The sequence below is a fragment of the Nipponia nippon genome, unplaced genomic scaffold (assembly GCF_047370975.1).
Source record: "Nipponia nippon isolate SJK-2023a ecotype South Korea unplaced genomic scaffold, ASM4737097v1 scaffold_8, whole genome shotgun sequence".
Taxonomy (NCBI): Eukaryota; Metazoa; Chordata; class Aves; order Pelecaniformes; family Threskiornithidae; genus Nipponia; species Nipponia nippon.
Genome location: NW_028262402.1, coordinates 34,403,334 through 34,475,422, shown reverse-complemented (window position 1 = coordinate 34,475,422; position 72,089 = coordinate 34,403,334).

The window sequence follows — 72,089 nt, the reverse complement described above, 5'->3', positions numbered from 1 at the left end:
AGAGGGACTCACAGAGTATGGAAAAGTAAAAAGGGAATAATTTAATTATGGAGGAAAGAGATCTTAAATGTCTTTTCAAAATACAGGAAAAGAGGTAACCAATTTCTTTTTTCCCTAAGGCTCACACTCAGGATGAATTTATGTGGCAATTACTGAAGAAAAATAATTAAATAGAACTTTCTAAGTTTGACCCACAGCAAATATTTATGGAGAATGTATAACCCTCTAAAATAAATGTTTGTGATATGTAATTCTGTGGTCTTGCTTATAATTGAATTATGATATATAGACCCTAGTGAATGGTTGGAGAACCATAAAACAAAGCTGAGCTTCCCCTCCCCCAGCCCCGCCCCCAGCTTGACTACAAATAAGAGACATCTTATAACTTAATTATAGGGAACCCTAGGAACGATATAATTACACTACAATGAAATTTTTGCAAAGAAAAATCTCTCTTGGTACACTGGGTGAAACCTTCCCAACCCCTTCTCTCCCTCTTAATTTCTACGTTTACTTGGGCAGGTAAGCAAGTTTCAGCTCAATGAGATAAAGGTTTGAAGAAACGAATGAGCATGTCCATTCCATATAATACACATTTCCATACGCTGTATGGGCTGCTGCTTGTTATAACCTGGAATGTCCAGAAATTCAGGCCCTCTGATTGACAAAATATCACTCACTGTCTGACAAGCCAGGTAAAGCAAATCTCATAGCTCAGTGGTGTGCTACCGCACACGTTTCAAGCAATCTCTGATGCTAGAGCAACAGGTAAAACCAGAGTAGTGATGCTAAAGGGGAAAAAAATCATTGGAGCAGTAGAGTATATCTCTGAAACAGTGCAAAAGAGCAATCATTAGAGCAGTAAGAAGAGCAGCCTTCCAAGTCACCAAAGCAGTTTAAGAAGTGATTGCAGAAAATGTGAGGGGAAAGTAGAATGGAAAGATAGAAAGCTTCTTGAGAGTTCATGATCAAGAAGGAGGCAGCTGTAAGATGTAGAGATGGAATAAATTTTATGGAGCACATGTGATTCCATTAAGTCATGACATCAAAACACAATTAAAATAGCTATAAAGGCAGAAACTATAATTACTGATGGTGCTGCAGATGTCATATACTATTTTGTTGTATAATTAGAACGTCCTAATAAAATTGCTTCTTATATCCTTACCTGCGTTTTGCCTCATGTTTAGTGCAAATAAATTGAGGAGCATGAAGTACGTGGAGAAGCATTTGGCTTAGAAATAGTTACATTGATGTTTCAGGTTCATTGGTTTCCCCTTTTCTGGGGATCAGTATGTGAAGTTAAGAGCTTTATGTGGTTTTGTGTAGCTTGCTTTCCAAATGTGCTTAATAGAAGCGATTGCTTGACACATACAGAATTTAAGCCAGTGTAATAAAACCAAACAAAACCTTTTTAGCTAATGTCCTCCGCCTCTTCCTGTTTAGGATGCACGATTTGGTGTCACCTAGCAAAAATCTTAATAAGCTTGACCCCCTGATTGTCTGCACACATGTTTAATCACTTTCCTACCACAGGATAACCTTATTGTCCTGATACCTCCTACATGTGAGGTATGCAGCTGCTATTTCTGTTAATCATCTCAATGCCAACTTTTAAGTGCTCCACGTTCAGTCATAAGACAATATTTCACACATACATAATTAGCATGATTAGTAAGTCTTGAGATAAAGAAAGGAAGCTGATATGTTCATGGCATGGTAGTCCACAGCTTCTCAAGGATGTTCTATTTCCCAAAGATCGGTTGTTTGTTTATACCTAAGAAAATGCTAATATGTCTTACAGAATCCTTGGAACAGAGTTTTCTTATTTTTAAACACAAAATTATGTTTTCCTATTCATTATGAGTGTTTATGTTCCAAAAGAACTGAAAAGTACCTGAAAATGTGATTGTTTAGGAAGATTTTTTGTTTTGTTACTTGGAAAATGCTCATGAACTAGTTGCTTTTTTACAAGTATGCATACTGTTCAAAATTACTTTACTATAAGAGAAAAAATGATAGCTAATAAGTGTTGTAGACATTTGATGTTCAGACTCAGAGACTTGTCACTACTAGACTAATTAACTCACTAGCTTGGTGAGTATATGACTTACTAAATGTGATATGTGTGTAACTGTCTTCAAGATAACAAAGGCAACACACACTTTAAGTCAATTCTACATATTCATGTAGAATCATTCTGAACCACATGAATGAGTTTAAATCTTCAAATTTTATAGGAAATCATAAGTGTTGCAAAATCCGTCTTCCATCCATCTAGTCATCAAGCTGTTGTAGTTGAAGGCTGTCTTACTTTAAATACCGTGTAAGTGACCACAATTATGGGGACAATTAGTGTTTCACATGAGTTTAGACATCATGATTGACATCTTGTTTCCCATTGACACTTAAGGGATAACCTCAATAGGTTTAGATAGAAAAGCTTCCAAAATGTTTAAAATCACTTATACCACTTATGTAGTTTGGAATATATTACCCACAAATATTTCATTCAACTAAGGAATCTTTCTTTAGATTTTAGTAGTACTTGGTAGGGTTCCAGGGAACATAGGAGGTCTTGACAAATTTAGCTTCTTTTTCCTTTCTTGATTGGGATGCTTAAATGCAGTTTTCATTAGAAAGAGGCAATGTTCCAAGTCCGGATCCTAATCTCATGGAATAAGAATAAATAATACAAACCACTTACCTGATGGTGTTTTTTTCCTTTTAGTCTTTGGTAAAATTAATCAAAAGCCTTAAATTCTTTGCAATTATCCCAGGAATCTTTGTAAAGGGCCAAATTTTTCTTCCTTTACTTATTTGAGAAGTTTTATGAACTCAAATTCTTTAATCTTGCTTCCTGTCACTTATTAAATTCTCCTTTTAATGGTCCATGTGTATGCACAAGTTTGACTCCAGGTGCATAATCCTGAAATCTTAATATGCAACTTTTTTCATAAACAATACAAAGAAGTTGACAGGTCTGAAAGGGGCTTGTGTGAAAAGATAATTAAGTGCTTTAGAGAGTGTCAAGAGTCAATAGCTCAGCACTGTCAGCATTCTCGTGTGTTACAGGCTATAATTAGATGGCATGGAGGTGTAAGGGATGTTTGGCAGTTTATTTCAGCATGATCTCCAGGGTAAAAATAAAGAGCTGCCTCAAAATGAGACACTATGAGTGAGGAGAGCAGGAAGATTAAAACCTCACATATGTTTTCTTAGTGACTTACACAAATTGCAACTTTGTGAAGATGCCACTGTTTTCAAAATTTCCACCCATCTATCCAGTCAGTTCTATCTTATGCCCTAAAATGTGATTATGAGGTCACTGGTACTTTTGTTTTTCTAATTTTCTCATTCTTTCTTAACTTGCAGTCCCTCCTGTTTCATTATGGCACTTAGTGAGTGGCCTTTAATCAATAACATCATATACAACAAAGCATGTGTTGTTACAAGGATTGGCAAACACTCCTAACCATGCTGGTTCAGAAACAAGACACAGCCAGTTGCTACCAAGTACCTGAAAGTTGCCAAGAAAGCTTTAATAAATACAGACCCTGAAATCTTACTGTAGTATTTATGTAACAGAGCCAACATACATGACAACTTTGCAAGAAAAAAAAATCCTTCTTTAATTTCTAAACACTGTGCTGTAAGGAGAAAAATATTAGCTGCTTTAGAAATTACCTAAAATGGACAGAAAAGTGAACATAAATGGCTTTGATCTCATGTTTAAATACACCAGTGAAGATAACTATCTCTGCAAAAATGACTGCATGAGATGCTTGGGTTTTATGCAACTAGTCCTAAAGCAGACAAGACAAAAGGACTTTCACATCCTGATATGTGATCTCTATTTGAAGACTTGATCCTAAGTGAAATTGAGTAGGAAATTGACTTATGAAATTAATGGAGCAAATTTTTCAAAAGCACCTCTTTGGTTTAACTATTGCTATTTAAATCATGCAATAAGACTAGCTGGTTACGTGATTACTGGATTGTGTACTTCTGTAAACATAATAATTTACTTCCTTTCTCTTTCACTTATGCACTACTAACCCCACCCCTTACATTAATACAGCACCAACCATCTCAAAATCCAAGGAATTTTAATTTTTGCTCAAAATAAAATCTGTTAAACCTATTCCTTTCAAAATGTTAGAAACTCAAGTTTTATATTGAAAAAAAATTCCCACCGTAACATATGTTTTTGACTGCAACCAGTTTTCTACAAATAGTATTGTAATTAAAGGTTAGCTGTATAGGAGTTCATGTGATTACAGTTATGATTATTAAAATATCAGTTGTCCACATTTCCATTAACATTCTACTTGGTAGTTAGCAATAAGCAGAAATAAAATATTAGGACTTTTAAAGCAGGAGATTACCAATTAGTGGAATTCTCCAATGGCACAGAATAATTATTAATTATGATCATCATCATTATTCAGAAAGCAAAATGTCTCTGGGATACCTGCGTGTTTCCTTCCTGCACTGTTCTCCAATGTCAGCGTTATCTGCTCTCAAATCCTGAAGCAATGTTTGTATTAACTAAAGAGCTGACTGCATAGCAAATGGAAAGTTAGTACTGCAGGAAAGTCATGGAATGGAGCTGAGCTTTGTTTAGAGGAAGATTTTTTCCCCTTTTTCTTTTTCTAGACATTTCACAAGCTATTCAAAATGACAGCCTCACTGGAATGCTCTCTGAGCGTCTTCTGGTCATATCTCTTCCCTAGCTCCAGAATTACATTGCTTATAAATAATCATGAAAAGCTGGACAATCTGTTAAAAAAAATGTTAGCAACTAAGCCACAGGAATTTCCTGAAACTAGTTGGAGGTAAATAGTCACATTTTTACATTCCTAAAAGATGAGTTATAAAAGCATTTAAGGTACTGAGGGGATCCTAATAGGAAGATAAGGTGGTGGCCTCAGTTTGGTTCCCTTCTCCACTAGAAATTTTCTGTTTGTTATTAAGCTGCTCCATCCAGGCTTAAGCTCCAAGAGCACAGAACCTGCTAATTTGACTTGAAGCTTACCTGCTGCTCAAAGCTGGTGACACTTGGTGTCTGAGCGCACCAGAAGTGTGCTAGGTCTCCTGAGTTACGTGACTAGGTGCTGTTAGGTAGGTCCTCCTTTTGCTCATTCAAGCTAGGCTCTCTCCCACATGCCACCAGAGGGTTTCCCCAGACCTCACCACCTGCCACATTCCCTGAGCTATGCAATAACAAGCAATTGAGTAGAGAAGCACTTCTTTCTCCAAATTTTGTTAGAGAGATTTGACCTTTCCTGGTCCTTGAAATCAGGAGTTTAGGTGTTTTCCTTTGGAAGAGGGTTTAGTGGTATGAAAGCCCACTGGCACGGAGTAAGAGCCATGGAAGGATGAGATTTGTAAGCGCTTTGTCAGAAGCACTTTCTGTTGGCTACTTGAGCCAGCAAGTACTTGAAATCTGTGCTGTTTGTTGTGAAGTCCCATACTGTGACACTCCCTTACCCTCACCCTCATCTCTTATATTCCTGTATACCAAACTTGGTAATGAAAACAGTTTGAAAATTATTCTCTGATAGGGGATTTTTATGCACATGATTTTTTATTTAAATAAAAATTATATGTCCCTTATTTGAATTGTTTGGACATTTCAGTATCGTATTGGAAGGAGAATGACTAGCTATAATTTAGTGAGACTTGCAAAAACATTTGAGAGAGGTCATATAAAAGGGCTGTTACAGAAATTAAATAGTTACAACGTGAAAAAGAATATAACATCATAGATCAATATAAGACAAAAGAAAGCAAGCAAAGAGTGAGATTAAACTGACAGTACGTGTTGATAGCACAGCACCTTGGGATTCCATACTGAGGCCATATGTAATGCTTTAAGCACATATACAGTCAAAAGGGAATGTGATTAATGAAATAGCATAGTTCCAAGTCATAAGAATTACTTAGGTGTTTCTAAGGACTGTGAGAAACTTCAGAGCTATCTGATTGTGCTAAGTAAACCCAGTGATTAGGAAGAGACAGTCCAAGGAAAATCTTAACTTTCCACCCAGCTTTTGTCTTTGAAATCTGTTAAATCTTATAAAGGGGATGATATAGATAGTATGTTACCACTGTAAAAAATTAGCAGTAGGGCCCTCAACTAAAAATTCCAATTTTCTAGCAATATGGGTCTCCCCATCTCAAAAAGGGTATTGCATTCAGTTAAAGATGAAAGAAATTATTATGAAGAGGAGTCTGTTAAGGGAGTTGAAAAATATTTTAGAGAAATTGAAAAAGGGGGTTTTTTTTAAGTCTTAGAAAGAAAATGAGGAAGAAATAGGATGAACATTGAAAAAAGAGTAAATGTTAGAGAATAAATAGTAGAGGGCATTCAGTTCCCTATTGCATAGCTCAAGAACAAGACATCATTCAAGAGAGCAAAAAAATTTGTCATTCAAAAATATTAATGCATATTTTTGAATGTAGCTGTCCATGCAACAACCTTGTGGGCAACAATTTTGTGTAAGTCTTAAAAGGGTTTGGAACTTATAGGACAATAGAAATGCTCAGAATTCTATTTATCACTGCAGCCAAGCATTTTGGGAGGAATTAAGACTGCATTCTGCAGTGTGCAGGAGCACACCTAACTATAGTATTGATTCGAATTATTCCATGTCTGCCAAAAATTAACTATTCTCCTTTCTCTGAAACTTTCAGAACTGGGTAGTCTCCAAAGTAGAACAGATTTCAGCACACTCTATATCCTGTTGAAATCAATGGCATAATCTTTTAAATTTCACATTCTTAATTCTACTCCCTGAATAACCATATGATTTTCCATAACTTTGTTTATATCTCAAATACTCAGTTAAGAAAATTAAATGTACATTTGTCTTACTTTTGTGATTTTTGTGTCAATAGATACACACCAAGCTAAATCCCTGTTGCAATGCTTAAATCTCCTTCTATGACTAACCTCAATGTGATTTTGAAAGTAGGATTTAGGATCCTAAATTATTTAGACACTGTAAAAACTAGGTCGACTTAATACATAAAATAAAAATAATAAAAAAATTGACACAAAGGGGTATAAATAATTTGTTTCCAGCATGGTTTTACCCTGGAATGCAACCTGGTAATTTTGAGAATTGCTTGTGGTCAGAATATAGCTTTATTTTTTTCCTATCCAAAAGACAGAAATAAGCACTAAAATACTAAGCCAGAATGATTTCTCTAAATAGCTAGAGGGTGAGAAATTATTATACCTTAATGTTTAGAATATTTTGTAAGCTGCAGGAGAAAAACAAAAACCAAAAACCCCAAAAGCCCTCTCTGACTGTCATAGAAAAAAATTAAAGAGCAGAATTTTAAATTACAACTCTTGACATTAATAATTAATGAGAACAGAGATGATGTAATTTCTTTCATATATGTGAGTACAATACAATAAGCAAATCTGTCTCATCTAGGAGTTTGATTGCTGTGTTTGGAATTCCAGCATAGTTGGAGCAGGTGGGAGAAGGATGAAGAAGGGAAGGTGAGGACAATGTTTGTAAATGTGGTGGATTGACCTTGGCTGGACACCAGGTGCCACCAAGCTGCTTTATCACTCCCCTCCTCAGCAGGACCGGGCCGGGGGAGAAAATGAGATGGAAAAAAACCCTTGTGGGTCAAAATAAAGGCAGTTTAATGAAAGCAAAGGCCACGCACAGAAGCAAAATGCAAAAAGATTTTATTCCCTACTTCCCATCAGCAGGTGATGTCCATCCACTTCCTGGGAAGCAGGGCTTCAGTACGTGTAGTGGTTGCTCCGGAAGACAAATATCGTAAATCCAAACACTCCCCCTTCCTCCTCCTTTCTGTTAGCTTTTATTGCTGAGCAGACATCATATGGTATGGAATATCCCTTTGGTCAGTTTGGGCTGGCTGTCCTGGCTATGTCCCCTCCCAAGATCTTGCCCACCCCCAGCCTACTGATGAGGGGAGAAATGTTGGAGAGACTGTCTTGGTGCTCTGCGAGCACTGCTCAGCAGTAGCCAAAACACTGGTCTGTTATCAACACCTTTCTAGCTACTGATACAAAGCACAGCACTATGAGGGCTGCTATGGGGAAATTTAACTCCATCTCAGCCAGACCCAACACAGTAAAATAAGCTTCCAGAAGAGGAGATAAAAGATGTTGAATAGAATTTTAGATTTTAAAAAAAGACACTGACACATATATGACCCTTTCCAGGAAAGTCTTTTTTAAAATTTAGTTTTTCAAGTTCCAGAAGCTATAGTTCATGGACATTGGTCATATTTTTCCTTTGACAAAGATCTTTTCCTATTTGTGGAGAAACTGTTCACTGCTGCTTATATCACTGATTTCATGAATCTCTTGTGAAGTCCCTGTAAGCTTTTGTGCCCATCCAGTTCTCCGAACATGATTCCTTTACCAGCAGCAAGAAATATATTATAAAAGTTTACATTTCTGCATGAATTCTGGCAATTTGATTAAACCACAATCCAATCAGAAGGTATAGGTGGAATTTCTTTTTAGGACCATCACTTTCCAGAGTCCCTTGACTTTCATCTCATGACATCCATTTGCTTAATGTTTCTTCCTATATTGACAGTGTCTTCTCGTTTAATTTTTGAGATGGCTCCTCAGACACTGATACTAATATGGTTCTGAATAAATCAAGATCTACCTTTAGCAATATTCTTTTAAAAAGACTTTGCAAGATGGATTTTGCCCTTATTTCTCACAGTTACTTCTGTTACAAGGGAAATGTTTTATTTTGTCATTAACATGGAAGCTACAGCAAAAAAGGAAAAGAATAAAAATTCCCTTCATTTAGTTAATCATTAATTTAATCTCTGTCTATCCGTTAAAGCACACAATAATCAGAAATTCTAAGCATGTAGTGGGGTAAGGTTTTCACCATCATACCTGTGCTGCTCATGGGCTCTACCTTTACTGTGTGGCTAGGACCTGAAGCCTCATCCAAAGCAGGTGAAATTACCAACCAGATCCTTTAAGGAGCATGTAAGAGCTTTTCCTAGTTTTTCTTAGTTGCTCAAGCAGAACAGTGGTTGGAAAATGTAACTTGTTCCCTTTTCTTGGGACATTCACCTATAAAAATATCAGTCATCTAAACCTGAGATATCAGGAAAAGGAAGAAATGTCAGCTGGGCAGTATCCTGAAAAATAAAATGCTGTTCTACTGCTAATATTACATAATAAATGATGTTCCTGAAATATATAAAGCAACCTAGTGCTATTTACTGTCCTGTTATATTCCACTGATTTCCTGTGCATGCTGCGAAGAAGTAGTTGTCATTTATTATATATATTTGCTTTGGAATCAAATTTCTCAGCAAATTCCATTTTTAGATCTGAACTCTTGGGGTACAGTATATGTTTAGCAGAAGAACCCAAAAACAATGGAAAATGCAAGTCAAATTATAAATGCCTACTCCTATATCACAGACTTCAGTTTGGGACAAAAATTTGTATAAAAGTAAATGTTTTTTTGAGTGTTTATGGGAATTTATACTATGTTCCAATAATAAAATCAAACAGACAAACAAAAAATCCTTAAACCTAAAGTTAATACTCTGGCTTCAGCCCCAATGATTATATCTCAGCTGCCTTTACAGGGTGTGTAACGAGTCAGAACACCACCACACTGAACATCAGCTCTCTCAGGTTACACTTGACAAATTCTGAAGGGATTTTAGGTTTTATCATAAATATTCTACCTGTGACGACTTCAATCTTGTTTGCTAGTTTCTTAAAAGTACTAAGAGATATTAAATGAATATTTTATAATATCTTAACCAGCAGTTTTTCTGCAGTAAGTTGAGTGGTTTCAAAAGATGAAATTCTTGTGAGTGAGTGCATAAAGATTTTCAGTGTACTAGATGAGATGCATGTTCACATACTTCATGGAGCCTGCCCCCTTTATACAGTCTTGACATGGGGGCAGGATGAAGATTGCTGATGAAGATTGTTATGTGTCAAAAGGTGTATGATTATGTGACTCACCTTGTTTTCCATTATATATAATTTAAAAGCATACTGTCACGGTATTTTTCATAATTAAAAAAGTCCTTGGTATTGTTTGTAATTATCCCTTTAATGCTTGACATTGAAATCTGTTTCCTTACTGATTTATTTTCCCCTTTTTTTGGAAGTACTTGTGGATGAGTTATTGAAGAGTTATGTATGAATGTAGGGTGACTTAATTCTTATGCTTTTTATTAAGAGAGCGGAGAGAATTTTTTTGTATTTCACCTAGATGGTTTTCTTGACAACCCCTTGGCTGCCCTCACTGGATTCTAAGATCCATGTTATGTCTGTGGACCAGCTGAATGTGGCACTGCAGTGCTTCCTTGTGTAGTGCCTTAGTGGTCCATGCTATGCAGAAAAGTGAGTATGTGAGGGGAAATGCCTTCAGCTAAAAACCTGAGCCTGTCAGGATATCTCTTCCTTTAGGAATACCAATGTGAGGACATAATATACTCCTTCATCAGTTTATTGCATGACTCATATTTTATCACCTAGTCTCCATCACAGACAGTCAGCTCCAAACATACTGCCTATACTCATCCATGATATTATCTGTCTACTTTTTTGAACCTCCCTCAAACTCCAGCAATTCTGACAGAGATGTTTGCTAGTTTGCCTTGCATAATATAGCATGGCAAATATTATAATTTGTATATTGTGAGGCTGAGATACAAGGTCTTTACCTAATAATTGTCTCACTGAGTCACACTAGATGTTCAGCTAGCACATTTTCCCATTCCTCACTGGTATGACATGTACTTGCTGCTCACAGATAAAGAAAAGGAACCAGGAAAATACAGATTGATCCTTCAATTCTTATAACCTTTCACTTTCTGGAAATCTGTAATTTAGGAACTTTTTTTGAGCTGAAAATTGCATCTAGACTGTGTTTTCTAGCAGACCTTGATAGAGCCATCTGGTGGGTTGAGCTTGACCAGCTGCAAGGCACTCACCCAGCCACTCTCTCACTATCCCTCCTCAACAGGGTGGAGGAAGGGGAGAAAATAAGATGGAAAAACTCGTGACTTGACATAAAGACAGGCAGATCGCTTACCAGTTACTGTCATGGAGAAAACAGACTCAACTTGGGGAAAAGTGTTGTAATTTATTCCCAATTAAAATACAGTTGGATGGTGAGAAACAAAGACAAAAACCTAGAACTTCTTCCACACCCTTCTTCCCAGTCTCAACTTCATTCCTTTATTCCTGACTCCTCTACCTTCTGTCCCCCCACCACAATCAGAGCAAGGCGGGATGGGGAATAGGGGGTTGTGGTCAGTTCATAACAGTTCCTCTCTGCTGCTCCTTCCTCCTCACACCGTTCCCTGCTCTGCCGTGGGGTCCTTCATGAGCTGCAGGGAAAGATCTTCTCCACCACAGTCTCTCCCACATGCTGTATGGGAATCTCTGCCCCGGTGTCTGCAACACCTCCTTCCCCTCCTTCTTCAATGACCTTGTTTACAAGGTTGTTTCTCACGCTTTTTTTTCCCTCACTCCTCTTCTATTAATTTAATTGTTTCAGTATGAACTACGATTTAATTATGTTTTGTTTAAAAAAGTATTTCTTTTTATCTTAAACTCACTGGCTGCTAATCTTATTTGGCTCCTCCTAGATTGTGTGTATATGAAATGGTGAACAACCATACTTATTCACTTTCTTCATGTCATTAATGATTTTATAGATAGCTGTCAAATTCTTGGCCTTTTCCTTCCTAGATTGAAGAGCCTTTTTGGCTACTCTTTTTACAGAAACCATTCCATACTCCTGACCACCCTTCTTGTCCTTCCTGTCTTTATAGTTCTATTTCATCTCTTTTGAGATGGGGATATCACAGCTGAAACTGTGTTGTGACCATGGTTTATACATATTTGTTTTAATTGCTATTCTTTTCCTAACAGTTGTTAGCATTCTGGTTTTATTTTTTATTTCTGGTGAGCATTTTAGAGAGTTGTCCATGGTAGCTCTGAAATCCATTTTCCTTCCAATAAGATTTAATTTAGAGGACATATTTTCTCTTTGTTCCTTATTTTTAATTTAGCACCACTTAATTTAATCTGTTTTTCCCTGTCATTCTCTATTATGAAATTCTTATGCAAACCTTAGTAATTTTAGATTTCCTTCCATCAACTGTTGTATATCATTATCGATTCTTTTTTTCAAATTGCTATTTCCTGATCATTTATGAATACAATGAACACAGTTCCTAGGAAAGATCTCTCTGATGGATTTTTCCTGGTAGCCTTCCTCTATACTGAATGTTGATGGTTTATTATTACTCTTTTCTTAGTGTCATTTAACCAGCCATAAATTCATTGGAGGACCATCCCTCATGCCCTCCAAAAGCTTGGATTTTTTAATAGCTTTTAGGGAAAGACCTTGCCAGGAGTTTTCTGGAACTCCAAACATACTATGTGATCTGGGTAACCTTTGCCACTTTTACAAGAGCTCACAGAGTGCTTGAATTGGCTCTGCCTTTTTCTGCCACTACAAAAAAGGGAAAGGTTCAAGACTAGAGCAAGACTCAGTGGCTAGGGATAGACTGATGTAACAGGCTTCCAGATGTCTTTGCAGCCTTCTGCTTTTGGCTCCCAAAGTTGTAGTTCCAGCTGAGGTGATCCAAAGAGATGGTCCTACCTCTTATGGGGCAGCCTGGAGTTTTTGCAAAGCCACTATTTCACCATCTTCTTAACGTTGTCTCCCACAGTACCTACAGCAAATATATCTCTGTGCAACATACGAAACACCTAGGCATTTTAAAAACACAAAGCACTGCTGCTATGTGCAATATGCAGTACCTGAGCAGAGATGAAGCTGTGAAGCTTTATGAGAAGACCTGTGAAATATCCACTGGGTCACCTTTTTGGCATCTTCTTCTGGTAATACAGCAATTGTAATTTTTTCCTTCATGTGCACAAAGCCAACTAAACAAAGGAATCATTGTGCAGTTTTTCCTGCTTTGAGAACAAATGACAGTTTCAAGAAAAAAGCTGCTTCAGATGAAAATATCAGCTTGCCAGGATCACTAATCCACTTGGATGACACTGCCAGAAATGGCCTGCAGTAAGTACTATAGTTACTAAAATTGTTTGTACTTCTTTCAGGCCATCTTGATCCTTTAAGACCTCTCTCCAGTTTAAGGGTCTCACTCAAGAGTAGGGAATCTGCATCCTGCTCTTTACCCAGGACCTTTAGAAAAACAGTCTGCTCTTGTCATGGACTAGGCTTTCTCTAATAGCTGATGTGAAGATAAGCAGAATTATTTGAACTTGATTGTTCTTTTAAAGCACATTCCCCAGACAGCAGTGTTTACATTCAGTGAGTCTTTCTATTGCACGGGATGCAAAAGTTGGTCATAATGTGGCCCTAAAAAAGGAGGCAATTTATTTGGGATGATGATTCTAGACATATGCAAAAGGAATTAATTCAATTTAAGAAAAGGAGAAGGAGGAGTCAATGAGACTTTCTGAGGAGCAAAACTCTTGCACAATGGCTGTTCTGGACTAGGCAAAACTTTCCAGAACTCACTGTGAGGAACAAACTGCCATTATTGAGCAAATGTGCTAAAATCCAAATCAGTCCTTCTCTAGTCTCTCTGTGAAACTCCCTCCTGCCTGAAAGGAGAAAAAAAACCAACAACATGAAAGTAAATATTTAAGACTGCACTTCAGTAGAATATGGTGCTTATAGCCAAACTATGGTCCCAAAAATGCTTTTTCAGATGCATAGAATTTACCCCCAAACCTTCCTTTTTCCTTAAAAATAACCCAGATGCCTAGAAAAATATCCATATCTGCACATATCTAGAACTGCTTCCATCTTGACAGACTGAGCAGCCTAAGTCCAATCATTATTGAGAAATAGTTATTTCCCTGCATGACTCCTATCAGGCCTCTGTGTAAGCACTCTCCAGGCATGCACCATTGCCATGATCAGTTAAGACCTCTGTAATGAAGTCAATGTGATGGCTATTATGAATCCCATTTTAAGCTACCAAACCGGGATGCCTAGGTGTAAGTCAATTAGATTATATCCAGTCTGGGAGCCAACCACCTCACACAAAATTTTGTGATGCTCGGCACTGCAGCATGTAAGTCAGTTTTTGCAGTCTATCCTCAGGTCTGGAAAAGTTACTTGTTGTGGCACCCAATTCTTTATTAGATCTGGCACTAAATCATGTGCTTTGTGAGTTTTTTCCATTCTTAATTTTGATTACTGATAGTCACCAGTCTGACAGATAGCAGAAAAGTAGCTGTTCGTTTTCCACTATCTAAACATTTGCCATTGTTTATGCCTTTTAAAACATTCCTTTTTTATTAAGACTCATCTTGACATCCTTTTAAATTATTAAGAGCTAGAGATGTTCATTAAGAAAGAGATTAGAAGACACAGTAGACATGGGTAATTATTTAAGGCCCAAGAAGGGGACACATGATGCTTTTTAACTCAGGCTTTAGCGGATTGTTAAATTAAATGAGTGGTTTAGTGATAAACAGGTTGGAGTTAATCAATTGAGTAAAACTATAGGGAGACTGTGTGAGTTTGGATTTGAAGGATTTTACAAGTAATCACACTGTGAGAGCCACATCTGCTTCATATTTGTTTAATAATAGACTGGATGACTAGCTAATGGTGCACAACATCTAATGCTGCCTAAAAGTGGTGCTGGCAACGAGGCACTGTGAGAGGCCTGAAATTCATTAGCATAACAAACCTGATATTTTTGATAATGAGAATAATTTTTAAATAAGAAATATTATTTAAATCTTGTAATGAATTGGTGCAGAACACACCTTCTGAGAATTTATTTGACAATAACAACTAATTATTTGATTCTGTTTTAATTTCCTGAGTTCTTCAGCTCTTCTTCATTATCTATAACTTGTAAAGATACAGCTGACATCTTTCATCTACCAGTAGTAAATGATAATTGGATTTAGTCAGACCTACTGGTCAAGAGAGTCAGTAGCAAGCAGTAGGATCGTTCACCTTCTAATCTAGCTCAATTTTGTCACATTCAGTAAAATATAGAAGTTTCCTTTATACAGCAGATTAAGTGTTTTTGTAAAATATGTTAGTCACAAATAAATGACTTGCTAGGTTTTGGAACTTAGTTTAATGCAATATAGTTTATAAGATTTGTTTTTTATTTTTGTGAATCTGTAAAAAAAGCTTGAAACATTTAAGAAAACAATTATTTCTCTGTGAAGTATTACAGGGAGAGTTAGAGTCCTTATTATCGAATGGTTGTGACAATGTTCAAGCTGTGCTAGTTTAGTTGGACATATGGTATCACTTGTGGTTTGATTGGATGAGCATAACTGTTAGATCCAATTTAATCGATGTGTCATATATGAGATCTATATTTTTCTTAACTAAATATTTTCAAATTTTGTTTGGATTTTTTTCCCAATTATCTTATTATTTTTTATTTAAATATGCATATAAGTTAAACTCAAAGACACAGGGTAAAGAAATCCTTAAAAAGATCAAGTATAACAATTCTATTAAATATTTGTATGTTTTACTCAATTTCACAAGAAGTAAAAAATAATTTCATTTAATTTTGATACCATTAATAGCAAAAAATACAGTAATGCTGCTGAGGAGAGAATAAGCTTCAAAACTGGAATGTCCTTCTAACCTGACAGCTGGTCTCTCAAGTTGGGGTGGAACCTATTGGCAGAAAATGGTAAAGATCTTATTCCATCAGTGGATGAAAAGTGGAAGACTATATTTCACAGGGATTAGAAGTTTTACTTGATAAAATATTTACTCTAACTTTTATAGAAAACACAGCAATGTCAACATTACAGAGAGCCGATAGTCTGTTAAGAGGGAAGTGCTAGGTATTTAAAACTGTTGGAATTCTGGCTTCACAAATCACCAAAGAGCTAGAGCACTTTTATGTCACTCTCTTATTAATTGATGGCAGAAAATGAAAAAAGCTACTTGTGGATTTTGGAAATACTTACGTCATACTGATTACAGAGTAAAATACCTGTCTAGAAGCAGAAATCCAAAACTAGTCCTAATTTGTGCTAAATAGTTCGTCCTTGGCCTCCTCTGCATATGCAAAAGAATGGTAAGGAAAATACCAAGACACGGTCAAGGACAAGAAATTGTTTTGGGAGGAAGGATAGGTTTTGGCAGTGATATTACTAGGAGCAACTGAGGAGAATAAGATTTCTCAGACAATATTTAATACAGTGTCACAAGCAACAATTCATTGCTGTCCCCCTGAGTCTCCCTTGTTTGCCACCTTACAGAGGTGCTAAGAAGCAGCTGGAACCTTTTCCCTTTCTCATCTGTAAGGAGGACACATCTCAGCTAGATTCTGCTTATGCACATACAAGTCTCAGTTCTGGTTTGTCCTGCTTTGTTACAGCAGATTGATGGTCTGTCTTTCTCGTGAAAGAAAAAGTGAGCAACAGATATGTCATTGCACCTTTTTTTTTTTTTTGTTAAATATAACACCTTTTCAGAAGGCAAGCTAACCTGGAATTTAGCTAAGACCCTATGCCATTTCTGGGAAGGTCAAAATCAAAGCAGCATTCTTATCAGAGGCAGCTCCTCTCTTTTCATTGAGTAAGTTCTAATAAATCCAAAATTTTATCCATATTCTATATTGATATTAAATACAAGTCAAATTGGTGTTTGTTCCTGTTCAACAGATTACTGCTCTCTGGTCTTCATCTAAAGACACAGTTGTATGTATCTGTCCCTGGTGTCATTTCGTGGAAATGCACTTGTTACTGACCTGATATTCATGATGCTCTGACATGAGTGCTAGGATCTCAGGTGAGCTAGGCAATGCATAGCAAACATGTAAATACACACACGTATGATGTGTGTACATATGAATGAATATAACTTTCATTTTTTTTTCCTGCATAATTGTCAGTGTGTTCCTTTTGCATTCATGAAGTATTATGGGCTCCCTCTGCTGGGCCAAAACAATACCTTTACATTCAGAGTCACTATAGGGTGTTGGGAGTCCATTTAGCCTAGTGGAAAAGAAGTGCTTGTTCTGTGTATCTAAGGTTTGGAGTTCTAATCTGGATTTATTACCTAATTTTAATTTCTCTACAGTTTGTGTCTCTGTCTCAGGAACACTGTATTTTGAGTGCTTAATTCTCATAACTTGTACATAATTTACTTACAAAATATTTTAATGAAAAGACTCAATATCCTACAGTAAAGCTGAAGGTTCAGGTTTCATGAATATGTGATGACCATAACCAAGAGGACCAGCAAGTCTCTCAACTGAATCACATAGATACAGTTGTGATAGATCACTAAAAATTCAAATAAATATGTCTTTTTTTTTTTTCAGAGCATCATGCATGAAGTTATTTTGCACACTAAAGCTAATTGCTCTCTAGAGCTTGCTCTGTCTGTATCTCATAACATGAATTACTTGTACAAAATCAGGATTGTATCTTGGTTGTTAGTGCTTTTTCTGTACAAATATTTTTCCATTCATTTCTACAGTTTCTGTGGAATTACGGTGATCTCATGTCTGTGAAGAGAATGTTAAACTTTCTTGATCCTTTCATCCTTAATATGCAATTTCCTTAGTGTGGCTATTTTTTGTACTTGATACAATTATGAATTGATTAATTCTTATAACTTCCCTAAAATAGATCCAAAATTTGTAGCAGATCTGAACTATTTTATAGGTACAAGAAAGACAAATCATAAGGGAAATGCTTTAACTAGAGATGAAATTTAAACAAGCAAAACAATCAGAGTGGGCTGAGAGATTGAGATGATGCACGTAAACAATGGGTGTTTACATTAAAGATGATTACATTATCCTGCTTTTCGGACCCAGTTGTATCTTACTTAAGGTGGTCACTTATATAACTAAGTCTTTTTGCCAAAAGGGCTATCTTGGGAGATTATTTGGCAGATTACATTTCTGTCTGATGTAGCTGTAAGCTGTGTTTCATCTTTTCCACAAATTGTGTACCTTTTTGTACTGTTGCATTGCTTTATTATCTCTTCTGCACACATGAAGTGCTTTCACAAGAGATCAATACCAAAAAAAAAAAGTTTCATTGAACTGATAAGAAGCTGAAATATATCTCTGTGTTTAGTTATGTTGTCAGAGGCAAATTTCCTATTATAAGACTAAGGCCCCCCAAATGCTGTTGAAAAATATCCGAGAACTCCAGTGCAAACAAAGTGCAGAAATAATTTCTGACAGTGACCAGAAGAACTTCAAACTGAGAAAAGAAAAGGATAGGGCAAAACTTTTAATTTGTTCACCTCTCTTACAAAGACCTGACCGAAATGTGTCACTAAACTTAGTGTGTCACTGTGATCAGGCGCAGGGTTTTGTTGTTCTGAGTGTAAACTGATAAAGCTTTACAAGATGAATCATAGCTGACACTAAGCTGACCCCAAATGCATTTAGGAAGCTGATGAAGAAGAGCAGAGCCTTCCACTGAACTGTTGTCTTTTAGGAAGACAGGAGTGTTTCAAATCCATATTCCAAACTGCCATTTCATTGTCAATAAGAGCTGCAGAAGAGCAGTAACCTCTGCACGCATGGAGAAACTGGGAAACTTTTAATGAAAGGGTCTGGTTACAATACACTCTTCTTTTCTCTTGTTAATGGCAGCAGATGGCTACAGTCTTTGTCCTTACAGTTTGCCACATTTTTCTCAAGTTCTAATTGTAGAATGAAGATGATAAATTGTACTTTTAACTGATTCTAAGGGAGAAAATGCCTGGGATATAGGGAACATTTCCAAAACTCCAGAAGACGTTCTTGTCATTATGTCATTGTGTATTTACATAATAATATATCATTAGAAGGAGAGAAACATGGGGATTATTTCATACCTTTGGTTATGGTGATGAAAATGCTGATGCTCATGTTCTAATGTTTTTTGTACTTCTAGAGTACATTCCTCTCAGCTCTGCACGTGAGGATTGTGATGACGATGATGATGATGATGCTTAGTTTAGAACAGAAGAAATAAGTCACGGAGTGAGAAATCAGTACTTGAAAATAAGAATAGTGGTCATATTTAAACAGCTTCCCCCCCCCCCCCCCCCCCCCCATTTTTAATATGAACATGTTCCTGGGTACATATGCAGAAATGGCCTGCATTTGACTAAAGGCAGGGGGAACTATTAAAAAAATCAGACCATCACTTTCTCACCGTCAAGTAAGTTCATAGGTCTATCCCTTAGCAAACATGTTCTGACATTGTAGATTTTCAAATTGTCAAGCAGTATGCTGCAGTGTCAGCTAAATGTGGGGAAAATCTTTCTTTTTGCTCAGTTTCACCTTTTGTTTGAGCCTTTTACAGTACATATTTTTTATGACTGGCTGTACGCATTGAATTATCTGTCTTCATACATTACTAAGTGAAATGAAAATAAAGTAGAATACAAAGTAACTGCTTTGTATTTTGTTTTATTTGTCAGAAATAAAGCACGTTAAAATTTCGGCGTGAATTTACATAAGATGGTCTGAATTTAAAGCATTTATTCTCTTTGTAAATTCCAGCTGGTGTCCAGGTTTTGCTTGTAGTTTTCAACATGTCTGGTATTTGCTTCCAGAAGAAATCTGCTCCAACTTTCTTATTTCTATTCTTTCCAAAAGGCACCATGAATCATGCTGATGTGTGTTAAGTTTCCGGCCCTGTTCTAGAGTACTGATTTCCAACCCTCTTCATACACTTATTTGATATGGCAAAAGAAAAAGAGCTTTGGTATCACTTCTAGATTTAATGAAAGTCAGAGTGAATGATTGATTGATTTCTGAGGTGAGAACCGATGATCCTGTAAGTTAAATGGCATTAACCTGTGTACAAAGTCTAAACTCAGCCTTGGACTATTCTGCATGCTGCTTATCATCAGTGGAAGACAAGTCCCATGCAAGCATCAAGATGATAAAAATTTAAACAACCATAAATCTCCATTTGGATTTCATAAAAGACCCTCTTTCTCCGGTCTTTCTCATGCAGATTTTATCCTGGACATTCTTTCAAATAAAATAGAAGAGCTAGTGTTCATTCAAACATAAGTCTTTTCAACAGAAGTCACTGAACCCTTGGGTGCTTATCCAAACTGAACCAGCAAGTATTTCAAGGTTTCCCTCCCACTACTTTGAGAGCCAAATCACATTACTTCCATGTTTTCTCTCAAGATTCAAGTTTAAAGAGGCTGGGGCCCTGGTCAGCCTGAATATAATACCTTTTCCTTTTTTTCTCAGAGCTATTTTTTCCTCTTTACTCCCTTCCTTCCAGAAATTACAACCTTGTCATAGAGAAATTTGAAGGGGCCAGATTCTTGCCACTTCAGACACTCTACTGACCAAACTCACTGAGGTTGAACCCTTCAAAGTAGAACTGAAGATGTTCTAAAACCTTTTGGTCTGCTAAAGAACATATTTCTATTGTCTATTTTCTAAAAGACTTTGCTTAATATTATTATTTATTGTGTTTTGCTGCTGCCTGAAGGACAAGAGAATAGTCTCATTTGCTGAACAATATCTCCACGTTTTTCACTGTTGTGGAAATTAATTAAGAGATGTTGATTTAAAAGTTTTCCCACCTCCCCCACCCCTTACTTTCTCAAATATTTAAACAATTTTTTTTTGCAATCTTTTTTTTTTATATTTCTCTCTTCTCTCTGTTTGTAATAAGATTAATTATGTGTGGTGCACCACTGCTTATCCCCATGAAAGAAAATCTAAAACGAGGGATTTCAGCTTCAAGAAGGCTATTTTGTCCTGTTTCCGATGTTCTAAAGGGATTAATTTACCATATCGTATAGCCCTGGAAGACTGTGATAATTGAAAACATCCATATTCATTGCATGTTCAAAGGGATCTGTCTGACTTTGTAATGTAAAAAGTGCATTTTTAACCTGAACGGGGACCTGCATCTGGTATTGCTTAATCCTATTAGTCCGACAGTTCCAAAGCTTTAGTGTATAATCATTAGCTTGTGTTAATCCTCAGACATGCCTCCAGCTTCAGCCTGTCAGAAGGAGTCCCTGCAGGGAAAATGTGGAGGTGCTGATAGCACAACACCAACTAATCTTATCTTAAATGCTAGCAGCAGCCACTATCTGTGATAGCCAGGGAATTAAAAACAATTTTTTTATGGGTATTGGGTATCGCCTTCCCTTCTCTCACACAGCTCTTCTACCTTGCCCTAGTTTCTCCCCCCTTGCTCCCCCCCAGTCTTTGTCAGGCCAGCAGTAATACTGATGGTAGCTGGGCAAGTGACAGTAGGGGACGAGGGGGATATTTGAAGATATTTACTATGCTGTCATAAAAATAGCAGTGTAAGCTACTAAACCTCTCAGGTGCCTTGCAGTCTTTTCTATAGAGGAGTCTCAAGTCTATCTTACACAGGCTTATAATTTATTTCCTATTTCCCACCAGCAGCAGCATCACATAAGGAGAGCAGCCATGATATCTGGAAAAGGAGCTATATTCTGACTACTAGCAAGATCACCTGGCTGCCATGCTAGCATCATGTGCCAATTTGGCATGGTGAGTTGGGAAGCATGTCTGATCAGAGGGAGAGAAAAGGTGGTAGTGGGGGCAAGAAAAAAAGAGGTTTGATGTCCTTCTCTTGCCCTGGTCCCAGTGCTAAGGAGAATATGTGTTCAGAGCCCTCCATATCCTTAACCAGCACAAAGTAGGGGAGTGGTAAAAGCTGAGAGTATTTTCTGTTTATTTCAGTGAGTGGGGGTCCATATGGAGGAGGAGGTGGTGTGTGGTATCATGCAGGAATGTCTCCAGTGCTAGTGCTGGGAAAGGAGGGCACAACATCCCTGCTCTATTCTGCAGGGTGAAAGTAGGACTTCATCTGCCCTCTAAAATGGCACTTTTTTGTTTTGTTTTGTTTTTTTGTTAAATGTAGCAGATCTGATACTAGTCTTGTTTTGCACAGATACTGCTGAACTGGGCAGGAATACATGCAGAATGGGGAGCAGACACTCAACACTTCTACCTGTGTCCCAGGTGCCCTTTGCTCCACTTCTGGGGTTTGTGTAGTTGAAGCAGGTCCAGGGGGGCTGCACCACTGCAGTGCAGACATGTCCTTAGACTCATCCAAATGAATGTGCTCCATGGTAGCTCTGCTGGCTGCTTCATTTCCCTTTTTTCCCATTGAATGACATATGCATGAGGATCCTCTCTCAGGTGCCTGGCAAACTTGTTTTAATAAGACTTCCCCTCCAACCCCTCCTTCCACCCCCTGAAGTCTAAGCATATCTAGCTCTAATTAAAACTAAGGAGCTTTGCTAAATGAAGATGTTAAAAAGCAAACAATCTTGGTTTTGTTCAGTCTAGCTCTTAGGGTTGCACCTGCACTATCTCTTCTGGAAGAATTTTGAGCTCTTTTCACACAGGACTCTTGGCACCACTTACCAGAACATAGCTAGACCTCTTATTGCCTCCAGTGACTTATGGGCATTTGGGTTGTTTGGGTAGCTGTGAAGTATGGCCCTGATCCACACAGGACAAGTATTCTTTGCACACTTATCTCATTTTCTTGAACTTTGTTGGCCTGATTCAAGTCATGTGAAGTGAGAGGCAGATCTTTTACTGGGTTGAAGAGGAGTGAAGTCCAGTTGTGCTGCTCACATCCCTAATACTGTAGCTTTTGCCTCTTTGCTAGAGTCATGGATTAATAACCATTATGCGGGGACAGCTTATGGGTTTTGACTTCCAGTTGTTACATCATAAAAGAGTAATAAATCTTCACTTCTGTGGTTCCTTTAGTATAAGAATCCTAAAGTACTTAAAAATATTAATGAGCTGTAGTTGTCTTTTACTTGAAAGATGGGGAAATCAGAGCACAATAGAATTAAACGACTTCCACAAGGTCGTTCAGCATGTGAGGAAGGGAACAGAAATCAGCATCTTGATTTTTTTGCCTTATCCTGTTACTAACAGCAATGGTTTGTACAAGTGCTGTAATAAGCACTGGTAGTAAATGATTGGCATTAAGTTCCACTCTTTCTTCTATAGTGTACATATATCGAGTGAAACAGGAAACACTGGAGGTTAGAAGTAGTGTCAGTTTATATTAAGACTGTACCACAGGACACCTGCAAAAGGTACCAAATGAAGGTTATGCAATTAATCTTAAGTCTATAATGTTGTTTGCCCTTTGTGATGCTTGCCCTTGCAATTTGGAAATTATTTTAATGTAAGTTTATTTTAGTTATATTGAATAATAGCATGGACATTGTACCTCTGGGTAGCTAATATTAGGCAGGTACCAAATTAACATATTTAACAATGGATAGAGACAGAGTGTTGTTCACTGTACTGGACATCAAAAACTTCAGATATTTGAATAAGTTCTGTAACGAGGTAATCAAGTTTAGATATTACAACTATGTTACCAATATATAAATTGATTGCCATCCTCTACCACCCTCCTTCACATGTTCTTGATACCATAAATGAAATATCATGTACTGTGTAAAAACATATCATGTATTGTGTAAAAACAATATCTGTTATTTCACTGTTACTGAATCAAGAACAGAGAATATTAATGTATGAGTTGGAGGAACAGAGCATCTAATATCCAGACTGCACAGCAGGACTAGAGAGATGCTTCTTCCTGATGTTCTCTGATCTTTGCTTTGTCTTCCATAAATGTGACTTAAAGTCTTCAGCTGTACATTTAACTGAGATCTGATACAGTAATTTCAAGACTGCTAAGGGAGTGGAAGAAAAAAAAAAGCCCAAGCTGCCACTAATTTTTAGAACAGGTAATGTCCCTTTTTTGAGAATCATAATGAAATATTTTCTGTCTACTTTGGATTTCTGAAAATCCAAATATCTGTTGGATTTTCAGAAAACCAGTTCAGGTGACACTAATTGCTAGTTTTCCCAAAACATTTATAACAAAATCTTGGAGATTTTTCTTTGCAAATCAGACTGGCATCCCTGCACTAACAAACTGATTCACATGACGAAAAAAAGAGGAAAAAATGCAATGTTGATAAAAAACACAGTTAAGCATTGTCGTTATGTGGCACTGGGCTGATTAGAACCAATAAATGTCTGGCACAAATGGGGATCATTTTGACCTTGCCCATAGATGACTAACTAAGAGAACATTTTGTGTATGAATATTCACTCAATTTAAAAGACTTTTTTCCTTAAGCCAAACAGCTTCCGTTTCCAAAACACAATATAGTCATACATGCAGCACAAACATCCAAGGCAAAAGATGTTGTCCATGAACATAAAAAAGAAGTGTGTAAAATTAAGAAGTTACAAACCAGGCCCCAAGTCCACAGAAGACAAGCCTAGAAAGCAAGAAGGTAAGTCAGATAATTAAATTGGTCTGACAGAATGAAAGTAATTTATTGTGATTCAGATTTTGTTTCTTCAGAAAGCTTTTTCACTTTCTACAGATCAAGAAAGGTGAAAGTGTGTCATTATATCATGATGTATTTTTGTATAGTGCATAATCTTAGTTCACCTGTCCACAAGTTTTAGATTCACTTAAACTTCCTATCTCTTACACATGTATTGCCACTACCCTTTCAAAACAGAAATAGCAGCTAATAAGCATCGTGATCCTATTTTTGTTCTTTTCTGTTGATCCACTTATGGATAATTAATTCAGTTAGACTAAGTAAGATTTCAATTCCAGATTGTATCTGATTTCTATATTCTCCATTAAATAAAATCGGGCTTTATCAGCTTCTTTCACATTCTTTGGTGGAATTCAACCAAAATGACATTTTGCATAGTTACCATATGCTCAAGATATCTTGGGCAGGGGGTGTGTGTATGTGTTTGTGTGTTCATACACCATGGGCACACTGAAGTCAGTTACTGACTTAAGTAGTATTGGGATCATTTGTATATGCATATACAAATATGCAGACAGATATTTGTGTGTGTATGTGTAAATACATAATAGTACACACACACACACACAGAAATTCTTACAATCTAGTTGAAATTATTCACTTACTCAAAATTTATAAATAACTATGTATGATTCACTCATATTTCTGAGACTGGCCTTTAACTTTTCCATTGTAGCATACTCACACAAACATGAACATACTCTGTTTAGTATCTACTGGCTGCAATTACCAACCGAAGGCATAAAAAATTTTTTAGTGGTATAGTTTCCAGACTGTATGACAGGAAAGTCATATTCTTTAAGTTAGGTTTTATCTTTAATTGCAAATTGATGTGCTCTGGTTCGATTAAAAATTAAAATACTTGTAGAGGTTTTCTCAATTGCAAAGACTATCATCAATCATCCTTTGCTCCTATCCCACCTCTCATCACATAGAAAACTTTTTTTTGGTGATTTGATCTACTTTTACTCCTAAGCTCACTTGCCACACCATTTGTCCCCACTGCCTCACACTAGTGTCTGCAAGATGTGTGTACAGGGTAGGCTGTCAGTAGCACTGCGTAGGTAGCTGTTCATATTTTGAAGGTGCTCAGGAGTGTGTCCCAGAAGCTGTTTAGCAAATAGAGTTTCTTGTTGGATTACTAAACTAGCATATCAAATGACCACCCTTCTGTATCATGATCAGCTTAGTATTTCAGTTGTGAATAAAAAAAACCCCTGCAATACAGTAGGGGCTTACAGGAAGGCTATCTTTGGTTTTTCATTTCTTCAGTTTCTTAGGTTCTCCCTCTTGTCATTCCAGATTCTCTTTTTTACAGAACATCTGATACCATGGTTAGACACAGGCAAGTAGCCACTGCTTCTTGTGAATATCATTCTTCACTTACCATGCCCCTTGTCATGGCCTGCTCCTATTAAAATCCTCTGCAAATAAGATTGCTTCTGTAAGTGCATTGCACTGAAGCATACCAGGTCTGACCTCCCCAGCTTGTGTGCCCATGGATTGCTTGTTAATCAGGAGAAATGTTTGTTCAGTGAAATTCAAAACCGTGTGCCTCAGACATTTTGGGACAACTTCTCCTGTCTCCAAGATCCAGACTTCTTGCTCTCATGACAGGAAGACTTTCTCTAGTTTGACGACTATAATTGATGATATTTTTTTAGCTGTCACGTGCTCTTGAGGCCATTTCTTGCACAGATTAAGGTTGAAGGAAGGGGAAAAAAATACAGAAGTATTACTTAAAACATGCATACACCCTCGCATTAGTTTGTAAGGACAGTGTTTATTATGTACAGCTGTTTCAAACTAGGGTCAGATCCTCTGAGACTGTACTTTTTTATCTACCATTTTTGAGAAAGTATCTATGTGATCTGCAGTACTAAGAGGTTCTCAAACCCTTCATAGGTTTCTGGAAACTGAGCTGAAGAAAAGCTTTTAAGATCCTGATGAAGCCTGACACAGTCATGGAGACAGCACAGCTGCCACTCCGCCTGTCTGCCCCTCCTCTGGGAATCCATAGAAATCCTGGCCTTCATTTAAATCAACAGGAGTTTTGTCACTCACTTCAATGGAGCCAGAATTTCACCCTGCAATTTGAAATACTCTCTGCAGATGACAGGCAAGTAAAATGATTACCTCACTGTTCCCACTGCCTCAGTGTCATAAACTGTGCAAAGATTATCATCAGTGAAGTGTCGTACAGATGTTCCCTCCCTCATTCCTTCTCTGTCATCTTTTATCCTCCTCTGTCCTCTCTTTTCCCCTACAGTTCTGATTTTTACTCTTCATTGTGTTTCTCTGGCATTCGGTACTAGGAAAAGAAGCCCCTACATGGATGATTCATCAATCTTTGGCACTGGTTGAGACTACCATTATCGCTTACAAGAGTAAGACATCTTTATAAATCAAGGCACAGTTTGAAATGAGGGAGGTTTATAAATACAATAAAATGTCTAATAATTATTCATAAGGTTTGAAATTTATCCGCTCTCAGTAGGGGTTCTCTCATTAGCCACTCCACATGACTACACCACTCATGAGTAAAAGGTCACCTCCTATATCATGAATATAAATTTCAGGCTCTTTAATGTAGTTTTGATATGTTTCATATATAGATTAAGAATGTGAGAGATGGGAACATGTCTCCTAAAAGCTGTAATGATCAGACGTGAGGACTGTTGGAAATGCCTGACCTAATTTGTGCCCATGTTAGGAAGAAGAGTGTACACTTTTAATAATGCTACTTTCATTTGGAAATTGTTTATCCTTCAGCAGGATAAAGAAAAATCTTTAAATGAAATTAAAAAGTGGATATGTCCAGACCTTTACTTACAGCTAAAAGCTGCTCTTGTGCAGCTGAAGAGGTGGAGAAACATTTTTATCTGTCCAGAGGCCAGAATTTAGTTCTGACTGCTGGTGTGCCTTTATTTTCTGGACATTAGTCAGACTTTTTAGCTGGTTTCAGTAGTCTCATGTACACAGATGCTATGCTAAAAGGAAGAGAGTTCATATATCTAAACAGCTCTATACAGCCTATAGCTGAAGAACATTGACAGGGTCTGAGGCCTTTATGCTACTCTACCTTCATACATCAACTATTCGGAGGAAGAAAATCCAAGACTAGCTATCATTTTTTTCAGATGTGCAGCATGGAGGAAACGTTCTTTTAGTCTTATGCATTTTCTTCCCAGCACATGTATGCACACATAGGACTCCATCCACTCCAACGCATTTTTCTTCCCAACACACATACTGTGCATACTGTACATACTATGAAGACCTTACTTCCTGTGGTGGATTGACACCAGCTGGATGTCAGGTGCACACCAAAGCCACTCTATCACTCCCTACCTCAGCTGGACAGGGGAGAGAAAATATAATGAAAACTTATGGGTCAAGATAAGGACAGGGAGAGATCATTCAGCAATTACTGTCATGGGCAAAACAAACTTGACTTGGCAAAATCAGCTTAATTTATTACTGATCAAATCGGAGTAGGATAATGAGAAAATACAAACTAAATCTTAAAACACCTTCCCCCCCCACTCCCTTCTTCCTGGGCTCAACTTCATTCCCGATTTCTCTGCCTCCTCCCTTGCAGTGGCACAGGCGGACGGGGAATGGAGGTTGTGGTCAGTTCATCACACGTTGTTTCTGCTGCTCCTTCCTCCTCAGGGGGAGGACTCCTCACACTCTTCCCCTGCTCCAGCACAGGGTCCCTCCCACAGGAGACAGTCCTACACGAACTTCTCCAATACGAGTCCTTCCCACAGGCTGCAGTTCTTCATGAACTGCTCCAGTGTGGGTCCCTTCCACAGGGCGCAGTCCTTCAGGAAAAGACTTGTCCAGCATGGGTCTCCCATGGGATCACAAGTCCTTCCAGCAAACCTGCTCCAGCATGGGCTCATCTCTCTGCAGGTCCACAGGTCCTGTCAGGAGCCTGCTCCAGCATGGGCTTCCCACAGGGTCACAGCCTCCTTCAGGCATCCACCTGCTCTGGCGTGGGGTCCTCCACAGGCTGCAGCTGGACACTTGCTCCACCATGGACCTCCATGGGCTGCAGGGGGACAGCCTGCCTCACCATAGTCTTCACCATGGTTGTTTCTCTCACATATTCTCACTCTCTCCGGCTGCTGCTGCCCAGATTTATTTTACCCTTCTTAAATATGTTATCACAGAGGTGCTACCACCATCACTGATGGGCTTGGCCTTGGCCAGCAGTGGGTCCATCTTAGAGCCAGCTGGCATTGGCCCTATTGGACACAGCCACAGAAGCCACCCATGTAGCCCCCTTGCTACCAAAACCTTGCCATGTAAACCCTATATGTGCTTTCTTTTCATTGAAAGCATGTATATTATGAAATCAAACTGATACATGCCATAAGTCTTGAAATTACTTTGTGTATGTATTTCTGTGTATGTAAGTGTGTGTATGTGAAATATCTGTTTAGCACATAAGCAGAAGGTCTGATACTTCTGGAAGTAGCATGTATGCATATATTTTTGTTTTGGAAATTGTGGAAAAAACCTGTCTCATCGCTATTCCTTCTAGAAATTTTGAAACAATTCTGTTGCTCAATACCTTTTCAAAGGCAATATTTTGCCCATGTCAGTAGGTACCCTTTACGTTAATTGCTTGTCATTTTCTCAGTTGTTGATAGTGGTTTTGACAGTGGCTGATAATAAAAAATTTTTATGGAGAATCTTGTCTGGAAAAAAATATACAAATTATTTTAAAAATACCAAATAAATTAAAAAGTTAAGCAGGAATATTTCCTCTGGAGAACTCTTTTACATATGGAACTATTTGTTTAGCTTGAACTGAATAATAAGAGCTAATAATTTTATCTGGATGAAAAGAAGGTATCATTGCAGTGTGGCTTAGTGTAGAAGAGGCAGGAAAGGTTTGAGGGATTGTGGAAAACGTGAGTAGCCATTGCCTTTTTACAAAACAAAATAGGCAGCATTACCAATGACTGGTAATACAATCTTCTTCCAGAAGAATAATAATTGAAGAAGTGTAAGATTTTTCTTACAAGATTTATGGAGGAGATGAATATTTTTTTCTTGCTCCTTGGACCAGCTGCACCCCAAACATGCAACCTGTAATGTATTCCAGTTTCTTTCATTGCTCCAAAGTGAAATTTCCCAAATGGAAAATGATGTTGAGACCTTAATCTCACATGTGCTGTAGCATAAATATCTTGTGGCTTCAGTTATATAATTTCAGAAGCCATTTGATGAGTGAAGCTATATTCAGCTCCTAGCATATGTAAGTTGTTGAAAAAATATTATTTCTCATATTAGTAGAATCATTACACACTGATTTTTTTCATTGCAATTTTCAGAAAATAGTACCATATTGTTGTCATTTTAAATCAGAAGACAAGATAATATGGACATATTTTCAATCAATGTCAAAGCCCAAATTTATTGTGGAAAAGAATGAGACTGGAGGGCTTTTAAATGAAAATAGTGTCTTGGTAAAAGCAGGTAAAAAAGGAAAAAAAAGGAGTGTGTGCATAAAACCCCTATGTTGTAGTCCTAAAGCTGATTATCCACAGGCTTGTCCCTTTCAGAAAATGTCTAATCTTGAGTCTGATTTAAGATAATGAAGTATAAAATGAAACACTTCCTTGGAAGGCCGTGAATTTCCACAGACCGAGGGCCAACAAATAAAAAAAACTCTAAGAAATATACCTCCTAAGTAATTTATCAAACAAGGAAGCACACCTAAAAATAAAATTAAGCTAGACCAAAAACCTGTGACAAGATCCTTCTATGTTGTCAAAGAAGTGGATATACAGTGGAATTTCCTTTATTTCTCTCAGCACTCTTTCCTGGCATTAGTGAACCTTTCACTTCATATTGCCAGCCAAATGTTAGCTGTTCTTCTGCATGGGAAGGATGATCTTCCTCTTTCCAGCTTCTTGACAGGATTTATTTTGGCAACCACACACAGTCAGAAACCATTCTCACAGCATGAAAGAAATATGCTCTTAGGTAAAATGCCCACTCAACACACTTTACAGAATGGATCAAATTCAGTTTGAAGAGCTATCCAGACACCAGTTCAACCATCTTGTCAATATTTTTGGAACTCAGCTACAGCACTGCCAAGTACCATCAGTGTCAAAAACAGGACTAATGTATCCTGACAAATTCTCCAGAATTCCTATGAGTATTTCAAAGCATGTTTTGAAAAGCATACATTCAAGCAACTAGGCTCGCCTAACAAAAATTTTGCACTCAACAGCCCAGTTAGGTCGTGTTGGTATATTTCTTCAGAATTGAAAAAATAATGTGTGTTATGAGAAGAACATGTTATTTCTGTGGTATGTCTCATTGTTCTACACCAGTTGGCTATAATGATTTAGAAATCTCTAGTATTCAGGATAGGACGAAGATAAATGGTTTGTAGCAAATACTAGCCAAGTATTTCTGATATAAGAACAAAACGCAAGGCAGATTGCCTGTCATGATGTCTCCATACAAGAGCTTATACTGGTTGACACTTTAGGCAAGGAACAAAAATAATGATCCCAACTTACTGAGTTTCAGTCCACAAAATCACCCAGACAGGATGTGCTCCTGTCTCTGTGCCCCTTTGGAGGTGGGCTGCAGGGAAGGAGGGAGGGATGGAGAGTGGGAGGGGAAGCCTGCCCAGATCTCCTTGGCACCTCCCCAGTGCTCAAACCACCTAGTGTGAGATGTCTGGGGTGGGCTATGGCAAGCTGTCGGGGGGGACTAGGGGAAGAGCTGGAGCACCCAGGGCCCTGAAGCCCCAGACACCACCTGGGTTAGCACAGGGTACCTGCAGGAGGCAGTCAGGGAAGGTGGAGGAACTCTTAGGGATCTTCATTGCTGCTGATGTCCCTGGCACTCTCGTCCAGGCCCTGGGACAGGCACTGACAGGACCCACAGCACTGTGCAACAGGGCAGAGGAGAGAAGGAGCAGTGGAAGGGGTTGCCTTTGCTCAGCACCCACAGATGCTTCTCTCCTGCACACCAAAACTCAAAGAGCAAGCCAAAGGTCCTGCTGGAGCCTGCACGCCTTGTGTGTGCAGCCACAGGAGCTCTGGACAAAATGCATGGGGACAGAACCTGTGGCTGCTGAAAAGCAACAAGGTCACGGGCAGTCACAGCTGCTATCACAGTGGTGTCAGGGGCTGCCCCCCAACAGCTGCCCAGCTAGGAAGGCTGACACCCTTTCAAAGGGGGAAAGCCTGCTCCGCGGGATGCTTGCCACCTACTCATGGCCTTGCATGTGGGTCTTAACCTCAGGCCTATTGGGTCCTGTGATGAGAAGCTGGTGCCCTGGGCACAAAGACCTGGCAATGGGCAGGCCAGCAATGTAGGGGGGGAACCCTAGTGAGCTCCTTGGTGCCAATGGAGCACCCCAACTCAGGTCCTCTGAGGGCTCCTCTCAGGGGAGAAGGACTTGCCCCTTGTCACTGAAGAGAAAGCCCCTGAGACAACAGAACACCTGAGGTTGCAAGGGACTTCTGGAAGTCACCATGTCCAATGTCCCCGCTCAAACATGTTCACATAGAGAAGGTGGCCCAGGACCTAGTCCATGTGGCTTTTGAAGGTCTCCAAGGACGGAGAGTCCACCAGCTCTCTGGGGAACCTCTTACTGTGTGCAGTCATCCTCATAGTAAAAAAGTATCTCCTCATGTTGAGAGAAACCTGGTGTGTTTCAGCTTGTGCCCGTTGCTTTTGCTCTGTCACTGGGCACTACTGGCCAGAGCCTGGCTCCGTCGTCTTTATACCCTCCCTTCAGATATTGGGATGCCTTGATGTGTTTCCCCTGAGCTTTCTCCAGGCTCAGCAGTTTGAGCTCTCTTCGCCTTTCCTCCTATGGGAGATGTTCCAGTCCCTTCATCATCTTAGTCCAGCCCTTGGCTAGATGCTCTCCAGTAGATGCATGTCTGTCTTGTAGTGCGGAGTCTAGAAGTCAGCACAGTATGCTGGTGGTGGCCTCACCAGTGCTAAGGAGAGGGGAAGGATCACCTCCCTCAACCGGTGGGCAACACTCAGGCAGCCCAGCGTACTTAAGTGGCCTTCTTTGCCACAAGAGCACAGTGCTGGCTCTTGTTCTACTTGCTCTCCTCCAGGCCACCTCGGTCCTTTTCTGTAAGGCTTCTTCCTATCTGTTTAACCCCCATCATGTACTGGTGCATGGGATTGCACGTCCCCAGTTGCAGAACTTTGCACTTCCCTTTGCTGACCTTCATGAGGTTCCTGTTTGCCCATTTCTCCAACCTGCTGTGATGCCACAGTTTTTTTCTCAATGAAAGGTGGGTGACAAAAACATTTTGCTTCATGATTTAAGAACATAGAGTAAATGATTTTTTTCTCTAGGTAATAACTCTCACTACAGGCTTGTAGTGTGAGGAGAGGTAAGAGAGGATGACCTTGAAGCACTATCCTACTGAGTCTGATAGAGATAAAGGATTTGGTCCTCAGTCATCCACATCCAAACTTAATGCCCTTTCTTTCTCTGAGTTGGTTACTCCTAGTCTCTGCTCAGCATAATTTCTCTAAAATTGTTTGGTATGTACTAAAAGAGATCTTACTGCATGGTTATAATTAAGGGAATTACAGGAAGCAATATGTACAGTTGTAATATTTTTCTTTTAACACCAATCACCTCATATTCTTGGGGACCTATAGTTGCTGTTTAATTCCAGACCTGGATCTGGTCTCTCTTCTTGATCATAAATTCCAGCATCGAAGAAACCTTTCTGGACTAGAACACTATAGACACCAATAAGCTCCTAGGAATAAATGCAGATTTCAGTGAATCTCTGCTTCTTTCTCAGAAAATCTCAGTTAATTGAGTAGCTGTACTTTCTCTTGTGTTTAATGAGACTCTGACATTGATGTTTATTCTAATGTTCTTTGAGGTAGGCACATAAGTGTGTTATGAGAAGAATGTTATTTCTGTGGTCTGAAGTAGCTTTGAAAAGTCATGTGTGTACTTACAGTATTTGTCATATATGATGTTCAGTAGTTTACATAAAGTATATGGATACAAAACATGTTCATCATTGAATACAATAAAACATTAGGAACTAAGTTTGGTTTTTTTTTTAGATTTGAAATTATATAAGGTATTTTGGGCCCCTCACTACAAGAAGGACATCGAGGTGATTGAGCATGTCCAGAGCAGGGCAACGAAATTGGTGAAGGGTCTAAAGCACAAGTCTTATGAGGAGAGGCTGAGGGAACGGGGGGTGTTTGGTCTGGAGAAGAGGAGGCTGAGGGGAGACCTCATTGCTCTCTACAACTACCTGAAAGGAGGTTGTAGCGAGGTGGATGTCGGTCTCTTCTCCCAAGTAACAAGCGATAGGACAAGAGGAAATGGCCTCAAGCTGCGTCAGGGGAAGTTTAGGTTAGATATTAGGAAAAACTTCTTCACCGAAAGGGTGGTCAAGCATTGGAAGGGGCTGCCCAGGGAAGTGGCTGAGTCCCCGTCCCTGGAGGTATTTGAAGAATGGATAGATGTGGTGCTCAAGGACATGGTATAGTGATGGACTTGGCAGTGCTAGGTTAACGGTTGGACTCAATGATCTTAAGGGTCTTTTCCAACCTTTACGATTCTATGATTCTATGATTCTATTTATGTCTACTATCATCCATTTTTCACATTTTTTTCTGTGAAAATAGTTCACCCACACGGTGTCAAACTTTGCTCCCTCTCCAGCCCTTTCTTTCCATGCTTTGATTTTTCCTCTCCTCTATGATTTTTATCTTCCTTCTGCCTCTCTTTTTGCCCTTATCTTGTCTTCTGGCTGCTACTGTCACATTGTTTTGAGGCACAGGACAGGGCTTTTCCGATAGAGTGATTAGAAGTATTATTCTTCAGCCATTTGGAAAGCCCAGGGACACACAGGTGTTGGTGTGGTGAACTGAACTTAATGGAATTGCAGCTAACCCATTGCCTTTCATAAGGTTAGGCCATAAGCTGTTAGGGGATACAACTTTCAAGATGAATTTAAAAAACTCCTGCCATGTTAAAGTCCTACAGCCGTGTTCCTCCCTGGCATTTTCCTTTTTTTCTTGCCCAGAAGCATTTTCAGTTAAACAAAGCAAACTATAGCCTGGGATGTAACACCTGGCAAGGGTTCTCGAGTTTGCAGTTTTGGTTGTTTTTTTTCCCCTCTGTTTCATGTGCTGACTTGTGTTGCGTACTCTGACAAGTAACACAGTGAATTTTCTGATGTTTAGGTAAGTTACAGAAGTGGCTGCTCACAGAGGCAGAGTAGAAGAGTAGCTTTGCCCTCTGCTGTGTTTATTCTACGGTCATGAGGGCCAGAGGGAATATGACCTCTAGTTGAAAGCTGCCTACAGAGCACGCAAATATTTTGCCATTTCAGTATGCCCTCATTCATGGTGTTGGTCAGTTCCAGGCATGAAAAAGGACATGGTCTTATTGTGTTAGAGAGACCAGGACAAGCAGGTCCTTAATGAGCAGAAATGCTGTTCCTTACCTGCACCATTGCAAGAAACTGACCAGAAACTTCAAAGGATTTGGGGAAAAAACACTAATAGTGTTAATTAATGAATTATGTAACTACAAATGAATCAGAGTATAAGGAAGCACTTTTCTTCTGTTAGTAACAAAAATACTAAAAATATTTCTTTCAGAGCATCTGTGTTTCAATATATTGATGAAACATTAATGGAAGAGGGAAAGAAGCCAGTTGGTAGCCATCTAGACCGTAAATTTTACTGATAAATGTACTTCAGTAAATTGGAAGAGATTGCACGTGTGATTAGCCAGTCTCTAATCTGAGAGTTTGTTGAGCAAATCTGAACTGAGCAGTGAGTTTAATTAGGAGGTGCTCTCTTCCTTTCACAGCACTGAACTGACCTCTGCTTTTGGTTACTAAAATTATAGCATAGCTGGGCTTCTGGCTTCTGTGGTTTTTTTGAAGGCTTTTGTAAGGACTCTGTCCCTCTTTTGTAAGTCCTTAACTAGTAGCTGACAAGAAACTCAAAGACAAATAAATAATTAAACACCTACCTAAGTAATTTTTAGTCTAAAGGTTGATTGAGACACTTAGTTGATCTAGCTTCTTCAAGAACTGAAGGAAAGATTAAAAAAAAAAAAAAAGGCAGAGGGGAGGAAATCCTCTTGAATATCTTGAATAAAGCATCCAATCATCAGGTGTCATCTCTGGTACTAACATTTAGTAATAGATAATTGCCGTAACTAGAACCATTGAGCTTTGCAAATATTATCCAGTAAATTTTTAATTAACACCCTGGGGACTGAAGAATTTCAGAACAAGCTCATGGGAGACTCTCCCCCACCCAGTGGCAAAGTGTGCTGCGTAATTTTAGATCAGCCTGCCTGTCAAAGTGGATCAGTGTCATCTTGCCACTTATGCTGAAGAAAATGCACCTGCTTCTACATGGAAATAAGGTGCATTATCTGCCAATTTGTGCTGCTTATTTTCACTGCTGCATGAGTTTGACAAGTGGAAAATATGAATGCATGGATTATTTATTCATAAACCAAGGGGACACGAAAAGGTGAAAGAGGTCTGTGGGTGAAAAAGAGTAATGTACTTTGTATTACAGGACCCAGCAGAAGCCTTCTAAATAAACATGTCATGGACTTCTGCTAAAAGTCTAGAGAGGCAAATACTCTTGCCTTGTATTTTTAACATCAAAGGAAAACCTAGTCATCAAGAAATTTTGGTAGCATAAGACACCGCTAACAATGGAACAGGAAGTATTTTAATAGCCATAAATTTTCCTTAAAGCTCCGTAAGAAAGGGACAGACATTCAATATTAATATTCTGAATCCAATATTCTGAATATTCAAACTACACTAAATAACAATTTGCTAGATATACTCAATCCATATGACAATACCCAGTTCTGACTCTGCTTTCACTACTACAGAGTAATTCAATAGAAATCAGTGAAATCAGAGCGCCTGGTTATAAATTAATCTCAAGGGAGCAAATAACACTATTAGAGTGAAATCATTAACTACAGTTAATATCCATAGGTCTGTGAAGGATAAAATCCATAAAAGTTTTCGGACTCCTTTGGTATTACTCAAATTGTTCGCATAGGACAAGCTAATATCTTTCAAAAGTGTTGAGGACCTAGCTAATGCTGTTCCCCATAAGATTATAAGTCATATTTAATTAAGTAATTAGTAAAATCCATATTTAGGACCTTAACATTTTGTGCTTTGTTCAAACTCATTTTTTCAAAAATTCTAAGTTTAGGAAAGGAACATAATTGAAACTTAATTTTCCTGTTGCTCAGGCAAAACCTTTTCTGATGGCTGTGTCCAGAGTCAGAACTTTATACACAGGGTGCGAAAGTTTTTCTTACAAGTTAGAGAGGCTACATGCAGGTTTCACAGCCATTCATTCCCAGTCTCAGGCACAGGGCAGGCATTCCCCAGATCCTGGGCAGGTGTCTGCTGTAATCTGCCTTGAAGGCTACCGCCTGTCAAGTACCCTGAGATATTTCAGGCAGAAAATTCTGCAAATAAATGGTATCCAATGGAACTTCTTCAATAGTAGAAAAGCCTCCAAACTATTCCCTATTCACGGGCTCGTTTTGCAGACTTCCACCTGGAAAAGTCCTTTATAGGGGAAAAAAAGAAAACCATGTTTTGTATTATGTTTTGGGATGCTAGCAGTCATCACAATTCAGATTACTGATGTAGATTATACAGAACATGGTTCCTGCAAAGAATTTGAGAAGGCTAAGACCTTAAAAATCATTTAGGCCTCAGGACTAGATAGCAGTCTTCAAGAAGTGCTAAAAGAAGAGAGGAAAGGAATTGGAAAAGCTTTATCATATGTTGTTCTAATTCACTTAGCTCAGGAGAAATCCCTGAAGGCTTGAGTGGCCAGAATAATCCAATTATTAAGGAAAGAACCTAGAGCTATATGAGGAAATTACAGACCAGTTAGGTTAGCACAAATTGCAGCAAAAGTCTTTAGAAACTGTCTAGGGTCTCTAGAGAAATTGCAAAAGCATATTTTAATTAAGGTGAAGGAATTCTCAGGAAAGGTATAACAGGCTGAGGAATGCTGTGGTTGCAGAGTTTGCAATTTTTGCTGTGCTTCATGTTGTTATACTTTTTTTTAGTTTATTTACTGACATTTTTGTATTGCTTGTCACCATGGTACCTGAGCTGATGTCTTGTTATGTTGAGTGTTCCCTGCAATCAATTAGTTTTCCTTTTTAAAAAAAATATTAAAAAAAAGTCTAAATGGTGTCATTGTAGTAGGAGTGGCTCTTAAATTTCTCTGCTCTAATTACATCAGTTATTTCTGCTTGTAAAGCACATCATTTGGTGTAGAGCCACTAGGTCATCTTTTCCAGCTGACCTTATTGTCTCTCCTCCAGTACTGAAATTATTCTGTGCTTTCGAATGGTAGGTGGTACTTCTGATGTGGGTGACACAGGTTCAAGTAGTCTTGGTGTGAAGGCAGTGATACTAGGAAAAAAAAAAAGGGGGGAGGGAGAGGAAGTAGCAGAAGAGAAGCCAGGAAAAGAACTGTAAGGTAAAGATGCAAGGGCACAGAGAAGGGATCATCCCACATCTGCTGCTGTGTAGGTATATGTCTAGGTAGAGCTTGCATTTGGAGGTGGCATTTGTCAATTGTTTTGAGATGAGTTCATCCCCTGTAACTCTTGAAAGACTACGACAATGACATATATCTTTTTTTTTAAAGAATTTAAACAGATGACTCCATGATAGAAAGATATTTTTTCAGAACTTATAATGGCAAATTTCATATTAAAACAGTTCTCCAATTTTTCTTTTGATACTTGGGAGAGTCAAACAATTTGCAGAGTTATTTTTTTCTTTTTTGGGGGGAAGGGCAGTAGGGAATAAGAAGAGCTGAATTCCATGCTGGGATCCGTGCACATTCTGCTTTTGGCAGAATAAACCCCTCCTCCTTGAAAATAATATTTTTTTTTTTCAGCAGTCCTTAAGAGCCTTGTACTTTCTGAAATAACTTCATAGTCTTCCTTTCATTCATAGTCAGAAGGTGTCAAGAAAAAACTTGAACTGTTTCTTGTGACAGATGCAGATTTGACAGTTATTATCAATCTGATATTAGAATATTGCTCTTTCTGTAGGGGAACTGAGCAACAGTGGAGGGTAACTTGTAGGGCCAGGCGCTGGCAGAAAAGAAAAGGAGCAGTGAAGGAGGAGTCCCTTATTCTGGTTCACCCAATGTTTCTCTGTGTGAGACCGTATCTTGTGTGATCACTTTCTAATCACAAGAATCCTGCTCCTGCGTGGAACACAAAACCTTCTGTCTAGTACTGGTTAACATTTGACCCTAGAATATTCTTGTATTTTTAAAAAGATGCTTGTTCTAAAAATGAACCATTGTATTATCGAAATCTTCTTGAAGTACACTGAAATGAGCTACTCTCCCCAGAATTATCTTATCATGTTCTGAAGTAAATCTCAAAGCAGAGCAAATCTGTTAAATACATTTATTGCCATTCATGATTTTGAAAATTAATACAGGTTTCACTGAACATATGTCTTTTTATCTCCAGATGAAGTTCTGTAAAAACTGTAGAAGAGAAAGATAAGCCAAATACATAGGTTAGGAATATAATGAGTTGAGAACAGTGGCTTTCAAACATATCAACAATAAATGGCTGATTTAATTTCATTCATTCAATTTGTATTCTCACTAATGCCTCAGCTAATTTTTAATTCATTGCCCCCAAAACTAACTTACTTTCTTTCTCTCTTGGTCTTGGTTTCTCAGCTGCTAAAGCCAGACCATCATAGTCACATGGCTGACATGAATGACTAGTCTAGCATGAGGCTCCAAAGCAATTTACTACAAACAGGGAGCCTAAACCCAGGGGTGATCAGCTGGCTTTGCGTTCCAGCTTCTCTCCTTTCCTGGTAAAGCTCATCAACTCTTCTCAGACTGGCGATACCATTGGCTTTTGGCTCAGTTCCTTCTTAAGTGAATAATCTGAAGTAGTGGTGTCTTTTCAGAGCATCATATGTTCTCCTATTAGAGGTCCGTGGCTCAGAGCATGCAAGAAGAGGATTTGATTATGGTACTTGAGAAAAAAACTTCATGATTCAACTATTCTGCATTAAACAGACTGTTTAGTGGTTGTGATTAGGCTTGTTACTACTGACATAGCCACAGACAAATATGAATTGCAAACTGAGAGAAAAACAACCAACTTACAGTACATTGCTTTCAGAGAGCACATGACTTTAGCCATGGAAAACAAGTCAGAAGAGAAATAACAGTGTAAGCCCATGTTTCATTAATACTCTACTAGCTGCAAGGCGCGTGTGTGAAATTTGTTCCACTAGGGAAACTCTTACAAAAGCTGAAAGCCTGCCTTGAGAGTCAGGTGTTGTAGTAGAAGGAAGGTACTACGTTTTTTGCACTGTTGGGAATGTTTGTTATGTCTCTGTGCGCATGGTATGGTTTCAGAGGCACATACTCCCAAGACACTCCTTTTATTTGCGGTATCACATGTCTTGTTTAGAAGCTGTGTTTTCTAATTTTAATAATAATGAATCAATCCTCATCTGAAGTAACTAACTGTTGGCAATGTAAAGAGACTCTGATGTTAACCAGACTTTTAAACAGATGGGCCATGTCTACACTGGCCTCTAAATGGTTCTTTGTGATGTATTAATTAGTGAACATTAATTACTGTACATATTAAGTACATTTATTTCTTGTCAGCTAGGTCTTGAAACAAGATGGGTAGTGGAAAAAACAGTGCAACAAATCATAAAATTATATTACTTACATAATATCCATGCTACAGATAACTAGAAAGCTTCTTTCTCTGGTGGTCTTAATCTACTAGCCTTCATAATGAATGCTATAGTCACAATGTGGAAAAAGCTACCCATGTACCAGTAATTTGAAGGGTCATTTATTTAAATGTAAGCATTTTTTGAAGTTACTTTACAGCACAAAGGTATTACAAAAGTTCATGAATTATAAATATGAAAAAGACATATAACAACACATTGTTAAAAATTTTCACTAACTTCTACAGCATCATGAACATTTAATACATTTTAAATTTTGTGCATCTCTTTTAAAACACTTTTTGTAATGACTTGGAGGTAACTGTAAAAAGGCAGTAAGTTGGCATCAATATTCTCTAGGAACAAATTATAATTCCAGAATGATAAGCTTCTCCCTGTGAATGCACTAGAAAAAAAAGCACTGCATATAAATTAAAGATACAAGGTTTTTTATTTTTAAATTCTAGCATAAATGCACACTGATTCTCCATTCTGTATGATTTGAACAAAGATTTAATAGCAGAATTACATTATGCTGTATAAAAAATGAAAGTTTGGGCTCTCTAGAAAGGGAAGCAGATTTTGAATAAATTGAAAAACTAATTTGGTCTATAATATTTAAAGTGTCTGTGAATTTACAAATATTTCAGGCAAAATAAATTGTGAATTAACAATATCAGAAGTATTTTTCCATATTCTTGAATTACTTTTACCACAGATTAGGATATAGAACATTCATCCTCTTTGTAAAATATATTTTAAAATCCAGCATGCAAGCTTTGCTTTTGAACAGAAACATTTCCTGTAGTGTATTTTTTTCTTACATATTTCACAAGCTCAGTCAAGAAAAGAAACTTTCCAAAAAGGCTCTCTAGGCTTGAGCATCAGAAGAAAGGCTTACAAATTAGCACTTGCTTAAAGGTGTTGATAAAGTTGTGGCTAAAGAGTATTTCATTTTCCATTCTCTTCTTGGTTTTGGACTTGGGAGAAAAGTGAAGGAGCGGTTTTTTAAATAATTATAAACTGTCTTGATGGATAATACGCATCAATTAACTGTCACTTAGAAGTTCAAACATAATTGTTCTATATCCATCTTCTCTCTTTAGCATCAGTCATTGTAGTGTCTGATCTTGAAGCTCTGTGCTGTGGTCCTTCTTAGGAAATGAGAATAAAATTAATGTTCGTGGAGGTTTAGAGACTGGCCCAAGGCTATGTAGCAACTCAACAGTAGTACAACTGAGATTATTAGTCAGGTGTTCCGACTCCCTCTTCACTTAGACACAGCTGTACATAAACATACCCATTAAGGAAAAATGTGTTTAACAACAAGGGTGTCTTCAAATTTAGTTTATCTATAAAACAATAACTGTAAAAAGGTAAAGAGAACACATATCACAAAGCAGATATTTAATACTGTGGCACAAGTGAAACGCTCTGCCTTTTTCTCTCCTCTTTATATATAAAGGGACTCATGTGGAAGAAAATAAGTAGTCAAAAATAATTTCCACCACTTCCACATCATATTCTTTGAATAACCATTGAGCAGCATCTTATTTGGGTAACACCAATGTAGGAAAAGAGTGAACAAAAGAGACGCCATTCATTTTTGAGTCACAAAGGAAAAAGGGATTTTTGGAGGCAACCAGCTGGCATACAGAATAAAAAATGAGAACATATATGACACTATTTAGGCCAGAGAGTTCTCAAGGGTAGGCTTCAAAATGCTTAGTTTGCTTTTCTACCAGCCTTCTCTCTTGTTTGGGATAAGAGTAGCAAATTTATCAGTGGAGCTATTTTTCACCAGAAACACCCAATTGCATCAAAACCTATCCTAAATGTAGGATAATGAATGAATTATTAACTACTTAATTAATAATTTAAGCAAATTCTCATTAAAATTTTTTACAAGTTTAGAATTGTAAAATTAGTGAAGTGTATATAAGCAGAACTTATTGTCAGAAAATTGAGAATCCATTGGCTAGGATATTGCTTTTTGAGGTGTACCACCCAGATTCAGGTGCTCAGTTTTCCGTGATTTCATGGAACACTTCTGCCCTGCTGTTTCATATATCAGGACCACTGGACTGGAAGAAATCTGTTGGGTTTTTTCCAAATGACTATTGGGTTTGAGAAATTATAGGAGACTGGAAGAAGGACTGGCCTTCTGAGCTGTTTTTAAATGAAAAAAGAAGTTTCATAAAGTCTTGCAGCAGGGGAATACACTTTGCAATTCAACTGTAGTTACACTGAGAATTCACTGACATTCAGATAAATCAATATTCTTCTAATAGCTGAAAGGATAACTGATACTGTGTCCTTTATTTCTACAAATAAATGTTTAATTGAACATACAATTTAATTGATACTAATGTGACTATTCTCAGAAATAAGGCCCAGGGAAACAGGGACAAGATTTTAATGGAACTACTAGCCATGAATCAATAAGCACCCATTCAGAAGTATAAACACACGCTTGTTTATATTTCATTTAATATGTAGAATATGACAGGCTTAAAGCACGTGCAGTGGTGGCAAAAGGTGAATAGGAAGTGTTTCCATGAATCAGGACCCTATGAAGAGCTGTAGATGCCAATATGTACCGTTTATTTGAATATTCTATGTGGAGGCACTGCATACATGTAACTGCAAAACCAATAGCATTTGTTTTGCAGGTGATATTCAAAACCTTTAAAATCTCTCCAAATCTTTTTTAAAAAAGAAGATAACAATGTTATTACTGCAATTGAAAGTAATAGTGGCTATTTTGGAGCATATATACACCCCCAAACTCTCAGATGTTTGGTTTGTCTGTTGTTCTCTGAATGTGTGTAAGTCCTGGACTGCTTTCAATGCTGCTGATAGAAAGTGTGAAGTCCTTCTTTGTACGTGATACGTAAGTGCTTCAAGGGGAAATCCTTAAGACTTTCTCAGTGGTGCACCTGACTCGCTTTTACTGCCTTCTGTTGTGCTAGTTAAGAAATTCTTCAAGGTGAAGTTGCATGTGCCTTCCAGGATTGAGAGACCACCACTTGGCCATAAGGTTGTAAATAGGGAAAGGTTGATAACTAAAAAGCTGTTCACAACTAGCACTAAAGGAGATGGAGTACAGACTAAATGCACTGAACAATTTACCTATCATAACATCATATCTCAAGTTGAAAGGACCCATGAGGATCATCGAGTCCAAGTCCCTGCTCCTCACAGGGCTACCTAAAACTAAACCATATGGCTAAGAGCATTGTCCAGATGTTCCTTGAACTCTCACAGTCTTGGTGCCATGACCACTTCCCCAGGGAGCCTGTTCCAGTGACTGACCACCCTCTCAGTGAAGAACCTTTTCCTAATGTCCAACCTGAACTTCCCCTGACATATTTTCTTGTGTCCTATCACTGGTCACCAGAGAGAGGAGATCATCACCTCCTCCTCTGCTGCCCCCTTGAGGAAGTTGTAGACTGGGATGAAGTCACCCCTCACCCTTCTCTTCTCCAGGCTGAACAAACTAAGTGACCTCAGCCACTCCTTATAAGTTTTGCCCTCAAGGCCTTTCACCATCTTGGTCGCCCTTCTCTGGACACACTCTAATAGTTTGATGTCCTTATGTTGAACTGCCCAATACTGCACACAGTACTCAAGGTGGGGCCTCACCAGTGCAGTGCAGAGTGGGACAATCACCTCCCTCGACTGGCTGGCTATGCTGTCCTTGATGCACCCCAGGACATGGTCTGCTCTTTTGGCTGCCAGGGCACACTGTTGACTCATATTCAACTTGCCATCAACCCAAACCCCCAGTTCTCCGCAGGGCTGCTCTCCAGCCTCCCGTCCCCCAATTTGTACGTATAACCAGCATTACCCCATCCCAGGTGGAGAATCCTACCCTTGGTCTTGTTAAATTTTGTATGATTGGTGATTGCCCGGCTCTCTAGTCTATCTAGATCACTTTGTAAGGCCTATGTGCCCTCAATGGACTCCATAGCTCCTCCTAGTCTAGTTTAATCAGCAAACTTACTTAACGTACATTTGATCCCTGCATCCAGATCATTTACAAAAACATTAAAGAGCACTGGCCCTAAAATTGAGTCCTGGGGAACCCCACTGGTGACTGGTCACCAGCCTGATGTAACCCAATTTACCATAACTCTTTGAGCCCACCCATCAGCCAATTGCTCAGCCAATGTATTATGGACTTGTCTAGCTGTAAGCTGGACATTTTGTCCAGAAGGATACTGGCAGAGACAGTATCAAAAGCTTTGCTAAAATCCCAAAACACCACATCTACTGGCTTCCCTTGGTCGACTAGATGGGTGACCTTGTCATAAAAGGAAATTAAGTTGGTTAAGCAGGACTTTCCCCTCATGAACCCATGCTGGCTATGACCAACGACTTTGTTGTCTTTTAAGTGTTTTTCAATAACTGCCAGGATAGCCTTCTCCATCATTATACCAGGCACTGAAGTGAGACTGACAGGCCTGTAATTACCAGGGTTTTCCTTCTTTCCCTTCTTGGAAATTGGGACAACATTAGCCAGCTTCCAGTTGACTGGCACCTCTCCAGACTCCCAAAACCATTGAAAAATAATGGAGAGAGGTCCCACGATGACATTGGCTAGGTCTTTCAGTACCCTGAGATGAATCCCATTGGGCCCCATGGACTTTTGCAGTGCATCCAACTAGAGCAGTGAGTCTCAAACAAGTTCAGAGTCGGCTGTGAGTTTATCATCTGTCCAGTCATAGTCTTCCAACACAAGGCTCCGGGGGTCCCAGGTCCTATCATTGGTGTTAAGGACAAAGGGCAAGAAGGCATTAAATGTCTCTGATTTATCTATGTCCCTATTTGTGAGGTGGCTGACCTCATCAAGTAACAGACCAATCTTATTCAGATTAACAGATTTTATTCAGATTAACAGATTTTATTCAGACTAATTTATTCAGATTAATTTATTCAGATTAATTTATTTATTAACCAATCTTATTCAGATTAACAGACCAACCTCCTTTTGCTGTTAACATATTTAAAAAACAGCTTTTTGTTGTCCTTCACAGTGCTGGCCAGCTTAAACTCTAATCGAGCTTTGGCTGCACAAATTTTCTCCCTGCAGTGGCAAACAGCATCTCTGTAGTCCTCCCATGTCACTAGTCCTTGCTCCCAATGTCCATACGCTTTCCTTTTCCGCCTAAGTTCTAGAAGATCACTGCTCAGCCAAACCAGCCTTCTGCCCTGTTTGCTTGACTTCCGACACTGGAATTGCCCGCCTCCGCATTCTTAAGAGATGGCTTTTAAAAAGTGACCAGCATTCATGGACCCCAATACCTTCAAAAGCAGATTCCCAGGGAACCTTGCTAACTAGCTCCTTCAATAACTTGAAGTCTAGTCTCCTCATATCCAGGGTTGAAGTTTTCCTGGCAGTTTTACTCCTATCATCAATGATTTGAAACTCTACTACTTCATGGTCCCTGTGACCAAGACAGCCATCAATCACCACTTCACCCATGAGTACCTCTCTGTTTACAAACAACAAATCTAGGAAGGCACATTTCCTAGATATCAGGCCAGGTATAGAAATTGATACTACTTGTCTCAGAAAAGATTCTTAAAATAAACCATCTCTAATCCCTGTTCTAAAGAGGAAAACCAGATTTAACTGATAGACTAAATATGTTGATACTCAACAGTAGCCTTTTAAATGGAAGTTTTGCAGCACATTTCGCTACTTTATCTGAAACACATCTCATTGTTAAGAATATATGCTAGAAGTTTAATTACTGTAAGGAATGGAATTAGTCATTATTATTACTCATACACACAGAATGATATATTTACTTCTTTGGAGGATTTATTTGTTTCCAGAGGATGAGATGTTACCTCCTGTAGAGGTAGGCAACAATTCCATAGCTATTAATCTTATGTTAGAAATTCATAAATAACAGAAAAAAAAGAAAGGGTTAGCAGTTTCTCCATCCTCATTAATCTTCAGAGGTTTTAGATCTGTTCTTTACCTTTAACCCTGTATCTTCTTTTAAGGCTTATATTCTCAGAACTAGTAGCTCTGTGTTGTACATTAGGATTTTAGTTCAGAACATAAGCATGGTTTTAAAACAGATCTCCTAATCTTTCCACTGATTTTGTTTCAGTCTTGGACTATGTGAACTGTGTTACTTTTCTACAAAGCCAAATCAGAAGCGTGACGAATATACTCTAAGTGCAATTGACTGTTCATCCCACAGAATGAGACTATAGATAATCTGAAGCAATTCCCTGCAAACCATTTATGGTGTGGATGTTGGGTCCTTGCTGTAGAAAGCTGCTGCTATAATGTTGCACTACTTGCTAATGTAGGTAGAGCCTTTTACTCACAAACACCTGCAGTGGATGGGAACAGTCATACCTAGTTAATGCCACTCACTTCAGTTTTCCTTGGTCTATTAGCCATACACCTGTCATATTGTCAAAGCTAGGTTTAAAAATAAAATGAAAATATTTTAAAACAAAAAAAGAAAACATGTACTTTTAAAATCTCTACTTTCAGAGTCTAATAGTATGCTAATCTCTTCCACCTCTGCAGTGCCACATCTTACCTCTCCCTAAATTTGTGTTTGTTTTAGAGTGAAAAGTCCTTAGTGTCTAGCTTGTCTTCCAATTACTTTATGCTTCTGGTTGTACTGCACAACCAATTAGTAACAACGAGTCTTCTGAAGATTAATCTTCAGAGAAATGACAAGGAGTCCATCCTCCAAGGGACTACACTTGACTGCAGCTTGTGTCAACAGGGGTATGTTTAGGCCTAGAGGGCTCCATGTAGGAAGACTTCTACCGGTTGGAGTTTCAGCTTCCTGCTGAGCCAGCCTGAGGCTCAGACCCAGTCCATCTAGGCATGAGAAAACAGGGGTTCAGGACCCAAAATGAGATGTAACTCTCTGAAGATGAGTAACTGTGGCTTGTGACCAGTTTGGTTGCAATATATGTAAGAGCTTTCAACCAAACTCTATTGGTGAGAACAGAGAGGAAAATTTGACACTGGTTTCTCAATGCAGTGTTAGATTGAAACTTGAATTTGAATATTCTGTCAGAGAAAAGCTAAAAGGATAGACAGGATTAACACAGTTGGCAATCTCAGCTGCTTGTCATCCTCTGTACAGTTGGAGCACATACTGTATGGAACTTAGTACTGACAGTGCCACTGTGATTGACAAGATAATTGCTCTGTCTTCTGGAAATGTACAACATAGAAGGCTCTTCCAGATGAATTATTCATTCAAAGCTTCCACCAACAAGAAGTAAGTTGCCTTTGATTCAGGCTGGATTGTGATGAGTGGGATGGTGTTGATAATATTGAATAGAGAGAGGTGTGATGATAATAAGCCTGAAAAGAGTGTGAGGACTGCATCTGCTAAATAAATTCAAAGCTACTCTAAAAGAAACAAACAATACACACAATGGGAAATTGTAAAATAGTTAAGAGAACAACATTTTTGAAATTTATGTCAGTAAGCTTACAGTATGTGTTAAAAGGAAGAATGAAGAACTCTAAAATATTATCTTAAAATAAAAAAGCATTGATACATTATTAATTGTATTTAGAATTAGAGAACCTTTATCCCCCTTCTGTTGAGACATTTCAAAGTAAAGAAAATGTCTTCCCACCCTCAAAAAATAAAAATAATAACTGTTTATTTCATTTCAGCAATGGCCAAGAAGTAATACGATACCTTGTTTACAGAAAATCAGTGCATTTTATTTCCTTAGTTCCCAGCTCAAGAAATATTTTTATCCACCCCTATTGAGCAAAGTAATACCAAGCATCAATTTTGACTGCTAATTTTGAGACACCTTTTGCAGGAAAAGCTTAACCATATCATAATATAGGGCAACCACTGTTCTGCATTTCCAAAAGGAGCACATTGGTAGGTCCAAAACTACATTGAGTATTTTATTAGTTGGGAAAGACAAGAATCCTACTTTCAGCTTGGACAGATGAAAAAATCTCAGAATCTAATCTGTGTCACAGAATGAAATGAAGCATTTTTCTGTCACACAGCACCAGCCATATAGCTCTAGATATACTTTGACACCTCCTTTATGGAAAACAAATTTGTCAGAGGAAGTCAAAATCAGTCTCTTCCAGAGTGGGAGCATTCTGGGTTTGTCAGCCTACCTGGAACACTGAGGAATTTAAACTCGCTGAAACTTTGTGGTTGTGTTAGAAGAAATCAATTTCTTTTTCTACACAGTTTTAATGGGACAGGAATACTGAAATTCTGCATGGTACATGATAATATTTGCCACATATCTTACATCGCTATTTTTTCATCAGTGAGAAGTATGAAGATTTAGGCATCTATCTAACTAAGTTTATGAGATCTGGTTGCTATTACAAAATTTCTGCCATGAAATGAAAAAGAATCTGTTGTGTCAGACAAGGCATTTGTATGCTTTTGTACACATGGCTGCTAACATAGTAACAGTAAACTGCAGAGGAAAGAGACTGTTAATGTTAGCACTTCCATTTTTTATTAAATAGAAGCTATACTATAGAGAATTGGTTTTCTCTTTAGACAGTTCTGGAATTTGGAGAAAGCAAAAACTTCAAGGGTAGAACAAAAAACCTGAGTAGAAGGTTGACAGAAAGGAATATAATCTGAGGAAGGCTCAGAGAGGAAGCAAGAAAATTTTTGTGCAGGAAAAGAGGACCAAAGACGAGGTTCTCAGGATCAGAGAGGGCTAGCCAGCTGCAGGACCTAAACAGTCTAAGAAAACCAGCTGTGTTGGAAGGACTTTGTGGTTTAAGGCCTCAAGATACCATAAGTTGCAGGAGAAGCAACAAATCTTTTGAAGGCATCAGATCCTAAGGATCTAATGGGGATTCTAAGGCATGGGAATGAAGAATGGTGTATTTTTGTAGCTATATCATACTGTTGAATAAACAGCACTAACATTTTAAAATTTGTTGAAAAACTCATGTATGGTTTTTTTACTGTCTCCTAACTGCATATTTGGGTGCCTTTTGATTGGCACTGTTGGGTGAAATACACTCAAGCTACTATTTGATTGGATCATGACTATAGCTCTGAAATAGAAAAAAACAAGAAAGCAAAAAACATTGAATTTGTGGAGAGCCAGAGAAGCTTAAAGAATATATGTATAATACAAGGGAACCTAACCTAATAATTAAGAAAATAAATTCTAAAATATTTTTCATCAAACACATGGAAAAAAGCCTCTAGCAAAATTATTACTGAAGAAGGCAGGGTGAGAAGATCCAGTTTGCTACTAACAAATAGTTAATTTTATTGATGTAATTCATACCACTGACTTACGCAATGTTAAGCCTAGTTAAGATTGTAATGCAATCTAAGTCACTTGGAAACAAAAAACTTAGAACCATAGAAACAATTAGGTGTGACAGGACCTCTGGAGGACGTCTAAGCTCTTTCTCAAAGCTGGACACACTTGAAAGTCACAGAAAATATGTGCTCTTATGTTGCATAAGGCAACTTAAATATCTAGTTTGTGCTAGCTGCCTAGGAATTCTCTATAGGCAATAGGAAAGCAAAGGTATGTGACATACCAGAAATAACTCATCCCATGCTAAAACTCATGCTTTACTCAGGTAGGAAGAATTGTGCTCTTTAAAATTCTTGTCTCTGTCTAATGAACACAAAGATTAGCACAGCAGTATTTGCTTAACCATGGACTTAAATTTCTTTTTCTTATGGATGTTAAATATTTTTATAGACTTTTTATTGTAGTATGTTGTTGATGTATGTCATATTAACACGAACAAAACAAATTGGTCTAGATTATGATTGTCACTTTGAACACAGTGGGAAAAGCTTAAGAATTACAGTCCCCACATTAATTCTCGTTTTGGTTGTCTGCAGACCAAACAATATTAAAAATACAAAGTCTTGAAGGAAAAGGTGGACAGGTATTTTTAAAGGGCAGAAGTAAGGCCAAACAATGCAGAAAGACAAAGGTGTTGGGTTCTGCCATCTTTACTCATACTGAGTATCACAGTAAAGTTTGTAGCAGACCCTTCAAAAATGGCAAACATGTTACCGCTCAGCATAAGAGAAGACTACTGGCTCTTACCCAATATGCTTTCTGAGTAGTGATGATAATATCTTATATTCTTACTTGGCAGTTATACATAGTCTGATTTTCAGACTGCACATTTCAGTAACACTAAGTGATGTCACTGGGAGCAGTGGCAAGAGCAGTACATTTGAAAACTTGGCCATTTTTTTAGATACCTAAATATGAATTTAAGGTGTAGAAATTTGAAAGTCTTTGCCCTTCTCTTCACAACTAACTGAAAAACAAAGTTCACGAGAAAATCTGTTAAAACAAAGATAAACATAATTTCTAAATTATCATCATCTGGTCATCTAAAATCTGGGGGTAAAACATGGTCATGGCTTTTTTTTTAAAGTAGTTTTTTAATACTAATATTTTCATTATTTGATGGTCTAGCTTTTAGTGTTCAGTTTTGAAAGTTTGGTGATGGCCCGTTTCTTGAAAAGTAATCCATCAAAGGCTTTGATCCTGTGAACACATGAAGTCTTGATGACATTTGTAGTGCCTCAACTTCATGAAATGTAACATGTCAAAACTACTGTGTAGGTCAGTGTAGCAACACAGAGAAACCCAAATGGTTCCTAATAAAAAGCACTGCGAATATTTTCAGTGGTAATGAGAGATGTATAGGAGTTAAGAGTTTGAGACCTCCTTTTCAGTTCTGGCTAACTCAAATATGAAAGAATGTAGTCTTAAATGTTTAGTACAATGGCAAATTTAGAGCCGGTTGATAATACTACATTTTGGATTTGAAGTTGTTATATGGAATCCATGATATTTGCTCTAATTTCTCCTTTGGTAAACCCAAAACACAACTTCTAACTCTATTTGAATTCTCTATTCTTTATGTAGATTTTATGCTTTAAAAGGCTGATCCAGATGAGTTCCATGAATGATCATATATGATGCAAAGACAGAACACAGGATTTAAGACATCAATTTGTACGATCAGCACATTAGAGTGCTGTATTTTGAAATTCATTCTCCTTCCTATGACAAATGGCACTTCGTTTGTTTCTATATGTAAAAGTGATTCGCCAACTATTTCAAAGAGTGATAAATGAAAACTTCCTCCTACACTGAATTTCAAGAAGTTTATTTTATTTCAAACAAGTTTAACCATTGCCGTAATTTATATGGTTATATTCCCTTTGACCAGCACACTGCAAAGCAGGTGTTAGTTTCGTCTATATGTGGTTTGTCCATCTGCACTCATTAACCATTTACCTGGTCTAATGATAAGAAAAATGCGTTAGTATGGAATGCATGTTTATGCATTTATACTTGTATTGAAGGTCTGGATAAACCAAAAAATGGTTCTTATTTCTCTCTATTCTTCTCTAGCAACAGATTAATTCCATTTAATTTAGATGAGTATGACAAAGTATATAACTTCACATTGGTCTAATAATCATGGAATATGAATTTGACGGCATTTAACATCACTTCTAACATGCGGGCCCAGTCCCGCATTTTAGAGAGATCATTCCCCTGGGAATCACTTATCAGGTGGCTGAGTAAACTGAGATTGGCAAATGAATTATGATTTTAATGGGACTAGAAGTGTGTAAGCTAAGTTCATTTTTCCATGACTTTGTTTCAGTAAACTCACTTGCTATGCATGGATACCATTACACTGCTGCCCTAGCACTGGGCAATGTAAACAACTGGTTTGTTTGCAATATATTACATCTATAATAATGCTGCTTTTTTCCCTCTTTTTTAAAAAAAAGGAAAAATTATAAGTTAAGGGAGACCCTTCATATTTCTCAATATATCTGTCAGAGTACCTATCTTAAAATGTTCTATACAATAACATTGACTAAAAATTATGAATAGTGAGGTTATCTTTTATTTTAAAAAAGCAGTTTCAACATTACCAATTTTTTCCCAATTAATACCTTTGTTTCTGTGTTCCAAATGATTTTTTACTCTGATTTATTTAGTTCTTGGATTTACAGATGCTTTGTGATTTAACTATGCCAACCCTTTTGCTATTTACATTTTTATCCTTAAACTTTCAAAATAGTAGGCATTATAAACAACTTTTCTAGAAATCCCTTTTCTAAGACCTATGGACGGATGGTAAAGACCCATTTTCTTCTACTGTTATTCCTTAATAGGTTTAAACCTCAGTCAGGAAGAAAAAAAGTATGTCTTTTTAACTAATACCATGTCATCTCTTTAATCATGCTGATTCTGAATAATTCAGCCACTGTGGAAGTTTCAGGGCGAGGATCTATAGCTCTATCTCTCACTGGGGGGAGTTTATTATTACTGAGTCTGACAGCAGAAAGCCCTGGCAGGTTAATTGCTGTAGCAAGACTAGCTGGGAGTTTGCTGTTGATATATAGTGACTAAAGGGAGAGAAGGAGATTGACTATGCCTGTTACAGCACAAATATCTTCATGCACCTCAGGTTCTTCAGAAAGATATGAGAAATAAATGTTCGCTGTTCATTTTATGTCTGTACAATACAAATAGCCTCAGGCTGAACATGGCAACCACAGCATACAGAATATATATAAAAAAGAGGAAATTTACAAATTAACATTATTACAAACATTCCTGCCTGAAAGTGCTGAAAATCAATTTCAGCATAGTTTGCATTTTAATGAGGTGCCAAAGAGATAAATCCAAAGTGTTTGAGAAACACTTGGCTGGCAATGATGTTTTCTGATCGTATCATGTCTTAACATTAGATTAAGTAAAACCAGTGTTAATTGAGGGCGTGGGATATATGACTGCTAGTTAAACTCTTGCTGGTTGCATAGAGTCATTAACTGAACTCAGGTAGCCATTTCCCGGGAACAGCTGCCCCCTTCTTCCTTTTAAAAACAGGACAGTGTTCAAAATTACTGAGGAGGAATGTCACTCTTCTAAAAAGAGGCTTATTTTTTTTCAAGGTTTATTAAGATGCTCTCAAATAATTTATCTTTAAGTATTATAATGATATGGAAGGATTATTATCACTGAAGATACAAAAATACGCAGCATGCTTTTTCTGGAAAAGAACAAATCTCAATTTTTCCCATAAGAGTGTATGCTGCTAATGTTTTTAACTTTTATGTATCAAGTGAACAAATAATCAATGACTGCTTCTTTCTTCAAAAAAAATTCCCTTTACAGAGGAGGAAATATATTTTCCACGGTGCTTTTAGAGAGTCTCTTTGCAGTGTGCTCTCCCTGGAGTACAGAAAACTGACCTCTCTCCACTTGTTTATAGTTCTCCTTAACTGCACTTCATTGCCCTGCAGATCAGCTCTGCTCTTTATTGTGGTAATGAAAACCACCAGAGAAATTCCTTTTCTGAAAGTATTTCAATGAGAAATATCAACTCTCAAATGCCAGATCACTATGCAAAACACAAAACATGGCCCAGTTTTTCTTCTGTTTACAGCGCTTGTGCATCAGCGTGACTCTATTCACTTCCATGGAGTTTTTCATCGTTAATGTCAGTTAAAGGAAGAAAGTCAAATCTACTCCAAAGGACAAGGTGCAATTACTTGTTTCCACAGGAAAGCTGGAGACACCGTGCTATGTTTTAGAGCTCCACAGAACAAAATAGAAGCTGGTTTTCAGAAGTCGTTTGGGGGGTATAGGGTCACATACAAAATCTTAGCTGATAAGTCTCTTGCAATTGACATACCAGCTATTTTAAAAATCTTTGCTTTTAAATACAGTGAATTCATTGTTAGTCAGTCTCATATGCTTCAGTTGTTGTAATCTCACAATTTAATCCATAGAAAACATGTAAATTAGAAAAAAGTGTTGTGGACACTAGAAACCAGAAATGAGAGAGGAAGGTCTAGTTGCAACCAGCATAGAGTCTGCCTTGGAAAAAATATTGCAGTTTGTGTTACTAGTGAGAAAGTAGTTTAGGAAAAAGTTTAATAACTTGGCTAACCCTCTGTAAGCTGTATACTACTTTCGTCTACATCTGTGCATATGAACAGTTTCAAATAAACCACTAGTCCTTGCTTTTCTGACTGGAACTTAATGCATTTTTAGTGTTTAATTTACACATATCTTCATTGTAATTTTTGCTCGTGGACTCACTGCTCTCTCCTTCAGGACTTGGGTACTCCTTCAGGACTTCTCTCATTTCCCACTTTTGTGTTGTGATTTTGGGAAGGATGGGAAGGGTAGTCAATCCTTTCACCTGAGCTGGAATGAGCTCACTTCTTTTTTTTTTGAGCTGCTGATAGTGTCAGGCTTTTGAAAGAATAAGAAGGTAATGCTGGTGGCTGTTCAAGTTACACATGTTGCAAAATAGTACCACAGGCTTTTAATGCAATTTTCTTTCAGTTTATTATACCCATTTTCTGTTGCTGCAAAGAGACACTGTGAAAATATCATTATTGCTCATCTCCATGCTTTGCAACTCTATCACTATGAGAACAGAAGCATGTTAGATGTCACCTTTCTTACAATCATAAGACGACTTAAAACATTCTTCTTTAAAACACTTTCTTCAACTGATACTGCTAGAACCCTTACAATTTTTACATTATCAAAATGCTCACTTATTACATTAGCGTGCTGAATACAGTTCTGACATTCACAAACGCACTGCTCTTCAGCTCTCAGTCTGCACACTGTGAATAATCTAAACACTTGTATGAAGGAGAGGAAAGTATAAGTATGGCTTTTGCAAATGGGAGAATCTGTCCCTTCAAAATATCACAGTCAATGCTAATTGTAGTAACACTGTTAATGACAAAACAAAAAGAATCAAAACCTTCCACAATGGTTATACTGCATCACACACACTAAGCTTGATATAATTTTGGCATATTAAAACAGGATGTCCTAACCCACCTTATTTTCCCACTGAAATTTTACATATTTCAGTCTTGAATGATTTCTGGTTTATGGTCAGCTAGTTTCCCTGTCTGTAGGAACAGAAAAATATTGGAAAAATTGTAAGTGATAAACAGTGGCAGAAAGATTCAAAGACATACATGACAGCTGAATATCTTTTTTATTTCATAATATAACCGACTTAAAGTTTATGGGGCCCACAAACTATCTTTCTTCCCTCTGTCCTTATCCCTTATTTCTGGGACACTCTGGAGGGCATAGGAATGTTACTGATCATTATATAACAATTTTATATCTCTTTCCAAATGCTCTGGACCCATATGAGGGCATATATCTCTGTGCTCTCTCATGAGTAAGAAACGTATCTGCTTTCCTAAGTGCTCTAAGCCTTGATTCTCTTCTCCCAGTCTTCTATGTTAAAACTACGTTTATTGCCCCTGTGTAAAAATTCGTGCATTAAAATTCCATTTCTGCAACAGACATAACACTTGTACTTGACAATGCTGTGGGAATTAAAATTTTAAGTAACACATACAAAATATTTAGAGAACAATTAGAATATTTATGTCATATAAAATTAATGATATCACACACTTGTGATTTAAAAAAAATGCCTTTTTTAAAAAATATGCCATGCAAAATACCCTGGTAACTCAAAAATCAAATTTTAATTATTTTGTCAGATAGTGACCCTTCAGAATAATGTAAATTTACGGCAATTAAACACTGCTCACGGACAGTCAGATGTGATAAATATAACTTAATCCATATCATTGCAAAGTTGTGTAAATCCTAGGGAAAAGCTACTAAAAATCAGAAAGTACTTAGTTTTTAGCAAATCAGCTACTAAATTTTTTCCTTCTTTAAAAGAGGCTAAAAAGCAAACAGTAAAAGCACACTATTCTGCAGTTCATAATCTATACATATCTTCATGACCACAGTTTATTTGCTTATAATGGGTAAAAAAAATCCAGATTTCACTGAATTAAATGGGATTAAGATTTGGTTCTGTGTACATAAAATAAAACAAGGGTAAGTGAGATTATTCCACATCTATAATTTTAGAGATATGGCTTTTTTACTTTAAAATAGGGACCTCAATCACTTCTAGAATGATTTTATAGTAAAAGAATAAAGGACAAAAGTAGGTGATGAGTTCTATGTTAAGAACTAATGTACTCTAGTACATAATTTCTAGTACTAATTTCTAATGAATATATGCAGAAAAATTTCAGCATGCAAAAGAGCAAACTGCTTCATTTCAAGAGTTTCTTAATGAAAGCAGAGATTGTATTTCACAACAAAAGAAAGATTAGAAAGCATAGTCTTACTATAGCATGTTAGGCTCATAGTAATAAGATTACAGAACTGAGCCCTAAGGAAATGACTCAGAAAATTAATTAAAATTGCTAATAAATCATGCTGGCTTGATGTCCTAATGGCAGTATGCTGTGCACTGACACATCAGAGACATTAGTTTGATTTCTCTGCTCCAGTCTCCCTCACTCCTTGAGGCAGTAAGAGCTAGCAGTATTGTGGAAACAGAATATTTAGTCCAAGCAATTGTAGGGACAAGAGAATCAAGTCTTAGGGGACTTAGCAGTGATCCTTGCAATTTATTAAAGAGTGACATTGACTTCTTTCAAGCTGGAAGCTTCTGTAGCATGAGGCCTTTACAAGGATGTTGTTTAAAATGAGCTAAAAAGAGCTTTTGGGCTTGATGAAAAAATTGGGGCTTATAAGAAGTTGAGGGATTTGTTTACACTTAATAGAATGGTGTTATTAAAAAGGATAAAGAGAGCATCTAACTGTTAGCTTAGAAAAAAAAAAAAGTAATTAAGCATACGTTTTTACAAGCATATATTTTTATAAGCATACCAAGGAGGAGGGGTAAATTAGGTAATATAAATGGTGTTTACACTTCTCACAGCAACCCTGTTGCCTTAACAACTTAAGTTTACTTCATGGAAGGCAGTGAGGATTGCTCTTACATTAAGTAATTTTCAAATCTTTTCACCTTAAAAGAGGGCACAGGCATTTCTATTCTCCTGCATAGCTAGAAACACCTGTGAAGTATATGCAGGTCGCCTTCCAGAAGGCTGTTGGAAGCAGTGCATAGACAACCTGCCAGAGTCCCACCTGAAAGACTCTGCAGTAGGTGACATACCCATTTTAGGGCATGTCTGTCCATTCAGAGCTAAAGTTTCTTTAAAAAGTACTTAGGTACCAGCATGGGCATGTTAACAACTCCTAGTTGCCTATTTTAACCAGTCCAGAACATTTACCTTTGAACTCAGAAGGTAACAACTTAGCCAATCACCAGGCAATCAGATTGATGGATATGTAGATAATCATGACAATCCCAATGAACCTGAAATCAGTTTCCAGGTGAGAGACAGAGAACTAAGCTCAGGAAATCACTGACAAGATAATTAATATGCTCTACCATTGTTTATTTAGGAATAATCAACATCTTTCCTGTTGTAACTACATATTCAATCTTTGACAATAAGACACGTGAGATCTTTCTGTGGTTTTTCACCTGCCTGTAAAGGTTCATCTTGAAATTCATAGCCCTGAGCCTTCCCAGCACACTCACAATTTCTGTGCATGACTAGAATAAATTCCATAATGCCTTGCACTGATAACAGAACTATTTGCAGCAATGAGTCCTTAAAAATATTAGAAATGTTAGTCTGTATTCACCAGAGAGTTTAGCACCAACCTGTATTCATTTCACTGTTTTTTTGAATACGTAATGGTAAATGTGAAAACAGATCTGTACAGTATTAATCACAATTATGTGCTCAGAACACAAGACTCTGTTATGATGAAAAACAAAGTCTCTGGAATTAAAAAAAATAATAGTTTTGCATTTGCTGCAAGGGCAACTCACTGGGATACAAGCAATACAGGGGGTGGGGGTATTGGAGTGTGCTGGGAACAACTGCTTATCACAGAAGCTGGACATGCCAGGAAGTGGCAGTGACTCTCCTGGACCTGCTGCTCACAAACAAGGAAGAACCAGTTGGGAATGAGATAGTCAATGGCAGGCTTGACTGTAGCAACCATGATACTCAGGAAAAGGTATAGATGACTCAGGAAACTGGCTTGTCTAAACATGGAACGCATGACTGAGCTCAAATATCAAATAGATTTACAGAGGAGCTGGAAGTGAGAATAGGCTACAAAGGAAGATTGTAGAACTGTTTCCCACATATGCAAGAATGCTATTAGGAAACCCAAGACTCCCTTTGAGTTGAGACTTGCAAGGCATATTAAGGGCAATAAGAAAAGCTCCTATCACTACACTGGCAATAAAAGAATAAACAACGAAAATGTGGACCCAGTGCTGAACAGGCTGATTGATTTCAGTGAAAATGGCTGCAGATAAGGTACAAGTACTCAATATCTTCTTTGCCTGAGTCTTCACCAGCAAGGTTTCCCAGGTCTTTGTGCCTAAAGGCAGAGTTCAAGCAGGAGAGGAGCTACCAGCTGCCAGCATTGAGTGAGAAGCAAGTCAGGGATCTAGTCCATGGAACTAGGTTTGCATCTAAAGATGCTGACAGAGTTGTCTGATGTCCTTTCAAAGCTGTTCTCTATCGTCTTTGAAATGTCATGGAAATCGGGGAATGTTCCTGATACATACAGAAAGACAAATATCGCACTCATCTTTAAAACATGCCAAAAGAATGATCCAAAGAAGTCCAGGCTGGTCAACCCTGCTTCAGTCTCTGGGAAAATCATGGAGTGAGCCCTTTTGGAGCACGTTTCTGGGTACATGAAGGAGAAGAGAAAAGTTAGCCTGGAGGTACCAGAGGTAAATCATGCCTGAACTACCTCATTTCCTTCTGTAGTGAAATGACTTGATTTGTGGAAGATAGGAGAACAGTAGATGCCATCTACTTTGACTTTAACAAGACTTTCCACATAGTATCGTAGAGCATCCTTAATTGCAGGTTGAGATGTTATGGTCCACATGGATGGACAATTAGATAAAGTGAAAACTGGATTAATCATTGGGCTCAAAGGGTAGTGGTTAATGATTTGACATCTACCTGGAATCTGGTTTCAAGTGGCCTGCTGCAGGGTTCTGTCCTGGGACCAGCAGAGTGCACTGTCACCAAGTTTGTGAACACCAGCCTTGGGGAAGTGAACACACTTGAAGGCAGAGCTGCTATTCAGAGGGACCTAGGTACGCTGCAGGAATGGGCCAGCCAGAACCTGACAAAATTCAGCATTGATACAGGTTGAGCCTTGGAGAGCCAGAGCCTCTGTCAGCGACACAGGCTGGAGATGGTTTAGCCAGTGAGCAACTCTCTGGAGATGGCTTGGGAGCCCTCGTGAGAATCAAGCTGAGCAGGGGCCAGCTGTGCACCCGGGCAGTAATGAAGGGCCAGCAGTGCAGTGGCTGTGTGAACAGAAGAAGGCCCAAGGTTGAGGTTGACAATTATTCCCCCCATACCTAGCACTTGTTCAACTGCATCTAAACCACAGTCAGTTTACTGGATAAAGCAGTGGGTAACCCTTTCTGAGTTCAAACATAGACCCTGCTTTGAGCAGGCAGTTGGACCTGACGTCCTTTCAAGGTTGAATGATTCCAAGAACATAGAACTTTACGGTATAAAAGAACATTAAAAGTTGTACTTTGCTCAGAATTATAAACAAAAGATGACGCTTTTCATAAATTGCTGATAGATCCTCAAATATCTTTAAAAGTATTTTTTATCTATTGCAATTTTTTAGAACAGTTTTACTTAAGCTTAAGAAGCAGTAGAGCTTCTTTAATGAGAATCAGAATCAGCCAACTGGTGTGGCGCTATCATTCAAAATGGCATTGTGATGAATGTATATTCTATCACATAATCCAACATTAACATATATTGACTGAGTGACGTGATACAGTGCAATGTTAGGATAATTATTCTTTATTTGACAGTATGTCATTCCCATCCTTTTTTCTAAATAAAAATACATGGAAGCAAAAGGTTTTTGAAAATTTGATACCTTACTTTCATCAGTCACATTACAAAAATAAAAACAAGAAAAAAACTTTACTGTTGAAAAGTTTGATTGTATAGTATTGAATTCTATAGGTTTAGTGGTGGTATTGACAGTTACTATTTTCCTTGGTAATTCTGTAATTCAATGTTCAATTCTAATTTTCAAAGATAATCCTAAAATCACCCTAAAGATTATCTTCGATATGATGGATTTAACAACTTCTGACTTAAGTGCCAGTGTCATTATAAGTCAAACTTAAAGGCTTTGGACAAATTAGGGAATAACCTCCAAACCTCACTCACACGTTAGAAAAATTGAGTGCTAGCCACTAGGCATAAGTGGTGCCGAAGGTACTGTGACTTCAGTGGAAGCATGCAACCTTTACATTGTGAGAGTTCAAATTTAAGCACAATGCTTAAGTGAAAGTTCAGATTGGTAGCTTCATTGTAATTAAATTTTGAACAAAAGGTAAAACTATGTATGAACTTGTTCAGTGTACTGGAGGAGGTAAGACTGGGAATATTGAAATGGTTTCAGGTCAATACTGACATATGGATGAAGCTTACCTATTGATTGTTTTCCAGAGCTTTCAGAGTATGGAATGGTTCAAAAGAGCTGAATTAGAATGTGACTTAGGATCTCAGAAGTATTGCATAAATTAGCTGTTCTTGTTTGCAGATATTAAAAGTAATGTCAGAAACAGTAATAATTAAACAATAAGACTAGAAGACTAGTGAAAAAAAAAAGATCAAAATGGAATCATGTGAAGAAAATGATTATTTGTATTTTTTCATTTAGACTTTATGACTTCAAAGTGTTTTCATCCTGTATTGCAGTGAAATCAATTTGAAAAGTGAGAGACTAGTCCTTTGGCATCCTTGTTCTTGAGTCAAGAATTGTTCTTTTGAGCTATTCTTCACTCAGACAAGGCATTTGGAATTTACGGTTTCCTTTCAGAAAACATCTGAAAGAACAAGCTCGCGATCTTCTTCTGAGACACATCTTTCCAGTGACTTGTGTTTGTGCTGCTTCCCTCTGTATAAACTAAATATGACTTGAAAGGTACATCAGCTTAGGCTACCTACCCCTTTTTCTACAGAATACTTCAAATGTGGGCTCCCTCCTTTTCAAATATTTAAATGTTTGTACACAGTGTATCCACAAGCCACAAGCCTGGGCTTGAAAAGAATCTTCAGGAGGTATTAGAAGAGTAAATCCACATTTATTTTATCCCATTGCCTATTTTCAAGTATGTCGCTGCCTGCTGCATAGGTGATCTGCATACATCTGACTGTTACCATTTATCTCAGCTGCCACTGTAGTTATAGTACAAAGGTATAACTACAGCCGAAATTTCAATTACATATATAAGTGAAATTTTTTCAACATGAAGATGGTGAAACATTGGACCAAGTTGACAACAGAAGTTCTGGAATCTCAGACCTTGGAAATATTCAGACTTGACTGGACACACTCCTGAGAAACCTTGTCTAAGTCAGCTCTGCTTTGAGCAAAGGTTGGACAGGATGCCTTCCACAGGTCCCGTCCAGCTTAAACTGTTCTGTGATTATGTGACAGTGAAATCTTTTCTGAACATAACATTTTTTCTGTATGGCATTGGTGAAGAGCTGGAAGTTACACTTTGTTGAAAACAATATGGATAACTACAATCAACATGCTAGTGTCCTACCAGAAACGAGCCGCGATCCATTAAACAGCACATTGTTTGAATGTGTTTTCTGAGTTGTTGTCTTGAGATCATTGTACATACAGTCCCACATCCCAGGTGAGTGTCATAAATGGTTGTATAGTGGGTATCTGTTTTTGAATAGAAATTGTATCTTTGTCAAAACTGATGTTTAGGATTGAGTGAAAAATGTTCATTTTGACCAATCAACCTTTTTACTGGAAAAATCCCACCTAGTTTTACTGGATTCCTTTCTAACTGCAAAAGCTTGAATTATCTGACTTCAGAATATGAGCCACTACAAATAGTTCTGCTGTGAAGCAGAAAAGAAACAGAGAGATTCATTCTGATAAGACATTGTAAGAGAAAAAAAAACCAAAAAACAAAAAACAACACACCACCTTATCTATCAGAAAACAGTCTTCCCATGCAAACATTTATCTATTTTACCACATCCACATTGTTAGAATACAAACCTTGCTTGCAGTGCCCCTTCAGGAAAGAACTAATATTATATTAATTTTACCAAAGTTTGTTTAAAATCTGAGCAGGTTTGTTGAGAATCTGAAGTTATATGAACCATGAACTTCTACTAGCATCAATAATAACATAAATACAGAGGTAAATGTTGATGTTATACCTCTTCCTCAGATTAGAAGTAGAAAAAACAAGCAGCTTAAACCAGGCAGAAAACTCTACCAAACCAGAATGTGTTCAGAGCTTATATTAATATTAACATAAGTCTATGGGCCCCAATGAGATGCATCCCAGAGTCCGGAGGGAATTGGCTGATGTAGTTGCTAAGCCACTCTCCATCCTATTTGAAAAGTCATGGCGGTGAGGTGAAGTCCCTGGGGACTGGAAAAAGGGAAATATTGCAGCCATTTTTAAAAAGGGTAAAAAGGAGGACCCTGGGAGCTACTGACCTGTCAGCCTCACCTCTGTGCCTGGGAAGATCATGGAACAGATCCTCCTAGAAGCTATATTAAGGCACATGGAGGACAGGGAGGTGATGCGAGACAGCCAGCACGGCTTCACCAAGGGCAAGTCCTTCCTGACCAAGCTAATGGCCTTCTATGATGGAGTAACTACATCAGTGGAGGAACGAAGAGCTACGGATGTCATCTGTCTGGACTTCTGTAAGGTCTTTGACATGGTCCCCCACAATATCCTTCTCTCTAAATAGGAAGGATATGGATTTGATGGGTGGACTGTTCGGTGGATAAGGAATTGGCTGGATGGTCACATCCAGAGGGTAGTGGTCAATGGCTCGATGTCCAGATGGAGATCAGTGACGAGTGGTGTCCCTCAGGGGTCTGCCAGTGCTGTTCAATATCTTCGTCAATGACATTGACAGCTGGATCGAGTGCACCCTCGGCAAGTTTGCAGATGACACCAAGCTGAGTGGCACAGTTGACACGCCTGAGGGAGGGGATGCCATTCAGAGGGGTCTGGATAAGCTGGAGAAATGGGCCTGTGTGAACCTCATGAGGTTCAACAAGGACAAGTGCCAGGTCCTGCACCTGGGTCGGGGCAATCCCCGGTATCAACACAGGCTGGGGGATGAAGGGATTAAGTGCAACCCTGCCAAGAAGAACTTGGGGGTACTGATAGATGAAAAGCTGGACATGAGTCAGCAATGTGCTCTTGCAGCCCAGAAAGCCACTGCATCCTGGGCTGCATCAAAAGAAGCGTGGCCAGCAGGTCGAGGGAGGTGATTCTGTCCCTATACTCTGCTCTGGTGAGACCCCACCTGGAGTACTGCATCCAGCTCTGGAGTCCTCAGCACAGGAAGGACATGGACCTGTTGGAGTGGGTCCAGAGGAGGGCCACAAAAATGATCAGAGGGATGGAACACCTCTGCTATGAGGAAAGGCTGAAAGAGCTGGGGTTGTTCAGCCTGGAGAAGAGAAGGCTGTGGGGAGACCTTATTGCAGCCTTTCAGTACTTAAAGGGGGCTTATAAGAAAGACGGGGACAGACTTTTTAGCAGAGCCAATAGCGATAAGACAAGGGGTAATGGTTTTAAACTAGAAGAGCGTAGATTCAGACTATGATATAGGAAAAAGTATTTTACCATGAGGATAGTGAAACACTGGAACAGGTTGCCCAGAGAGGTGGTAGATGCCCCATCCTTGAAAACATTCAAGGACAGGCCGGATGGGGCTCTGAGCAATCTGATCTCTAGTTGAAGATGTCCCTGCCCATTGCAGGGGGGGTGGACTAGATGACCTTTAAAGGTCCCTTCCATCCCAAAGCATTCTATGATTCTATGATTTAATGGTAATGGTAATGGAATGGCAAAGAAACTGAGGTCACAGCGTCAAACCAAGCTCTTTTATGTCAATAGTTAATAGCGTCTGAGTGGGTCAGGAAGAAAACAAAAGGAAATTATGCTGAAGACAGAAAAGTGAGAACACTGACAAAAGGCATCAAGAGTGGCACACTGATGTCTCATTACCAAAAGGGGGATATTGTGGCTCTCTTCTTCACAAGAAAGTCATCACTGCTTGGGGGAAGAAAAAGAATTTGCCTTGGGACTCTCTTTGGTGCCATAGTCATTTCACATAAGAGAGTGCAGAATGTACCTGAAGGTTCTGCTTCTCTTCCCAAGCATCTCTTGCAGAATTTGCCCCACAGAAGTAAGACAGAAGGGTTCATCTTCCAAATACTATGACTTGAAAGAGTACAAACAGGCTACTATTGCTATTTCCATCAACTACAGAGTGTTAAGCTTCTCCACTGATGATTTCATTCTCCATTAATGTATGATACCTTTCTTCTTCATGTGAAAGGAATAGTGAGTAAAGAAAAAATTTCTATTGGGAGGCTCTTAATGAGCACTGTGTAAAATGGCCTGGAAACATTACAGAAGAAATTGGAACCTACTTGTTGCTAGGGGAAAAACAACATTGCCTCTTTCCTGTAACTTTCACATAAGTGCCATAAAGTAAGACTTATGCTACCTATTGTGTGTCCCAGAAATCCTTTTGGGAGACAGGTCAAAGATAAGTTATACGGAAAATGAAATATAAGGAAGAGTAAAATATCCGTATCAAAGTGTATGTCTATTGGGTTTTGTGTGTCAAGGATTTGGTAGTGGAGGGGCTACAGGGGTGTCTTCTGTGAGAAGAAGCTAGAAGTTTCCCCTATGTCCAATACAGCCAATGCCAGCTGGCTCCAAGATGGAACCACTGCTGACCAAGGTTGAGCCCATCAGCGACGGTGGTAGTACCTCTGTGATAACGTATTTAAGAAGGGGAAAAAAAACCTGGGCAGCAGCAGCTGGAGAAAGGATTGAGAACATGTGAGAGAAACAACTCTGCAGACACCAAGGTCAATGGAGAAGGAGGGGGAGGAGGTGCTCCAGGCATCAGAGCAGAGATTCCCCTGCAGCCCATGGTGAAGACCATGGTGAGGCAGGCTGTCCCCCTGCAGCCCATGGAGGTCCACAGTGGAGCAGATATCCAGCTGCAGCCTGTGGAGGACCCCACGCCAGAGCAGGTGGATGCCTGAAGGAGGCTGTGGCCCCGTGGGAAGCCCACGCTGGAGCAGGCTCCTGACAGGACCTGTGAACCTGCAGAGAGATGAGCCCATGCTGGAGCAGGTTTGCTGGCAGGACTTGTGACCCCATGGAGGACCCATGCTGGAGCAGTTCATGATGAACTGCAGCCCATGGGAGGGACCCCATGCTGGAGCAGGGGAAGAGTGTGAGGAGTCCTCCCCCTGAGGAGGACGGAGCAGCAGAGACAACATATGATGAACTGACCGCAACACCCATTCCTCATGCCCCTGTGCTGTTGTGGGGGAGGAGGTAGAGAATTCGGGAGTAAAATTAAGCCTGGAACGAAGGGAATGGTGGGGGGAAGGTGGTTTAAGGTTTAGTTTGTATTTCTCATTATCTTACTCTGATTTGATTAGTAATAAATTAAATTAATTTTCCTGAAGTTGAGTCTTTTATGCCCGTAACGGTAATTGGTGAGTGATCTCTCCCTGCCCTTATCTCGATTCACAAGCTTTTTGTTATATTTTCTCTCCCTTGTCCTGCTGAGGAAGGGAGTGATAGAGTGGTTTTGGTGTGCACATGGCGTCCAGCCAGGGTCAACCCACCTCAGTATGATAAAAGACACATCAGAAGAAAGAATGACCTTGGACTTTTTAAAAGTAAGAATATGATCAGTGTGGAAAATCGCTAATGCCTTGTGTGGGAATGCACTTACCTGGTTTCAACAGTCTCACTAATTAACCCTGACAATCCCTAAAAGTAGTTGTTACCACAATTCCAAAGGTAGAAAACAGTAAGAATAGATAAAATCTACAATGTTTTAATTCACACTGAACAAACAGAAGACATAGGAATGGTGTAGTAATGAAACTGTACGTCATCAGTACAATGGTTCAAAACCCATTGAGTGTTACGAGATCATAGCAGAGCAATCATGATCACTTTTGAAGTCTGATGCTCTACATCTTAAGTATAACCAGTGTGGACAGCAGCTCTCCCAGCTTGTTTCCAGTTCTACTGGTAAAGACATTTTATGCTCTTCATTTCTCACAGACAACCAATTCTGCTATCAAAAGAGAAATGGGTTGTAAATAAAACTTTAATTATAGTAATTTCATTTTTAACCAAGAAGAAAAAAGAAGGATCACAATTCATTTATATAAAATATTCTTAACTTTATTTCGTGTATAATTGCTGATTTGTTCAACTGAAATAATTATACACTTTCCACAGTCATTGGATTAGAATAATGAATTAAGTAAGTACAATCACTGGTATCTCAGCTATCATACACTGACTTTAAGAAATAATCATTTCATCCACATGACCATGTTGTTCACCAAGACTGTTATTTTACTAATCCTTATGATCCAAACAATGCTCTGTTCGTATTCCAGCACACAGTGGGTGGGAGAATGGATTCGTTAAGCTGGATGGGTTTAGCCTTCTTTTATGTGTTCATTCAATTTTATGTTCATTTACTTATTGTACACATATGGTGGTAGAAGCTGCTAAAGCAATAACTGTTATTCTGCAAAAAAAGGCAACACATAGAAACAGATGCAAGCTTTCCAATATTTGTTTTGGAAGTTTTGTGATTAAAGACATTTCTTCTTCTATGTCCGAGGATTTACACCATGGATTTCCTTAACTGTTTCACCAGATATTCACAAATTTGGACCCATAAAAGGACAAAACTGGGGAGATTCAACATGAAGTTTTACAGACAAAAGCTATGGCAGTAACATCAAATCTTCTGTAGCTTTAAAATGATGCAATTACTTTCCCAGACTGTATAAGTGGGAAATATCCTTTTCCCGTCAGAATAGTACACATTATATTTCTTATTACTCTTGGAATTATTACATTTCAGACCTATTTCAGATAGTATGTTTGATTCTAATAGAGTAAGGAGAAAAAAGGAACCCTAGGTAAAATGAAGTCTTCAGTCAGAGACATGCTGTAGGAAAAAAACACACCAAGCATACAGCTCACATGCTTCTTTAAGGTGGCTGACTTCTGCTTTCAGTCTCTGTACCATAACGCTGCTAAACATCATGAATAATTAAGAAAATAAGTGGTATAATAAGCTTAAAGAGGAAAATGCATATTGCATTAAAATAAAGAGTATTTTAAAATTTTATCATTGATATGTGCATTCAGTTCTTCAGTAAAAATCTGCAGTTCAGGGGAGTAGGAAATCTGTTTCTCCAAAGGGCTTTTTTCCCCCTTATTTAGGCATTTGACATACTGTGATAGGTTCACTGAAACTGCCTCTTTTACACGTTAAGCCTTTTGAAAGGCTTCCATTTTTTTCCTCCTAGAGGCTATTTGTTTCATGACAGCATTGTCTACATTCCTCACAAAAATGCAGGCATTTGTCCTTGTGCTAAATGCTGACATGCTCTGATAAGAAGAAAGCTAAAAGGGGGAAGAATTGAAGGTCAGGATGTTTATTTTGCTCTCAAGTGAACATAGTAGATAACTACTTTTCAGTGACTTCCTACTTGCTACAATATAAAGTTTATAAATGAATTGGGATGAACATCTACATTGCCATTACTCTGAAAAGAAAAGCAAATGTCAGTTGCAAAAGCTCCTTTCTAAACACAGGGCACGAAGTAAATGCTATGTATTATTGTGCTCACTTCATCTTCTCCTTCTATTCTTGTTCAGGTTAGTTTAAAATTTCAGTTCATTACAGAAGATCAAAACGTCTGTCAATCATATTCCAAAGCTACAAATCAACCCAAAGAGAGCACATCTGTAATGTTGATATATAGTTCTACGTCAGGTTTTAGTAGAACATTCAGATGAGCTGATGACTTGACTCCTTCACTACTCCAACCCTAGAAATTTCATATAAAATTGCCATTGACTTTTTACGGTTGGATTAAGAAACATGCAGAAATTGTTAGCCTTTTGTTTCTTTCTCTACATATTTTCCAGTGTTATGTGTTTTAAAATTCTGGAACTTTGATTTCTGGAATCCCAAACAAGTACATTAAGAGCACAAAAGTAAAAGCAGCATTTTTGACTCACAGAATGCTTTGTCTAGAGAAGGACATGATAACTTTCTCTATTAGGTATTTTAAAGAACCCAAATTTCCTTTACAACTGAAAGTGTGAATAAAGACAGCAAGAGAGGATAATGCAGTGAGAAAAGATATATCTAGTCCAATTTTAAGTAAGTGACAATGATTTGGTTTAAGCTGTCCTGTGCAGGACAAAGTCTGTAAAGGTAACAGTTGAGGGTAACAAAGTTCAGACAACTTCACAGTGAAATAAAACGTTAGATACACTCATAAACACCTTTTCAGATCTCAGGTTATCACAGTGTTACTCCCTTTTTTCCTCCCATTGCCTTAATCTGTCAGTGAGATCTAGCAAACCAGGCTACTTCTGCTATAAGAAGCAGAGCATAAATCCCCAGATAAAGTGGGATAATTTCTATCAGACTTACTTAAATGGTTAAAGCATTTGTTAGACTAAATGACTCTACTGGAGGAGATATGACTCTTACAGACAAAACTAAATGCAAGTTTGGACTCAAAATAACATTGGAACCAATGACAGCTGCTGCATGTTCAGTGTTCATAATCAGACCACTTTTGTGTTGAACACAGCTTTAAAAGACTTGAATTTTAAATACATGTTGCTGAAAGTTTAGACAGTAGACTCTATGGTATAGAAGAATATTTTTACTTGTTTGGCAGTCAATTAGGATACTTAAAAATTCTGATCATGTGTGCAGAAATATCTTGAAGCATGCTGTAAATGTGCAATAGTATTATTATTATTAAATATCTCCAGGACTGCACAGATTATTGTTATTAACTTTACTACAAACTGCTCCCAGGTAGAAAATGGCATTCCTTTTTCTTTTGTTTCCTGTGAGTATCATATGCTCTTTAATTACATAACTACAGACTACATTTGCCATAGAACTACGGTCTCATTCTGACTGCTTAATGAGGTACGATTCATATTTTACTTTTTTCTCATTTTTCTATGTATAAACTTATGCCTTATTTACACCACACTATGTAGATGTTACTCTGGGTACTTGGTTAACAGTTTCTTCATAGGTACTTTTTTATTCATGAATAATTAATTGGAAAAGAGAAATCAAGCTGACTGCAATTACTGAAGAGACTCCCGTAACTGTCTGCTCTATGGAATTGTCTTATGCCATGCAAGATGAAATAAGCAGTCAATATTGAGTTTATATGGGAATGAACTGGACTGCAGTCAACGTGTCAGGTACAAACTCTGTGTTGACCCTAAGGGCAGTGGTGGAACATACAGGTTTTACTAACAAATAAACTACTGTCTGGGAACATTCCTATAATCTGAATTACCTACAATAGTAAATTGGTCTTTGGCATGCCTCTCTGTAATTCTTGGACATGGTTTAGATGCTTGACCATCCCTGGGGCCTTGCATACAGCCACACAGACTTAGAAGCTCAGAGAACTTATTAGCATAGATTTGAACTATTCTGTGCCAGCTGGCTTCGTTGCGTAGGTATAGGCCTGACTACATTTTAATTTATTGGTATAGACATAACCTTAATCTCTCTCGATCATCACTTTGTAAATTTTTGAAACTCTTGCCAGGTTCTATCTTACAAATGATCCCTCCATCCTATAGAATTCTATTTGAAGCCAGCACCATCAGAAACAGGTAGAAATATATGAAGGTGAATAACCAGTTTTTTAAGTTGCTTTATATAGATGCTGATGTGAAACAGCTGCATTCTTTCCCTCTACTGTTCAGGATGACCACAAAGTAGAAGAGGTTAGTAGAAGACATGGATGCTGAACAATAGTTTTAAAAGGCTGAAACCAAAGGCTATGCTGGTATTATCAATTAGGGTAGCCCACTGGGAACAGATTTGTAGAGGGCCCAATATCCATGTATAGCTTGGAGGTTTTACTTCAGCGTAGCTCTAGTTTGGCTTTTGACCTGAATGCCCATTAGTGGCTGGAGTACCCTAAGTGTTCTTGAACCCTCATGCACATGTTATGGTTTAGTTTCATCTACAAGGAGTCTATCTTGCAGACTGAGAGGGGTCTAACAAAGCTCACTCATGATCGGAGCAAAAACACTGATGTGGACGCGCCTAAAGCACACCAACTTGGCAAAAAGAAGGACTTAAAGTTGATTTCAAGAAAACAAACATACTTTAAAACTACACATCAAGTAGCAACCACACCACAGAACACAAAAAATCAGGGTAGAGTAGTTTATGGTCAGTGCTGTGTTAGTCAACAGGGGTGTCAAAACCAAACTGACACTGAGCTTTTGGCACAGAAATAACATCATTTTCAAAGCTCAGCATTGTCTGAAAGACAACAAAGCACCAGAGAACAAACAAAACAGAAACCAAAAACCTTCTTTCTCTCAGAAGGACTATGCTAACATATCACAGTGAGAGCTGGAAACTTCCCTCAGAGTAGTTCACTGAAAACAAGCACTGTTGAATCACTCTTGACAGTGGGTGCAGAGATCTTTATGAAAACAGGGGCAACAGCAAGTGTTAGAGGGGATCAGAAAAGAGTTGCTCACAGCTGATGTTTCACAGTTTTTATAACTTTGCAACATCTCTGAAAGGTGACAATACAATTCTGTCTTCTTCTAGCTGAAGAAAACAACCAGAGAAAATAACTAGCAAGATGCTATTATTTATAAATATAATTTGACAAATTCAAATTTTTTTCAGAGTACTAAATTCTTATACAGAAGTTATACAATCAGCAAAACTCCCAATGAACTCCGTTGAAGAGAGAATTAATAATCACTTCTAATAATCACATTTCAGCGTCTCATATCAGCTATCTTGAAAATGGTGAATACTTAATGGATGACAATGTGGAAAGTTTAGCTGACTTGTCTTGTTTAGTATGTGTTTTTTCAAACAGAATTTCTTTTGCTTTTGGTGTGAAAGAATATCTGCCTCATTAACCTCACACTTCTATCTTCGTCAATCAATGAGTCAGAAATTTTATAGCAGACAGTCCCACCTCATTTGTCCTTGTGCAGATATCACCTTGAATTTATTGAAGTCAAGTTTCTACATAGAAAAAAAGAAAGAAAGAAAGTAAAAACGGTAAGACTATCACACAGGGGCTAATTTGAAAAAAATGCAGATGATTTTCTTAAATTTGCAATGTTGGTATTCTCTTGTGCTGGGTTGTTTGCATATATGAGTACATAATTTTAAAAAGCACACTGTAAAACAAAATCTTTTCACGTGACTTTATATTGATGACTCTCTCTCATCAGAAATGCTAGATTCAGTGCACAGACCTCTGCTACTGAGTACATTAATGTTGGTTAAGGTAGGTTACCATCAACTCTCTATACCTGATAGATAAAATTTACACATTACTAGTGGATTTCATAGGTTATTTGGTCACGGCATTGGAGTGCTGAGACTGGGAAGCTTGTATAGACATTTGAAGCTCTTCTGTATGTTTTCTCATGGGTGATCTAGTTTTCATCTCTTTTCGCTAGTTTGACAGTTGCCCTGGGCAGTGCCCTGTGTGGCACTGTCCAGTTCTCATTCCACTGTAGCTCCCTTTACAAAAATGCAATCTCCACCCTACAGTCATCTCATTTGCTCTTTGTCCACTTGCTGTACAAAGCGTGCTTCATTCTTCCTATCCAGCCCTTCCTGTGGACTCTCTTCTCTTTTCTGCTCCAAAATCAGCCTGGCTAGTTCAGCTGCATTTACTCCTCCTCTGTGTTTCTTATTCACGGGACCAT